The sequence below is a fragment of the Citrus clementina genome, unplaced genomic scaffold (genome assembly GCF_000493195.1).
Source record: "Citrus clementina cultivar Clemenules unplaced genomic scaffold, Citrus_clementina_v1.0 scaffold_3, whole genome shotgun sequence".
In the NCBI taxonomy this organism is placed as follows: Eukaryota; Viridiplantae; Streptophyta; class Magnoliopsida; order Sapindales; family Rutaceae; genus Citrus; species Citrus x clementina.
Window position 1 is genome coordinate 37,574,502 of NW_006262339.1, and position 61,394 is coordinate 37,635,895.

The window sequence follows — 61,394 nt, forward strand, 5'->3', positions numbered from 1 at the left end:
ATTACATCTTTAGAGGTGGAGCTTTGAAGGGATCATAATTGAATTGCTTACAGAAACTGCCTAATTCCTGCTTAGATTTTCTAAGCTCCCATTTTAGTCATTTCTGTAATTTCAAGTCTTGACAAATCTTTAAACCTTCCTTATTGATGAAGCTAACAAGTTCACCATAGGTGAGCTCATCATAAGGAATACGATTGTCATGCAGGGTTTTAATGGAATTCCTAACCTTTTCTCCTAAGAGAATGGGTAAACCAGCAAGGAATTTCTCTTTCCAAGTGATATGGTTAGCATCATCTCGGAGGAAAAGTCTGGTGAAAAAAGTGGTTTTATAGCTCTGAAAATCACTAAGCTTCCTACATCTCAAGTTATGTAGTAGCTCAGCATTTTTATCCCTAAGGTGAGAAGGATCACCTATGAAATGAAGGAAAATAGTCAAAATTAAGGTTGCAACTGCATCCTCAATTGGACTATTGAATTCATCACAGATGGGGGCTCCATTTTCATCTGTTTGAATACCATGAAGGATGTCTAATTGTTGCTGTTTGGTAAAAAGATGATCCCACCAACCTTTGAGTTGACCAGTAAAACCAGTGATGAGAATTTCTGCAATGGCTTTGTCAGAAGTTCCCGACTGGGTTTTATAAGCATTGGCTGTCATGGTCATCTGTTGCAACAATCCTAGGATGTTATATTCAGACATACCATCAATATTTCACTCATAGACTGAAGATGCATTAAATCGGGATTGGTTTAATGCACTAGGTCTATTGTCTATGGCTAGATCAGGTGGAAACTTGGCAGTAGGTAGGGCTAACTCCCAATGGATTTTGTTGGCTTTAGGAACATGTTCTTCTTTAAAGGCTTCTATGTCAGAAGAGGCTATAGACATATTGTCTTGTTCTAGTACACCAATCTTGCTAGATTGGGCACTATCTGGAGCAATTTGGATTTTACTAGACGAAGAAGAAGAAGCTTCTATCCTGTCTAGTTGTTCTCTAATGGCTTTAGCAAAATCTGATTTTGACTCTTAGACAAGCTTTTGATTAGTTTTCGAAACTTGAAAAGGTTTGAAAATAGGTTCTTTAAGCTTTTTGTCAGAATCCGATTTTGATAGAACAGGAGAAACAGTTGTAACTGGGGATACAGCTATGGTTGACTTTTGGAATTGGTTTTCTATCCTAGTCAATTGTTTTCCTATAGTATTTAGATTAGCATTACAGAAATTATTTTGTTGAATAATGTTATCTAAATCTGTATCTGGATCTTTAGGTTTATGGATTTTATAAGGTGAGGCTCTAATGTGGACAGGAGGTTCACCATGATCAATGGTTAAGCTCCTAAGTGGAAGATGTTCATATTCTATCGTTCTATCACTATCGGAAAGATTCCACTCAGTGATTTTCTTTCTAACAGTAATGGGATTTGATTCTTTAAAAGGATATGCAATTTGGTTATCTGAAGCATACATTTCAAACCAATCAAAAAATAAAATATGAACTTTATGCAGATTTACAAATTCATAATAGACTTGTTGGATTTCTTTTCTTTGGTTTAAGAAATGTTTGAAAAACCAAAGTCTTTTTTCTTTATTAGTGTTAGAATAAAAATCGTTATGAAGAAGGGTTTTACCCAATTCAAAATTCATTTCAATGACACCAATTACGTTTTCTGTGATAGTAGAAAATGTAAGAAAAGTTGGAGGAGAAGGTTCTTTCTCTTCCTGTCTTTGTTCATGCTAACTACTAGTGTAGATTGGGTGTGGAACACTAGTGGTATAGTCAACAGAGTGAATAGAAGAACTAGGTATATCTGAAGTAGAAAACCTAGGTTGACTCTTTACTGGTTGGAAAAGGAGATTTATAACGGAGGGGATTTTTGAAAATTTCCTTTCTAATGAAGGAATACTTGAGCACGAATCTTTGTCGGAGAATCTAGAAGATGTAGATCTCCTAAAAGATAATTTGACTTTACCATCTGAATACTGAGTCACATTTTGTAACTCTGTATTTGGCTCAAGTTGTTTTGGGAATCACTAGTTCAGTGGCTCCTTCAGAATTCATTCGTCTGGAGATTGACATCTTTCCATTGGATGGGTTTGGATGACAGTGTTGGCTTTGGACAAATCAGTCTGTAGAGAGAGTCTCTCTCTTTATGGACTTATTGTGCGTACTGAGCGCAGAAATCATGGCTTTGTAAGAGATTTTAAAAATTAAGGCTACTGGGACAGATCCCTCAATCATATGATAATTATGGGTCTTGATTTGTAAAATCCTGCTTTTTAGAATATTTTTGTCTTTTAAGGAGACTGTTATATTCGGATAACAGTCGAACGAGATAGGGCCTTTGCACAGACTCGATTCTATACTACTTAGTAAGAAATCATCAAAAGAGATGAATCGTCCATCTCTTAGTATGGCTAAGATGGAGGTATTTAATCCTTCTTTAGTTAACGGTTTTATACCGACTTGTATTAAGCCGATGTGAACATAATTAAAGTTCTTTTCTTTAAGTTTATTTAAAGATTGTTTTGAGAACAAGTGAATCGTTTCAAATGGCTTTGAAAGGGTTATGTCTCTTTCCTCAGTTTTTATGACATAATCATTCTTTAAAAAATCAAGCTTTTTTGTTTTGTAAATCATTTATTTAGAAATCTTTAGTAATTCCCAATTATCAATTGCTTTATTAAAGTCTTCAATTACTTTATTAAAGTCTTCAATTACGAATTCTTCTGAATTCACAACATTCTTTGAATCGCTAGTCTTCCCAGAAGAAGAGCTAGAAAAAGAAGATGCTCTACGGAGTAGAGAATCCATGGATAAAAACCTATATTCTAGTTTTAGTCCTGTAGGTATGGCTACAATCCAAGGCTAAGAATTGGTTTTACTGCCCTTCAACCAAATCGGGACTTACGACCAAAAGCTACCTAGGCACCCAGAGGTAAACACTCACCACACAAACAAAATTCAACCAAAACACTAGTCTTTAAACACAAAGTCTCTAATCTATATTACACTATATGTCATTCATAATTCTCTGAAATTCTGAAGGTGCATTCTTTAATCCGAATGGCATAACAGTCCATTCATACTGTCCAAAAGAAACAGTAAAAGCAGTTTTATAACGGTCTTTAGGATAGATTTGAATCTGCCAAAAACCAGATTTCATATCAAATTTGGAAAATATGAAAGCAGAGTGAAGTTTTTGGAGTAGATCTTTTTTATTAGGTATGGGATACCTAATCCATTTTAATGCTTTATTCAAAGGTTTGTAATTTATTACAAGTCTGGGTGTACCTCTTTCTATTTCAGAGTTTTTATTGACGTAGAAAGTGGCACAAGACCATGGAGATCTAGATTTTACGATGAGTCCTTTGGACTCCAAGTCTTTGATTTCATTTTTACAATATCTTTCCAAATCCATGTTCATTTAGATAGGACGGGCTTTAGTAGGTATTTGTTTTTCATCAAAGGAATTTTCATAAGGCAAATCTACTAGATGTTGTTTTCGGTTCTAAAAAGCATATGGTAAATCAGCACATATTTCTTTTTCTATTTGGGCTTTGAATTCAGAAATTTTTCTTTGAATTCAGAAATTATAATAAAAATAATAATAATAACAACAATAATGATAATATTTTTAATAATGATAAATTAATTATTTTTGTTAATTATTATTTTTATCATTATTTTTATTGTTAATAATGATAATAATAATAATAAAAATAATTAATAATAACTAAAATAATAAAGTTAATAAAATTTAATAATAATAATAATTATTATTATTATTAATGGCATTTAAAATAATAAAATTAACTGTGATTTGAATGAAGGTAATTTGGGAAATATGTAAAAATTAAATGATACAACAGTAAACATATATTCCATTTTCATTCCCTCATTGTCATTCTCAATCCCCCATGGGAATGAGATTCTCATTTCTTATTCCCAAATTGTGTGGAACCCATACATTTTATTCTCATTCTCAAATTACATTTTGCCATGTAAACATAAGTTTCATTCTCATTCATTTATTCTCATTCCCTATTTCATAAAGTAAACACACCATTAATTGAATATCCATTAACTCTATATGTAAATATATCTTCAATATTTTTTAATTGTAGATTGATTCAATTTGGCTACAACTTGCCAAATTGACAAATTGAATTTAGAATGAATAATCAATTTTAGTGGGCAACAAAATCTTCATGCATGCATGTCAACAACCTGTCAAATATTTGTGCCACCAACGTCCAATTTGTCAAGAAAAACCGTGTGGAAAAATAAGCTTTGGTGGGCTGACGTTTCAACAGTGCACGACGGCGACATAAAATTGCTACTTCAACTTCCGTGTGGAAAACAAAAGATTGCTACTTGTACACGACGGCGACATAAAATAAATTGAGAAACCTTCCCAGATTCATCAGGTGAAATTTACATTTCGACTTTAATTAGATATTCTAAGGTCTTAGTCACTAAAGTCTCTTCAGGTCAAATTCATCAATGAAAAGGGATATTCTACAGGCTCCTCAATCCTAGGAAAATCGTGAAGGAACTTATGATTCTAGATGATGATGATGATGATTTCTTTTTCTTTTCGTAAATGGATAAGATTCAAAATGAGAAACCTGAAGGGTGGTTTCTAGAATTTCAAACAAAAAAATTAGTGTTAATAGAAAAAATATTCTGCATCAACTGAGAATATTACAAAACTCTTTAGTTTCTAAATATGAGTTTGCTCAATAATTGACATACAAAAATGAACATAAAATTGGGAACACAAACGACTAGGATAATGACATGGGTATATATATTTTCATCAATTAATTAGTCTTTTTAGTTATTTTCCAAAAACATTAGAAGTAATTAATTTTTGCTTGACCAAGTGGTTTTAAAGAGTTTAATTCATTAATTTGACTTGGTCCGATTACCTACCTATTTGGAGGGGAAAAGAAAATAAAAAAGGAGAGGTTTGTACTTTAGTTAATTTTGGAGGGGTAAAAAACTAAAAAAGGAGAGGTTTGTACTGTAGTTAATTTTCTTTTTCACAACGTTGATGCGTGTATCCTTGCGGAGGTAATAATTAATAACAAGTCATAACTAGTCATGATCCAATTGGAAGGGGAAACTAATTTCCAAGAACATGCAATGATCAAATCAAATAGACCAGAAGCTCTAGACGACCTGGTATTATATTTTTTACTAATAGTTAATTGTTAACTGAAACTGATGATCAAGTTAAATATTATCAAAAAGGGTTGACTGACATAGGTCCATTCTTCAGTCAACTTGTTATCTTTGAAGACTAAGTTAATTTGCTATATAAAGAATTTGTTGCAATTGTACATGTATCAACTTGATTTCTTGCCTTATTGTTTTGTATTAATATTTGTGAAAGCTAACAGACCAGATCATATATATATATATATATATATATATAGATATAGATATAGATATAGATATATAGCTGACGGCGGACAATGCGAGAACCGGTTACGATGACGGCAACGGCAGTGGGAGGTCTCTTAGCAGGGGCCATGCTAGGTGCTGCGCTTCAAGAGATGATGGTGGCGATTAAAGAATCAAAGTCAAGGTGCAGCAACTTCAGAGACGCCCTAAATAGCCTTGAAAACACCATCAACCTGTTAAGTCCTTTGATCAAAGAAATGGATAGGTTAAATCGAGAGCTGGAGGACTCTGATAAAAGAGAAGATATCATTCGTTTGTTTCTTCAACGGCTGAAGAAAGCGGAAGCTCTGGTTTCAAAGTGCTCAAGCATCCGTCGCTGGAACTTGTACAAGAAGAGGAAATACGAAAAAAGGCTTCGGAATATGGATTCTTCTTTTCGTGAACTTTCCGTAGCGCTCCAGGTTGGACAAGCGCTTGATACCCAGCGCCTTCAACGTATAATACAAGATATGTACCACTAATTAATTAAGGGCGCCGGGCACGATTGCTTTTGTTATGCCCAGCCGATGGGTTGCCGCAGCCTAGCTGTTGGGGCCTGTGAGTGCTGATATTTAAAAAAAATAAAATTAACAAATAAAATTATGACACTGTGGGTGTTAGAGAAAAAATAATTAATTAATAATATAATTCTGCAAGGTATGATAGTTCATTATTTTGTTGGCTTTTAATCAGCCTTTAGTCTCTTTAGATGTGTTTTTTTTTTTTTTTTATTTCATCTATGTTTCTAAACAAAAATGTATATACGAACTAGTAATTGTTTTTACCAATCATCTTTTCTAATTATCTATGAACTTTTCTTTGATAGATGTAGTTTTTAATCCATTTAGAGGCCACATTACCTCACTACCAAACCGGATTAAATTAAATCTCAGACATGCATGCATTTAATTGGTCTAATTCTCTAAAGATTATGCTATGACTATGAAAAATGTCGTGAGAAAGAGAGTTTAGGGTATAGGGTTGATTCCAACGCAAGTTATGCTAATGCATATCGAATTATTATGGTATAATATGGAAAAAAAAGTTTTCTATATTAAAAAATTATCAATGAATGAAATCTCTTAGCCCATCTGATCCTTTTAAAATAAATGGCTAAGTATTCAACTTCAACAATTACATTGCATAAGAAAAGCCTCATTAAAATGGACGTGATGAGAAATTTTGATAAGAGTTTATTTTTTTGGCTAAAGTCTGAATAAGTTTATGATTGACAATTGAAGTCTAAAAATAGATATTTGAATGATATTTTTTTAATATTTAAATACAAGTGATATTTTATTTATTGTAAAAATAAAAAATACCTTAAACATGATTATTTGATATTTATATTTATATTTTATTTATTGTAAAAATAAAAAATACCTTAAACATGGTTATTTGATATTTATATTTTTATAAGTCAAAACGAATAGAGAGATTGTGTTTTATAGTTTAGAAAATAAGTATATATAATAGAGACATTTATTTTTGATGTAGTATTTATCGCTCGTTCAGACCTTTTCCTGTTTAGATAAAAGTCATAAAATTTAAAATTATAAAATTAATAAAAGTTCACTCTAATCATTCAACAAAAAAGGCTAAGCCTATTACTGTATTAATTCATTTATTTTACTAAGAAAATTTCCTGAGTCAATGGCGTGTTAAACGATCATTCTTCCTGCCACTGTATTATTGTTGCCTTGGAATAGGGGAAAAAATATTCAAGCTAAGGGCACTGCAATTTTCAATATAAGCAAAGTCATCCAAATGTGTAAACTTAACTGATTATTTCTAGGGGTGGGCAAAAAAATCATAGTCTTAAAAAAACCGAACCGAACCAACGGTTTTTTCTAATTCGGTTCGGCTTTTATTTTTTAAAAAAATCAAAATATACCGTTTGTAAAAAAAACCGAAATGTCGGTTCGGTATTCGGTTCACTTAGCTGAACCGAAAAACCAAACCGAAAAACCGAATTATTTTTTGATTTTATTCAAATCAAACATGTGTTAATAATTTTATTCAAATCAAACATGTGTTATTTCTCTTTATAACATTATGATTATGTTTATATAGATGGAGTATTGGAGTTTGGTTATGTATTTTGAAATTTTAATATTTCATATTTTGGGAGTATCTTATTAATAGTTAGTAAGATATTAGTGATAAAATATGTTTTGAATATTTTGTATTTATTGTTAATATTTGTAATAAAATTAGGATAAATTAATTGTTGAAAAAAATTATTACATTCATGAGGCCCAATGAACTAAAAATTTAAAAATTCAAAATAGGCCTAATAAGCCCAGAACCGAAAAAACCGAACCGAACCAAACCGATCCGAAAAGAACCGTTTGAGTTCAGTTCTTATTGAGTTCGGTTCTTATTCGGTTCTTTTTATAAAATAATCGATTTAAATCGGTTCTACTTAATTTCGAACCGAACCGAACCGAACCGTGCCCACCCCTAATTATTTCAATAACATAATTATTATTTCAATAGCATTTTCCTCTTTGATGGACAGCTGTGATTGTAACGTCTATCTTCCACGTGATGAATAGACACTTATTCGAGAGTTTTTTTCTCATGCCGTTCTTCACTCTTTACCATATAATTTTTCAATAAATTATTGTCATATATTGACATTATATGCGGGAGAAAATGGGTAGAAAATGTTGATCAATTGACTTTATGCTCTCATGCTGATTCACTCATTGGATATAAATTTGGCCCTCGGTCTGCTTCTTTTCTACATCAATTGTTAGCCTTCCATACTCAACCCAGCAATGGACTCGTCAACCCATATAATAGTTTTTTCCCTCATCCTGCTTCTTGTTTCAGATTTTTCACTTCCTGTTTCTTCTGATTCTACAGAAGAAGCCCGTGCCCTTCTCAAATGGAAAACAAGTCTTCAAATCCATAGCCGTTCTCTCTTACCTTCGTGGACTCTTTCTCCAGTTAATGCCACCAAAAAAAACCTGTGTGCTTGGTCAGGAATTTATTGCAACCATGACGAAAGAGTCGTTGGTATTAACCTGACAACTACAAGTCTAAATGGTACTCTCGATGAATTCTCATTCTCATCATTTCCTGATCTTCTTTTTCTTAATTTGTTTAATAATGAGCTCTTCGGTATCATCCCACCTCAAATCAGTCAACTCTTCAAGCTCCAATACCTTGATTTATCAGCTAATAAGTTGTCCGGGAAGATACCACCAGAAATAGGTCAGTTAAGTTTTCTTAGTGAGCTTTCTTTGTACTCTAACTGTTTAAATGGTTCAATACCTCAATCCTTGGGCAATTTGAGCAAACAGAGTCTTTTGTCTCTTTATAATAATTCTCTCTCTGGCTATATCCCTCCAGTTATAGGAAATTTGATATCTCTTTCTACTCTTGACTTGAGTTTAAACCAACTTATTGGTTCAGTCCCTTTTTCTTTGGGTAACTTAACCAACTTAGTTACCCTAATCTTTTTAATAATTCACTTTCGGGTTTTATTCCTTCAATTTTAGGAAAGTTGAAGTGTCTTTCTAATCTAGATATGAGTATGAATCATCTTAGTGGTGCTATTCCTTCCTCAATTGGAAATGTGAGCAATTTAAGATCTTTATTCCTTTATAGTAATGAGCTTTCTGGTTCCATTCCGAAAGAAATAGGAAATTTGAGGTCACTTTCTAATCTAGATTTGAGCATAAATCGTCTAAATGGTGTTATTCCTTCTTCAATTGGAAATTCGAACAATTTAAGTATTTTATACCTCTATAGTAATCAGCTTTCAGGTTCAATTCCAAAAGAAATAGGAAATTTGAAATGTCTATTTAATCTAGAATTGAGCATGAACAATCTAACCGGTGTTATTCCTTCTTCAATTGGCAATCTGAGGAATTTAAGACATCTATATCTCTATCGCAACGAGCTTTCTGGTTCCATTCCTCAAGCAATAGGAAATCTTGTGGAGTTGGTATATTTACTCCTAGGATTTAACTATTTTCGAGGTCCAATTCCCAAAAATTTCAAAAATCTCACAAACCTAGTCAGAGTACGTATGAACCAAAACAATCTCTCTGGAAACATTTCGGAAGCTTTTGTTGGCACTTATCCAACATTATCATTCTTAGATCTCAGCCACAATAATTTTCACGGTCAAATCTCATCTGACTGGGGTAGGTTCCCACAATTAGGCACTTTGGATTTTTCGGTGAATAATATTACTGGGAGCATACCACCGGAGATTGGAAACTCATCTAAACTACAAGTTCTTGATCTTTCTTCAAATCATATAGGAGGGAAGATCCCAATGGAACTTGGACGGTTGAGTTCTCTAAACAAGCTCATTTTGAATAAGAATTAACTTTTTGGTAGTCTACCTCCAGAGATTGGCACTCTCACCGAACTTGAACTTCTCGATTTGTCTGAAAATAGACTAAGCAATGCAATCCCAGGAAGTCTAGGTAACTTATTGAAAGTTCACTATTTGAACCTGAGCAACAATGAGTTCTCCCATAAAATTCCAACTCAATTCGAGAAATTGCAGCTTCAACTTTCAGAGTTAGATTTGAGCCAAAACTTTCTCGAAGGAGAAATACCATCCCAAATATGCAATATGGAAAGCTTGGTGAAGCTGAATCTCTCCTATAATCAACTCTCTGGATTCATTCCAAATTGCTTTGAAGATATGCATGGCTTGTCAAGCATTGACATATCCTATAACAGATTACAGGGCCCAGTTCCTTTCAGCAAAGCATTTCGAGATGCTCCTGCTGAAGCATTGCAGGGCAACAGAGGATTGTGTGGCGATGATAAGGGATTGTCATCTTGTAAAGCTTTCAGATCAAGCAGACGAGCCTCAGTGAAGAAACTAATTATTATGATTCTACTCCCTCTTCTAGGCGTACTTGCTCTTTCAATTATTTCGATTGGATTGTTATTCAATTCTCGAAGAACAAAGATGGTCTCACAAACAGGACAGAGCAGCCCTGCAAATGCTTCAGGATTTCTTTCTACATTAACTTTGGAAGGAAAAATTACGTACGACCAAATCATTAGAGCAACAAATGATTTTGACGAGGAGTATTGCATTGGAAAAGGTGCACAAGGAAGTCTGTACAAAGCTAAGCTACAGTCTGAAGATCTCATAGCAGTTAAGAAATTCAACTCACAACTTCCGGGTGAGAAGGCTGATAAAAAAGAATTCCTCAGGGAAATTACAGTGTTGACAGAGATACGACATCGAAATATTGTGAAATTTTATGGATTTTGTACATATGCCCGACACTCGTTCTTAGTTTATGAATATCTTGAAAACGGTAGCTTGTCTGTGATCTTGAACAATGATACATCAGCAGAAGAATTGGGCTGGAGTCGGTTGAATTAATGTGATTAAGGGTATAGCTCATGCCTTATCTTACTTGCACCATGATTGCATTCCACCAATTGTCCACCGAGACATATCGAGCAAGAACGTGTTGCTCGATTTGGAATACGAAGCTCACGTTTCAGATTTCGGAATCGCTAAGTTTATCCAGCCAGACTCATCTAATTGGAATGAATTTGCAGGCACATACGGATATGTTGCTCCAGGTATTTATTATTTTGATTCTTTTGTTAATTTTATGGAGCATTGGTGCTGTATATATACTTATCATATTTATCTTCAATCTTGCAGAGCTTGCTTACACAATGAAAGTTACAGCAAAATGTGATGTGTACAGTTTTGGAGTGTTAGCACCGGAAGTAATTAAGGGCAAACATCCAAGAGATTTTCTTTCCAATGTTTCATCTTCCAACCCCAACATATTGGTTAATGAAATGTTGGACCCTCGGCTTCCACCTCTCTCGGTAGACATTCGGGGCAAAGTGATATCAATCATGGAAGTTGCGTTCTTGTGCCTAGATAACAATCCAGAATCTAGACCAACTATGCAGACAATTTGTCAGTTATTATGCAAATTAATCACTTTTAGTCTACTTCTTTATATGCTGTAATGATATTGAGTTTCATGTGGTATAACATAATTAGTTGAATAAAAATGTAAAATAATAAAAACAAAAAGTGAACCATGGTAATTTTATTTAATCAATTATGTTATGCCCATCAATTTGTATAAAAATAATTTTTACATTTGTGACTGTAATATTGTTGGAGAATTTGAATGATCAAATTCTCAAAACATTCTTTTTTTCTTATTAATTCAATATAACTCCTCAATTACATCTCCTTTAGAATGTTTTACTACTTCTTGTTTACTTAAACCAACTAAACGATGAAGTATTTGTACTTGTTACAATTAATCACAACCACGCATTAACTTAACTATCACATAAATCATAAGCACACACTAAACGTAACAACTATTTTCAACACGGTAAATTCTACTTGTCACATTACCACATTTAACACCACAAATCTTAACTATCTAAAGAAAGTTCCATGGGCTAGATCAAAAATCATTTGAGCTTCAAAGTTGCATGAATCAGGTTTATCATCCAACAAATATTACTTAAATGATAATACTAAGGATGTAAACCCCTAAGCTATCTTACCGCTTTTGCTAAGCTTTTTGTTTCTTTATTTCAGTTTATCTTGAGGGCTTTTGTTCTTTCGCTGCTTTTGTTTTTGCTGAATGCTATTTGTAATTTAATAAAATCTTAATCCTCGCCGTGACGAGATTAATTAAAAAAAAATCTCCTAAGCAAACTCTAATTAACATTGTCATTAGACAATTTTTTTTTAATATTTTTCTGAGTAGTTCATTATACTCTGATTATACAATGTTGGTGTTATTTGATTAAATTATAGTTAATTTTTTTATCTTCAATTATATTTAGCTAAAAAAAAAGAAATATAATTAATGCCGATACTTTTTTTTAGTTATCAATTATTTATATATACATGATAAAAATATAATATGTATAAGTAAACTTCGTTTAATATTTATATTAATTTTAGTCATTTGTTTTCTTTTCACGATTTAATAATACCATTTACTAAACAAGATTAATAATTTTTAAGACTCATGGCTCTTTTAAAAATTAAATGTATTAAACACTTAACTAGTTTTTTTTTTTTTTTTTGCATGAAATCATTTTGACAGTATTTTGACAGCATAGTACTAAATATAACTACTTAAAAACTACAACAATATATCAAATTGGCCTAGATGAAGTAGCTCACAACACATAAATTTAAGCACCATTTATTTGGTTAAATACAAGTGTAAAACTCCATTGCGAGGTGTGCGTTCAGTTTTTGCATCAACAGCCTAGCCCGGGATCAGACCCGCCATAGGGACAACCAACAGAAGGGTAAGATTTTCCCAAATGTCTCACTCCATTCTTCTTTGCAGCCAACTCAGCTGCACATGTATGTTAGGAGTAATTATTAAAAAAGTTTAAAAAAAAAACAACAATAACAATTAGGAACAAAGTGGTAAAATTTTGTATCCGAAATTTGAGGGTATATCAGTACTTTTCTCCTAATATTTAAGCCTTGGTTATGGTAAGGTAACTTAAATTTAACACCAAGCATATAAATTATATAATTTCAATCCGACTTAGGAATTTTTGACTTTAATAAAGTACAGAAAAATTATTAAACCGTGCAGTTTAATAGCATTATATCATTGTATTATTAAACTGCATAACTTAATAATTTTCACAGACAATATATTATTAAACCACATAACTTAATAACTTTTTTCAAACTTTAAAAAATTTAGGATCCTGAACCGGGACATTTCTAATAAATTATCATGCTCTATTTCAAAGAGCAAAGATCTAATGGATGAAATTGTTAATCTACTTCATAGTGAGTACAATAGTCACGTGGCACTGTCTGGCATCTATTTAACAAATTCATTCACGAAAACATTAAAAGATCGCAGCGTGGACGCAATTGCTCACCTCTTCTCATGTTAGTGGAAATCTCAGCCAGGATTCTTGTATCAACACATAACTTGTCTCTTCATTGAACAGAGGAAAGTTTATCATCTAGCTTATCACAGGTTGTCTTCTCCCTCAAGCTCTGCGAAACAAAACTCAGATGATCTGTGTAAGACGAGATTTATAAGCAATATTACTGATGAAAGATTAGGTAACCAACAGACTATAAGCTACGATTTCACCATCAAATCAGTGGTTCAAATCATACAATGGTATTTGAGCGTGACACACGTATTGGGCATTCTTCATCATCTTTTCCTGTTTCTAAGGTGCGTATTTATGCACAAAGTAAATTACAGTATAACATGAAATGTGCCGCAAAAATACAACTCAAAAGTCTATAACCACATTAGCAGACTCACCTAAAGAAAGCTAAGTAACCAAACTTGAACATACCCTCGTAGCGAGGGTTGATTGTCTGATTGTCTCATCCATTCTGGTTGGAGAAAGATTTTTGGCTTTTTAAGTGAGTCTCTTTGCTATTTGGTTGCTCTTGTCTCACCTTCAGGTAAATAAATTTAACGTTGGGTTAAATGTAGACTCAAAGATTTTTATCACCCAGGACTAATTCATGACTTTATTGTTAATATTTATATAAAGGTTGAAGCATATAAAGAATAGGGATAGCAATTTTTCTTGATGGGATGGGATCCCGTAGGAAATAAGATGGGATTGTAACATATTTTTGTTCCACAAAAATATAGGGATGAGAGTGAAATATTTTTTTATCCCACCTGCATATACAGAATGGGGCTAGGATTGATAAATCTTATTTCATCTCGTCTCATTGCCGACTAACGATGGGAATTTTTTCAATTTGAATGGAATTGGAACATATTTTTGTCCCAAAAAAGTATAGGGACAGGAGTAGGATATATATTTTTTTTTTATCTTATTTCCATATACGAGACACTATTGAGATTGGTAAATCTTATCACATCCCGTCCCATTGCCAACCCTAATAAAGAAGTTAAAAAATTATATATCAAATAACGTAACATTAAAACTCTTATATTATGTTACTTGGGAATAGTCATATGTGGTAATTAAAAATTAAGATATAGATAGAATGCATTAATCACTTATTTTATGATTGTTATATTATTTAATAAATGAATGTCATGTCAATTAAGATTTAATTAAACTAAATATCCCCTTAGTTGCGAATTTGTAATAGTACAGGGTCTCGACTATAATTTACCTAATAAGAAATCGAATTAAGAAACCTTTTGAAAAGCTCTTACGACGCCGAGCTCAAGTTGGCGCAGTCGGCTTACTCACACTCTCATTTATTTTTTCCCTCTTCATTACAGTAACAAAACCCTAATTCTTTATTCGCCGACAAAACCCTAATTCAATCTTAAAACAGTCCAATTAACGTAAAGAATCGCACGAAAAGCAATAAAATGGAACCAACGAATTTCTTGCTAACCGATTGCGAATCGATATTGTCCGATATTAAACGTCAAGAGAAGCAACTTAAGCGCAAAAGACGGTAATTTCAGTTTTGTCTTTCGCTTTGGTTTTACTTGTTAATGTATAGTATAATGTCTGGGAAATTTTCGGAATTTTTGCTCCAAAAGAATAAAATTTAACAATTTAGGGTTAAATAATTTAATAATTTAGAAATTTGGTGGATTGTTTTGCAATCTCAAGTTTAAGATTTTGTGCATAGCTGTTTAGTCCCAGGCCTAGATTATTTTATAGAATGCCAAGACAATGAAAAATAAAGAAAATATGTTTCTGATATGAGTTGTTTTGCATATTGAACCATGTTCTACATTCATTCGGTGATCTCGGATCCGAATAGTTGCCGGGTAGTTATATACGGTGGATGGTAGGATAGAATTTCAGACCGGGCAATAGTAAGTGCCATATTATGAAAACATTTATCGGGTTTCATGAGGCATGGATGTTACTGCCTGTGCAGGTTGGTTTTGTTTTGTAATCTTGATTATTTTAATGGTTTGTTTGTTGCTTGAAGTGGTCGTTGTTTTATGGTTTTTCATTTACGCATTGGCCCTCTGAAATTGGATTCTTTATTATTTTTGGCTTTTATAGTTTGGTCTCAATTAGAGAATATTAGAATTTGTTGGACCATTTACTTTGCCAAGGAGGTTAGAGCTGTTGCATTTGGTGTGTGTACCTTTTTTATATATAAATAGCATGCTTGAAGAAAATAAACATCCATTTGGTAGAGCCCTGCTTATGCTGTCTAAATTCTTTACTGCCTGCATCAGAGAGGAGACAACTTGTTGAATGTGGATTCATATTTTGTTTTTGCATTAACATCATTGTGAACGAATTTTTATTTTTTCTTAGCCACTCCTGGGCAACATACTCATTTATCTGGATTTTAGAGTTATATTATTTTGGTTATATATCCTGACCAAATTATTCCCTGCAGGTGGTTGATGGGACTCACCACGTCCAAATCTGAAAAACACTGGTCAAAGGGACCCAAGTTCCTTAAAGAACATAGGTACTTTGTGTGCAGGCTTCTTTCCTATTGGATGTAGTGATCAATGCGTGCGCGTGTGTGTGTGTGTGTGTTGGGGGGGGGGTATTAATATTTACTTCTTTACAGTAACTTGTTGGAATAAAATGGATTTGGTTTTATTCTGTAGGTCATTGCCCGAATCTCTGCTTAGAGAGGATGATGTAAGTTATATTCATTTTCAAAAAGATCTCACTACTATTAACCATAAGTTTCTATATCAATTGATGATTAGTCATAAACGAAGGTTTGAAGGTTAAGAATGAATTCTTCTGGAATACTGTATAGTTGAGCAAGAAGTATGTTGACATAATGTCACAAATATGCTTCTTGTTCGCCTATAAATTTATAGCATGATTAAAGGAATATGTAAAAGATTCACGTTAAGAAGAAACTTCTAGCAATCAAAGCTATGCCACTCTAAAATCTAATAGGATATATTCCGTTTCTTTATTTTTTTTAATTTAATTATAGGTTCTATATGTTACATTGTTTTGCTATTTTCGTCATATAGTTGTATCATTTTATTGCCTTGTCTTGATATCATTGTTGTCTGGTACGGCTTTTGTAAACTTTATATTTACTAGGATGTCCTCCTTTCTTTGAATGGTTTTTGTTTATAATAATTACAAAAAGAAAGACTTGTTCAGGTGGTATGATAAATCTATGCACAGGCCTTGATGTTGATAAAAAAATAAAGGGTTGGCAGTTATTATTTTTACATTTACTTTTGTTTATTTTTTCTTATGAATTTAAGTTTATTATATTTGGTTGAAGAAGAAAATTAAGCTTTATTATTAATTTTAAGTTGATCTTTGTTTATGAGAACCTCCCTTTTTCTTATAATTAGAAAGAAGATATGCTGCAAGGCTGAATTGCAGTTCTCAAATTCTTTTAAATGTTAGGCCAAAAGAATTGAAGTCTCTGGAGTTTGAATGGTTGCCATAAATGTTATGTTTGCTTTGACTTATTCCTAAAATACTTCTTTTGTACAACCTAGGCTATGATATAATTTTTTTTTATTAATAGCTCCAGCATTAATAAATTTATGTATTTTCTTTTTTTTCTCAGATATTATTTGAGAACATAAAAACATGTGTTGAAGAGTCCTTTGGTGCATATAGTGCTGGAAATGAGCATATTGTTACTCAAGACAATATGCAATTGTTTGATATGCGCAATATAAGAACAATTCTTATCTCATCTCTTGATACTTTGACAAATAAGGGGCTTTACCATATTGCCATGATGCTTACAGGAGGCTTGGTCAAATTTGAGAAAACTCGACGGCAAATGAAAAGAGTTATTAGGGAATCTCTTCCAATCTTCCACAGAAACCAAAATCACCATTGTCGGGAAATTATGTTAAAACAGCTATCCGCACTCCTAAATGACCCAAAAAATTTTAGAGAGAATTGTTTTTCATTTTTAACTCCCACACTTCAGTCTCATCATGCTACAATTATCAGGATACTTGATGGACTAGAGGACTTGCCTTATGAGGCCCTGATCACTATGCACAGAAAGCTTAGAGATGTAGGGCGCATGCCTCAGTTACGGCGTCATAAACAAAAGCGGAATCGAGGTTATATAATTGAGCAAATAAGGAAAATGAGCAAGAAAATGCTTTCAGAGCTTGGTAAAAGGGATGAACTTCAGGAGCCATTAGGTAAAGCAATGGCTGTGGCTGGCTTATCATTGAAGCTAGAACCAGGCTGTCAAAATTCTTCCGACATGGGATTTCATCAATTTTCACCAGAAATAAAAAACTTGCAAAACGAGATAGTGAAGGCCATTTGGTTGATCAAAACAAAGGTTGGACCCTCAGAGCTGAAAAATTTGCAGCAAATGTTAGACACAAATGCAGATCTCTCTAACAAGTGTTTACGAACAGCAATCAAGAAAATGTTAATTGAGTATCTTTTTGAGTGCAGTAATATGGATACCATTCCAAAGTCTTTATTAAAAGCTCTTGCTGTTATTAACCAGAATTCTCGATCTATATCACATAGATGCTTACCAGGAGAGGAAATTGAGCAAGAGGTAGAGTGTGTATTAAGTGTGAGTGCTCAGATGAGGCAGATTGTATGGGATTTTCTTCCTGACTATGAGTTGGATCAGGATTTCACAGATGCATATATGGAGGAATTAGAAGAAAGCGATGACGGTGATGATGATGATAGTAGTGATGGTGATGTTGACAATGATAGTCGGCAGCCAGAATTTGGATCCCTTCAAAGTAGTAGGTTTCCTTATGTTGAATCAGACTACAAAATAGAAGGTATTGGGGAGTCAATGCCCGTTTATTGTACGCGACCTGCCTCTGGTACCCAGGAGAATGGATCTTCTGCCCACCTCACTCCCAGTGAGAGGGTCAATGGAAATTCTTTTGGAAAAATTGAACCAGAGGACTGGACCAATGTGGCCACTAATCCCCATGGTACCACTTCTTCCTTACATTTCCTTGGATCAAGATTTCTTCATGGCAGAGTCAACATGGATATAAGTCAAGGCCAAGCAGAAAGTTCGGGCAAAGTCTTCTCATCAAGAAGTATGGATTTCTTTTCTTCTAATTTTGTATCTGAGGATACAAAAAATTTTCCCTGCAAGCCAAGCTTATTTAGAAACCAATACCTTGCAATTCAAGAAGCTTGTGATGAGACAAGTATGGTTGCATATAATCTTATTGGTCGCATGCTGGAGAAGTTTGCGCAGGAAGATGAAGTAGATTTAGATTCAAGTGACAGTTCATATCTCAGAGGCTCTTCAACTCAAGAGAATACCCGAGGTATATGCGTTATCTTCCTGGAGATTTTATTATATGCTTAATGTCTTTGCATAGGAAGTCATATTATGTCCTATACATCTTTGCTTTTGCTGAATAGTATAGCATATTTAATTTAAATTACAGCCGTTAGGCATGTTTACATGTGTTGGTTTAGATGATTCCTGTAGTAAGGATGCAAATTCAAGAGGATTGAACCAACCATTGGATTCAACATTGAGTTTTTCTTGTTCAGTCTTTTCGTACGTTGAATAAATAATAACCTGGTCTTGAGTTTCTGTTCTGTTTTTATTGGATAGGATGGAAGATGGATTGGCCTCTTGGTACCACTTAACACATATTTCTTCTGTTATTAAATGTCAAAGTAAAGAATCATGCCTCTCATATGAATGTGCAATTGCAGGAACAAATCAGACTTCATATGAAGATGTGGGTGGCTCTGATATAGTTCCTATGGTGGAAGAGTTGATGACCTCCTTTTCAAAGAGGTATTTTTGCTTATGCAGTTAGTTTTTATTCCATGTTAAAACTTTAGGCCATGTTAGATGTGGAATTTTGGAACTTACATGATGCATGCTTGTGCGTGTTCTTGTGTACTTAACAAGTGAACATTCATTAATGTCAACCGTTGAATGGTTTTATGGCTGCTAAAATTCAAATCTTATTGTGGGCCTCGGCTCAAGGGAAATTAAATTCTGGAGAAGTGATGCAAAGAAAGTTTTCTAATTTTTGTCTCTCTCCTTGGTGTGTGGTGTGTAAGAGAAGTGCAGAAACTTCAAATCACCTTTTTCTTCACCGTTTTCTGGCTTCAAAGTTGTGGTATAAGTTGTGCAAAGAAGCTAATTTTTTGTGGGTCATTCCGCGTTCTTGTGCTTCTCTTCTTATGGAGAATTTTTTTGCCTTTGGTAGAGGACGAAAGGCTAAAACTCTTTGGAAATGTGCAGTGGCAGCACTGTTTTGGGTAATGTGGGAGGAAAGAAATGTTCACATTTTTGGGGGAAAGTGTGGGATAGAATTCATTTTCTGCTTCACTTTGGGCTTTAGTTTCTAACGAGTTTCAAGATTCATCCTTTTTCTTCATACATATAACCTGGGATACGGTTTTGAGATAAGGAGTTATAAATGATTCTAACCTTGCATAGGGGTGATTGGGTATACTTTTGTTTAACATGAATAGTGCTAGTCTTTGTTTTCCTAGTGGACAGTTGGTCCACTATCTGTTTTTACATCTTCTTTATTACTATATTTTGCAGTTTCTTATTAAAAAAAAAATGTTTCATGGCTGCAGTCGAGTAGAAAATTTGAAGAAATTGATGGGTGCCTGATAAGCATTCAAATTAAGTTTCACTGGACAGTTTAATAGAGTTGGAGGTTATTTGAAAACCTTCGGTGTTGAATAATCAAGCATTGCCACCAACAATTCTTTTTGAGTAACATCTGGGTTTGACTGGATATAAGAGCCTTATAAAGGAAAGATCATTGAAGTTTGCCAGTTACTACCATTTCACGGGTATCTGTCTATTCACTGGAAGACACTATTCATGGTAGTCTAATGAGATTTCTCTTTCATTAATCCACGTCACCTCTGATTCTTGCGGGTGTTGGCTCTATCGATGATTACTGAAAATTATACAAGAAGTCAGCACTAAGTAGTAGCCATTGTTTTCAAATCGACCCGGAAATATGGAATCTATCAGAGCATTCTATCTTATTTCTTCTTTTTAGATATATCCAACAAATATTAAATATGTTTATGAATTCATTCAATTTATGTAATTGCTTCTTTTGGCAACAAAATTTTCCAAAAATTAGGGATGAGAAGCATTGGCAATTGAAAGTTCTTCTTCATGTTATTTATACATGTACAGGTGGATGTTACAAGAAATTCCAAAATAGATGGGATAAAATTGCTTACAAGTTACTACCAATTTTGTAAGAAAAATATTGCTTATTTTCAGTTTGCATTTCGCGCCTCGTGGAACATATTACGCCTTGGCTTAGAAGAAAAGGTCTCAGATTATATTCCTAATGTCAGTGATCTACATTCAAAATGTCAAATAGCTTACCTATAAATAGATCAACAAATTCAAAGTACCACACCAGGGAAACCTGATACAATTTAACCAATTTCCCATCTGTAACATGGTACATAGCTCACACCACTTGATTTTTATGTCCAACCAACTAAAACGCTACTTTGATACAGGTGTAAATCATAACAAGGTTCATGTAATGTTCTTGGAGAGAGAGGCATTGTCACTTTCCTTGAAAGCAATACAATCTCATTTGATCCATATTTTACAGCAAAACAGGTATTATCACCTTATTAACTGGCATCAATTTCCCCAAACGTTGTCCCAAGCTTCTCCTGGTGCAGCCTTTGGTCCCTCAAGAAAGTTTTGGTTTCCATGCATGTTATTGGGTCCAGGGAGTGGGGGTCCATTTGGACCGTTAACTTTTTTAGGCTTTGTTTTGATTCCAAGCAGCCGCAATACAAATCTAGCGAGTTCTCCGTACAACATACCAGAGCGATCAAAAAGCTGTAGAAAATCACATCACGAAACAGTGCAACTTAGCAGAAATACCACTGACAGGAAATAAGGTACCATGAAATCCATGTCAAAGAGTTCTGAAAAATGGCGCTTGACTGCAGATGACGACAAGTATATGATAGTAAGTCAACGCGCCAGAAGCTACCAAAGGTGTCTCAGCATCGTAGGAACCGGTTAAGATTTTAAAGGTTTGATTTATAATGAAGTTGGGCAATCAAAAAAGATGACAGCTAATTCTATACTTACTCATCAAATAAACAGAAAGATTCAAGGGAAATACCTGAAGAAGTGCAGTCATGAACAAGTGGAAAGCCTGCGTATTCTGATCAATAAGAATTGATATCCGGCCAAAAAAATTTACCACACCTTGCATCTGTCATCACAGAAAAAACAGTGAATAACTGCAGGCAGGAAAAGTAAATCCCACAAATAACTTATTATAGTTGATCAACTCATTGCACAAAAGTTAATCACATTTTTCTCGTTCTTTCATTTTGAATCAAATAATATGTGAGGCTAAAGACCAGATCATAATCCAAAACTATTAAAAACTGACAGCTTCATCCAACCATCTCTAGTTATCTAATTTCATATTCTTAGACAGAACAGAGAAAACAATCTCAGACATGCAAACTCCCTCTTTATATCATTTGTGCTTCAAATACAAGTTCAGTGAATTTATATTCTGTCCGATGCATTTCATGGACATCCATAGAAAGTTGATTCACCGTGAAAATAACCAAGTGATACTAATAGTTGGACTTAAGTTGCTATTAGATTTTACATCAATCAAGGGGTTTAAAGACTGACATTAATTGTTTGAAAAAAGAAAAAGGAAGAAAGAAACCTTTAAAATGCTACAAGGAACAAAAGCTGTAATTTGTCATGTAGAGCGGCTCTAGTGGGAAACCAAAAGTCTAAAGCCATATTTAAGAAAAACATGAAAAACAATAATCTATAGTAATGATGTATTAACAAGGGTAGAAAGCAATCACAAAATTGAATAGGTTATAAAACTGTAACAGTATATTGGAGCAAATTATGGTTGAAATCCAGAATATGTATTTCTACAGCTTCCAGATAGTACAGCAGCAAAAATACCTCAATTCTTGAAGGCAGGAAATGTTTAGGTTGGCAATCAAGTGGATATTGTGTTTACTTTACATGTGGAATGGATTTGAAAACGCATTTAGGTGTTGCATGTTTGTTGCACAAAAAATATAAGCATCCTTAAAATTGGTAAATATATATGTTATTCCTCTAAGAGGTGAACTAGTGTAAGCAAAATTATGGCCTTACCACTCGAAGAGCTGATATCCAAAAGCCAGGAGGAGATGAAGGAGCACCATATGGATCATTTGGATCTTGAGCTCCTCCATAAGGACCACCCATGCCCATTCCATAACCACCCATCGGTCCTCCAAAACCACTATTATACATTCCGCCTCCGTACATCCCAGAAGATCCATAAAGCCCACCATAGCCTCCCCTATACATGCTGTTACCATACATCCCTCCACCATACAAGCCACCTCCATACGTTCCCCCGCCATATGAACCATACATTCCTGACCCTAAGCTGGAATTATAGTTCATAGTTGACCCGTAACCTACATTACCAGGGGAAAAAGGGAAAAGAGAAATCAAAACAAAGTTAGGTGTTGTATTGAACCACTCAGTACCTCTTATCATTTTGCGCATGACAAACAATCATATTTAAAAAAAAGGCTCCATTAATTAAACCATTCATAAAAATATACTGAATACACAGCAAGTAACAGAAGGCAGAGATCTTCCTCCATAAAAAGATATCACTAGAATTATATCCCGACAAAGACCCATTATTTACCTCCATAGTTGTTGGTGGTTCCATAGCTCGTACTTCCATAATTTTGCTCCCAGGGTCTTGAGGGAAGAGGCCTACCAACAGCGTTTCTATTGACAGTTGCAGTCCTATCAGAAGCAGAAACAATTTCTCCCGGATTTGCAGTTCCTGAAGACTCAACTACATCACTTGTATTGCCAGCTGACGGGGGCTTAAAAGGTGTAGGCCCAGAAGCCGCACCTGCCTGCTCCCAAGGTTTCGGAGGCGGACTACTAGCTGCAACACCGAACACATTGAATTTCAAAATCCATGAGAAAATATACAATTAATAACCCATCCAAATCAGATTATAACAAGTAATCACCAACAAATTTGCAAATTCAACTCAAGAAAATGCATTATCAAAAATTAACAACTATAAATACAAATTGATAGTTGCCTATGGATTCTCAAAGCATATACCTTAAATCAATGATTCAACCCAAAGAGCTCCAGACACCTTGTTATCCCAAAATTAACAAAGAAAAAAAAATCAATTTTTTCCTTTCAATAAATACAAAAGACACGATTTTTCTGAAAGAAATATTCTCAGCAGTCAAGAAAAGAGCGCCTAATAAAATTCAACCAATCAATACATTAACAAAACCCTAAGTAACCGTACAGAGAAATTGAGGGACAAAAAAAAAAAAGCAAGCAATCAATATCTGTACATACGAAAGTAAATTAATTAAAATCACACAATTATATAAAAAAATTGATCGGAAGAATTGATTTGAACGAATTTAATTTTGTTGTTCAACAAACCTGGTGGTTGTGGCGGATTCGATTCCATTGTAATAGCAGAGAAACGACATCACATTGAACTGAATAATATACTAAACGACGATGCCTATTACCGGATCCCCCGTCTATTTTATAATATTTTTTATTTATTTTATTAATAATGTGATGGAATGATCCAGGTCAAAGTCTCCCTTGCGCGTGGGCTCCACCCCGCAGTGGGCATCTTTACGCCGTCGTTTGATTACATAAGTATTACTGTTATGTTATGGGACAAAATTATGGACCACATACAAAATATTTTATAATTGCTAATTTATTCACGTGATTTAAACCAAACCAAATCTCAATTAAAAGAAAAAATATTAAATGAATAAATTCAATTAAGAAAATTTATGCTTTATTGATTGTGGAACTTATTTCTACACCAAACCAAGAACATGTACTTGAATAATGGCACAATATGGTAGCACTTAATATTTAATTGTATTAAGAAAGATTTGTTCACATTTAACGTGTGGGGATGTCAAAATGAATATATTAAGAATATGTATTTCCCATTTAATAATTTTATGAATCTATTCATTTCAAAGCATCTCCTACCAAAGCACTATTAGACATGATAATAATAGACAAGTCACTCATCATCACAAAATAAACCAAATGATAGAACTTCATTTTTTTTTTCACCAAAATTAACATGTAAACTTATGTACAGACTTGACAAGAGGGCATCAGCCATCAGGGAACCATAGAACCTTAGCACCTGAATCTATTCTACAACTATTACTATTTCTACATATACAGCAGACCTATACATTACCATATATATGAACTGTAATCTAAAACTTCATATTCCCCCTTATTGACTCTTCCAGCGAAGGATTCTCCACTGTTTACCATTTATAGTCACTGAACTTGGAAATGGTTTGGTGAGTTTTGGAGAGACTATGGCCCACTTGCAACCTCTCTGGGGATAATTATCACCTTGTATGAAAGCTGGAGCTCATCTCGTCTTTCTATGAAACGCCCGCCAAGAAGCAACTGCTACTTCCTGCCAAGAAGCAGTTGCTGCTTCCGGAGCTGCCCACATTGCAAGAGATATCCCGAACAAGGAACCTCACACTTCTTTTGCCCAAGGATTCCAATATGTCGAAGCATTCCTGCAAATCCGAATCACTGACAAGCATCACCCATTCCTCTTCGTCGTCTAAATACTTGAGCTGAAATGTACCATTTTGCAGTTTGAGCCTCCTTGCAACTTCCTCGTACAGTTGGAAACACCCTGCAGAAGGATCAAACTTGAACCGGATAATATCTTCTTTATAAGTAGCTTTTACAATTATTTTGGAACCGATGTCATCAGAGCCTGGATGGATTTTTAAGTGCTTTCCCTCCTCAAAACTTGGAGAGCTTACTGAACTAGCATGCGCCAATGAGCCAGAGCCGTTTGATGAGTCTGTCGTGCTTGAAGTAGTAGGCTGGTTATTTTCAATAATTCCATCATCACCTTCCCTTCTGGTATCCATATTGTCAGCAGCAGCCAAGGAATTTGAGCTTTGGGACACAAAGTGGCAGTCAGAACTCTCTAATTGTAAGCCATTCTTGCTGCGTGCCCCTTTTTCTCCTCCTTTTGCATAATAAGAAACCATGGAAGCAGTGTCAGGAGAATCCCAAGCTGCTGTTCCAAGCCTAGCTTGCCAAAATGGTCCTGCATCTGTCAAAATCAACTTGGAATCTTCACTACAATCAATCAGATTGACGCTCGATTTATTTAGCTCTCCCTTAGAGCTATTTTGAATGAGCATACTCAGAGGCCCTACTTGGTTTTTGTCCACACTACACTCATCTTCCTCCACTTTAACCACAAACTTCTCCCCATCAATACTAAGTGTTGGAGGTATAGATGTTGAATCTTTGGTTATTGACTCAGAATTCCTGACAGGCATGTTTTTGTCAGGGTGGAGTGAACTTTTTTGAGCATCAAATTCTTGAATTATTGAGCCAGCTGCCACAAAACCACCTGTTGTTGGGTCAAACTTTAATCCACCTTCCACCCCCTGAACAGAGTTGAGAACTGTTTGTATTTTCTTCAGTGAGCGGTTCACCTTGTTTATCTTGCGAGATGGCCATCTGGAGATCCCATGTTGTCTGCATATCCTTTTCAGTGTGGTGGGGCAGACTACAAAAAGAGATATTCAAAATGTTAGCTACAGTTGTTTAAAGTGGGCAAAACAATGGCAATAATTCTATTGTATACTATAATGACTAGTTTTTATGGCAATCCAGCACTTGGTTATTCAAGGCCATCACTTCAAACTTATACAAGATAACTGTTAGTATCAACCATTATCTACCAATTCAGAATGTCTGTAGTATTTATCTTTAATTTAGCATGAAAAACTGTATAAACTATGTTTACAACATTGAAAAGTCGAAAGGTCAAAAGTGCTTATCCAGCCAAAGAAGGATCCTTGATGGTGTTTCAAACATAGAACTACATATTTCCTAACCCCCCCCCCCCCCCCCAACATTAACTGGGTCACTAAAAAGTCAGAAGATTGAAAACATGTTATGTTGCGCTTGTCATCAGAAGACTGTTCTGTTACTATTACGTGATGCAACTGGTGAAAAAATATACCAATTAATTAGATAGGACTAAATTCACCTTTCTGGAGGTAGGAGTATCTTTAACTTATTACAGGAAAGATAATTATGCATGATAACTTTTCCAGTTGAAGTCTAAACAAAATTTTGCCTTACTAATTTTCTAAGAAAACGATAAACAAATAAAAGATACATGCACTCTCTCTGATTTGGTGATCAACATCAAACATGACTAAACTGCCTATTGACAGGATCAATTAATTATTAAGAATATGCAAGAACGTGAAATGTTAGATCTCACCCCCAATGCTTTTTGCAGCATCCTTAAGACTCCCAGAAAAGTATTGCTGAAGAACACTTAAGCTCACATTTTTCTCTGCAGTACTCCTTTTCTTCTCCATATGCCTTCTCGATCCACTCATTACCTGCAATGAATGTACAAAATTAAGCCCAAAAATATAAATAATTTGCTTACACATACTTACATATTATTCATCACATACTTATTCATTCATTTCATGACCAACAGGAGTGCTTCATGAAACCAAGGGAAACTAATGGATACAAAGAGGGGGGGGGGGGGGGGGGGGGGAACAAATTTCTCTCTCTCCATATAAGGCTAAAGCCAACTAGAAAGATCAAAGATGACAACCCAATTCAATTGGCATGCCTACTACACGAAGACTATCATGTCACTATGCGCACACACATACACAATTACACATAACGCAAATTAAACAAAAAATAACATGCTTTTTGAATTCTAGAAAGTGAATGACTAATTGATCAAAAGAAGATTGAAGGATATGTTAAAGAACAATACCTGTTCAGGAGGACCATCTGCTTCAAGACCACTTTTGGAATTAGACACACTCAAGGTGATTTTCTCAATTGAATTAAAGTCGCTATCCAATAAAGCAGACTGGGAGTTTCTCCTAGACATCACCATTGGCGGAAAGTTAGACACTACTTCCTTCTGAAACCCAAATTTAGAGCCTTCATCCTGTATTAATTCTGCATCTGAAACTGTTCTCAAACTCCTACACATTCTCTGCATTGTACCGGAGAGATTATTCAACAGGAGTTGCTGTTCAGAACTCCCTTTTATTGTAACTGGGAGAAAGAATTCAAGTATATAATCATCATCACCGGTGTAGGTGCTCCTTAGCCTAATCGCAACAGCAGCATTCAGGCCAAACTTGCGTGCATGATGGACGAGTGGAAATTCAGTTATATCGTATAACTTTACATCAGGGAAGAAGAAGGGATGATTTGATTGAAGTGCTTTTCCAGCTACACCTTGTCCTTCCTCGAGATAATGCTCAGAACATGCATGCACAAATCCTTGCATATCACTATCATTAACATAACAAGCTGTACCCTCGATGCATAGAACGCTTTTTCCATCTGAACTGGTATTACTATGTCTAACACGTACTTTAATAACTTCGTCCACAGCTTCCTCATCGTAATTACAGGGAATCCATGTTAGAGCCAGTGGCAATCTATGTGCATGGCATACAGCTCGTAGAACATCAGTTATCTCAGCTAAGGCTGCCTTTTGATTCCTTGAGATGTTCTGGAAAATAACAGAAAATCTTAAAGAAAGCAGAGCATTGCAGAATAAATAGTGATCATAAATAGATTTTTCTTCTTCTTCTACCCAAATTTCTTATTTTGGGTAGAATATCATAAACAAATAAACGAATAAAGAAATCTCTTATTTTAATTTCAACCACAAATATAAAAGTGGCAAGAAAAAAGATTTACAAGTTCTGATGAAACCTGGGGAAGAAGACGAGGAGGAGCAGTAGTCCTTAAATTAACAGCCTGCAAACAATGAAATTGAACATCTCTCATATTAACATCCAATTCCATTCTAAAATTTGCCATCATCCATGCACAAGGAATAACTAGATAATACATAATGTAGATTTAATTATAAAGTCCTTAAATTAACAGCCTGCAAACAATCATCATGAACTGGGGAGTTGCCTCATAAGCTTTGTACAATGAGCTATCATGCACATAGTTTTTCTGAATTTATAACCCAACCATTTAAGTCAAATCCGGAAGCACTTGTTTAATTCCATAACATCTACCGAGGCAGTAATTACCGTAAAAATTGATGCAAATGAACTTTTTTTTTCCCTTGTTTTCTCATGAGAACCTAGAAAAAACATATGCTACCTAAAACTATAATAAGACATCAATGCAATGACTCCAGCCGACAATTGAATATTTTTCATAACAAATTAGACTACCTTATGTATGTGTTAAATATAAATATATACGTACATACAAACACTCGACTAAGGGCTTTTAGATGTTTCCTTGTAAAAACTCGGTACTCATAATAACCCCACCAATACAGACTGATAAAAGAAATTTTATTTAGTTGCAGTGTATTGGGACCTGTTCAAACCAGGGCATCAAAGTGACTCTTTCAAAAGAACACTATATATTTTTCCCGTCATACGATAATCCCCCTCCATCCAATAGAAAAGAACAAAGTTCAAATGCAAAATAAGAATGGCCAGGCCAACAATAATTTGTATTGACTCACAGAATCGCATAACAGGGAAGAGAAAGAAAACAAGGTAATATCGGGGGGGATATGAACTCACCTGAAGCGCATTACAAATATTTTCAATCTCTGCATCAAAATTTGGCTTCTCTTTTACAGAAACAATTTCCAGCACGGCAGAACACGACATCTCCGGAAACTGAAAAACTGGTAAGGCAATACAACTACGAACAGCATGATTAACTGCATGTGTCACCCTCGCGTACTCAGCCTCATTGTAATAAGCAACATTTGAAGTCCATTCAGGAACTTTAGACGAGAATACACGACCAGGAAGCCCAAGGAAGGTACCCGGTTTTGCTTCTGCAGAAAAGGTAAATTTCCTAGACACTTCACGATACCCTGCGAGCATTTGATCAAGCAAGTACGGCTGGTCAGAAGTGCTCAAGATATAATCATCTCCCTGCTTTCTTGGAACCCAAACTTGTGCCAAAATGCCCCCTCCGGACGACAATTTAAAAAAGGACAATGCCCTAAGCATCTTCTCATCAAGTGACGGCGGAACTGGCCTACAAATCATAGAATTAGACATATTCGTGTTGTTTTCTCGATAAACGCCACTACTTTGTTTTGGGACCAAATCATCAGCATCATTAGTATTAATTGGATAACAGTCGGTGCTTGTTTGCTGAAAACCTATCCTGTCTCCACGATCGAATGAACTCTCCATAGCATTTGATGTACCACCACCCTCAGAAGCTACAGAAGAATTTGATGCCATGACATTCGATGTGTCAAAAGACGCACAAGGTGTTGACTGAAATGACGAAAATCCATAGGAGGCAAACATCTGATCTGTCACAGAGGGGCTGTTGCACCATCCAGCATAAGCATCAAAATTCAAGAGGTCCGAGAAGTTGTTGAACAGATCCCCAGAATTTGAATTCCTTGTACCACAATCCAATGGCTCCATAGGTGCTCTTGGAGAAGCCCAATAACCAGTCCCCTTTTCTTTAGGTGAAAAGGGGTGTTCCATTTTCAATTAAAATCCCTCTTCCAACTCAATTCAGAAAACGTTAAGAGTTCTAGCAAAAAGCATTCACTCGACACAGCCTTTATTTCCTTTATCTCTCTTCTGATTTGCTTGTGAAGACTCCTAAACATCAGCATAAGTTCCAACAATTTTTTGCTCTGTGCTGAAATTTGTAAATTGTCCCCTTTCAACAAACAACTCAAGTTTACAAATAAACCCACTCTTTCCCCAGTGAAACTGTGCTAACCCTGCAGTACCCACACACCAAATCACACTTCCATTATATACATAACACAAACCAAATAAGAACAAAATAAAAAACCAATCACAAAACAGATCACATAAAATCTGATTTCGCTATCTAAAATCTGATTTCTATAAATAGCAATAAAAATTTATGACACTGACCTCGAGTGGATGACTACCAAATTCACAGTCTCCAAAGCTGCCACAAAACACTGCAAGAAAAGTCCAAACCTTTCAATCAACAATGACTCACAGAACCCACCTCAGATTCACATATGGAGAGGAAGCCATGTGACCATATCAAAAAACAACGAATACCGAGTTCTAGAACGCAAGTGAAACAAAACAAACATAAACTATACATGGATTTTGATAGTCAGACATGTGGATATGCTTAGAGATTACAACTGCAAGCAATTAATTGCACAAATTCAAATGAAATTCAGCTGACGTTTATATATACTAGTAACTGTATAAACCAAGAACTCGCAGAAAATATGTAAATAGATGAAATTCAAATAAAATTCAAGCGAAATGAACCGGTTCTTCTATTCAAGACCAAGTTCATAAAACTTTCTGAGAAAATACATACCTTTAACACAAATTAATCCGCCCCAAGGGGCGTGGCCAAGTGGATTCTATTTGGCTAACCTTCCGAGTTCCAATCTTTTTTTAGGAGGCTTGGGTTACAAAACATATGTAGGCTCTGCCTACCCCACCTTCTAAAAAAAAAAATTAAAAAAACACTTAACCTGAATATCAATATATTCAAATGGGTAAGCTAACAAATGGCAAGAAAATGCATAAATTTATAAAATTCAAATGAAATTTATTAGTGCATCAACTGGGTATGCTAAGAAATGACAAGAAAAAGATAAAAAAAACTACAAAATGCAAGAGAAATTTAGGTGAAATGAATCAGAACTTCTATTCAAGACCAAATTCACAAAATTAAGGGACAAACCCATCACACAGTAAATCCAAATGTTAGTATAAGCAAATGGGTATTTCAAGAAATGTCCAAAAAGTCAGAGAATTGATGAAATTTGACCGGAAAAAATAAAGACCAAATACACTCTCACCCACAATAAAGATTAGAAAATGAAAAAAAAAGCATTTTTTTTATCCTAACTTTACTTAATTGAGTAAGCAATCCAAAAGAATACCGACCCAATAAAAAAAATGAAATTCCTCGAAACTCAGCAAACTACGTTTGTAGAAAAGACCAAGAAATCAATCAACAGAGTAGAAGTTCTACCTTTGTAAGAAAGAGAAAGTGAGGTGGTGATGATGATGAGTAATTCACTTACTATAAAAGGAAACCCTAAACGGTGGGTGTTTATTGTGCAACTAATTAAAAGAAATCAGCATCATCTGCTGTCTGTCTTTTGCCCAAAATAGAACATTTTCTGTTCCAAAGGGGGTTTGGTGCCTGAAAATGTATTTATATTTTTATTTTGATTACACAGACAGAGAGAAACACACCCAGTTTCGTTTGGTCTTGTAGATCCATAAAATAGTTTAAAATACTTGGTGGCTTTTATTACAACGAGCAATTAGTGTCCAAAATTACCTAAATTACCCTTGAATTGGTATACAATGATTGTGGTCTACGGCATTTGCCCTTATTTTTTACTTTGATTTCCATTTATCTGGAATATTTTCATGTTTTTGTCTTATTTCTAATTTGACCTCTTTGTAATTTCCACCGTAAGCAATTTGGCTTATGTTTTCAGTTAAAACCTTCCCCACAAAAGGTGCAAATCAAGGGGGTGGGTAATATGTGGAAGAGTAATGGTATTCTAAATTTTTTATCCTAAATTTTAATGTAATTGATATATTATTTATTGATTATTTGATACTTTTTTATAAAATCTAAGTGAATTAATTGTATTATTCTCACTAATCAATTGATGAGTACCGCATCATTAGGGATAACTGTTTAGGATAAAAAATTTGAGATATGTATCACTATGTGAAAATCATTTGCAATAATCAATAACATTTTTTAAAAATAATAAACTGCAATTAATTTGTAAAAAAAATGGTCAATAATACAACGCCATATTAGGCGCAAATAGGCATATTAGATTCAATTTAAATATCCTCTCACAATTGGATTATATATGAGTTTTGAAGGACTTTTAAAATATAAGTATTTTTATTTAAGTATGATCAATATTTACTTAACTACTATATTCTCATTTATTAACTACTAATTATATAAGTTTATTTGTTCAGATAAAAGATCAGAACATCCAATATTATGTTTATTGTATCAAAAATAAGTTGGTTAATAGTTAACTAGACTTTTAGAATTAAATTAATGCAAGGAGAGATAAATTAAAGATGTAATACAAGATTTTATTGTGTTCTTATTACTTCTTGTTAATCTAGCTTTGTACTTACAAAGTATTTACTTTTTATGAGATAATTTTCTACCTTGTGATGTGTTATATTAGTTAGCGAGCATCCATTATCCATGTAAAAGTATTTCAATGATATAATTTTACATAGTGTGAACGAGTTTTAAATGTTTGATCAATGACCAATATAATACTTGTCATCCCACAAAATTACTTAAACCCCTACATGTAATCTAATCATGCAAAATCTCACTAAGGATGGAAATTTTTTCTGTTGAGATAGATTCTGTGGGATTCCATCCCATTTGGGATAAGATTGAAACATATTTTTACATCCCAAATTAAAGTGGGATGGGATAAGGATAAAAAATAAGTTATGTCTTTACTTGTGGGACGAGAGAAGAACCAACTAAAAAATCTTATCATGTCCTATATATCCCATTAATAATATAATTTTAAAACTATTCTAACTTTTTAATTATTTTATGAGTGACACTATTGGCACCCCTCTATATCTCTTACGAAACCCCATGTTTTTGTATTTACAAGTTTATCCTTTATATTTTAAATTTTATTGAAAAAAAAATTACCTAATCAAACACACCTCCGTTGTTTTCTTAGTCTTTTTCTCCATTATAAGCCCATTAAATCTACAAATTTTGAAAAAATAATGAATTTTCATAGAATAAGATTTTGATCTAAATATAAACTAAATTTTTGTAGGAAAGCTAATTTCATAGAATAAGATTAAAATCAGAAATTCATGAATGCTAATGCATGAAGAAATTGAAAATGATTTGAATATATATATATATATATGGAGTGGGGAGAGAGAGAGCGCACTGACAGAAGTTCTTTTTTTATATTTTCTAGAAGTATTATGTAGGGGCTCATTAAGAAAGTGCAGCAAATAAGGGTTATTTTAGGCATTAAAAAGAATATAAATAGAAAAAGGGGTTTGAAGAGAATGTTAGAGGTGTGCCAATAGTCCAACTTTTATTTTATAATTTTAACCTAAGTAATGTTCAAAGTTGAAACCTAAAGGCTGAAATTAAATAATAAAAGTAATATAATTAAAAATTGAAATGTCAGCCAAAAGCCGCAACTAAAATTAATTTGTTATATTTTTTATGGTCAAAATATAAGTTGGTTACTATCCAAATTTATAGTTTTTGAAGTGTAAGTCTTAACATTAATGTGCAATGGAAGCGAACAAGCAATTAAAAAATGTTAACATAAAATTGTATTAGAACATACATATAGTCAAAATAAAATTATTATTTGATTATTTTACTTTGTATTTATTCAAAAAAAATTTTATATTGAATTACGATGATCCTTAAAAGAAATTTTTTTAAATTTATTTATTTACATTCGAAACCGTTCAAGATAATGAAATATGAAGAAATATTTAATGGGATGGAATTAGGACAAATTTTTGTTCTAAAAAAAATAAAGGGATGGGAATGAAATAATTTTTTTATCATACTTTCATATACAGGGACAGAATCAGAATTGGAAAATCTCGTCCTATCACATCCCATTGCCAATCTTAAATCTCATTGTATTTTAACCCCAGTCACGTTCTCATTTGGACTAAAATATCCCCAAGTCTTTTTTACTTTCTTTTGAATCCATACAAATGCTATAATTTGAAATATACTATTTAGATGTGTTTGGCATAGCATTATATACTAGTATAACTCGATTCCCCTGAGTTTGAATAGGTATGGACTCATTTTTTAATAGTAATAATAATATTAATTAATTAATAATTTATAATCATGAGAAGTCATACCATAATTTATCATCGACGACCATCATTGTCTTTGTATTCTAATATCGTTTAAATTAAAATTGTCACCATTAAGATTCTCGTGATTAGTTCTACCCATAAAAATCAATGAACTGGTATTCTATTATCAAAATTTGATTATGTTAAGAGTAAAATTTTTCTACTATCCTTAAAACTAAATTTTCGACAACCTTTAATTGTTATGATATGAAAACAATACGACTTTGATTAGTGTAGTAGTACTTGAAGACAAGTGAGAATTGAACATATTTAGTGGAATATAAAACTCCAAATTAATTATATTTATAGTATAATAAGTTCTTGATCACTGCAAAGTATTAACACAAAATCTTTCAATGAATGAACTAAAATTTGAACAAAAAGGCAAGAAAACGTACTACACAATGAAAACGTACTAAATTTTTGAAGGGCAAAAAAGGGTGTTCATTAAAATACGTATAAAATTTGGGGTCGTCTTTTAAAATAGCCAATCTTGTGGGTTAAATAATATTTTAAGACTTTTGAGGGGCCATATTATGTGTTATATTATATGGTCAGTCCTTATTATTATTATTATTTTTTTAACTTATGTTGTCAACAATCCTTGAGGATATAAGATTGGCAAAAACCAAGAGACGGAAATGTTATGTAGTTTAAAATGTTAATATACACTAATTATGTACGATTAATATGGTTCAATTATCATTAAGTTAATGAAACCTTAAAAAAACATAAAAGAAAAGGAAGATTTGAATTTTTCATCCTTCTTTAAATAATTCAACGGCATGATCTTCCCTTAATTATGATAAACAATGGAAGAGAAAAGACTATAGATTAATAATTGTCGTCTAATGATACTTATCTTCTTCTATCATTCTCATTTGTATTGTAAAACCCATAATTATTTATTTTAAATATATAAACCAAGATAGTGGATTCTCTTTTAAATTTAGGATTATACAATAATACAAATTTAATAACTAATTGTAAATATATCAATCATAATTGAAAAAATAATAAATGAACTATTTTAAAAAATTGATTAAAAATTTTGAATGCACTTATTTTTTCAATTATGAAAGCAAAATGCTTCCAATACCATTTCAATTCAACAATATTAGTCTCACCAATACTTGCATCAAACACAAAAATATTTCAAATGTATGATCATAATTGAGAGAATAAATCAAATAAAGAGACATGATTAGGTGCACAACTATACATTTGACAATTTATGCTTGAGGATTGTAAGATCCATTGCACGGCAGCCCCAATCATACCTTATTAGCACTCAATTAATCTTCTCAAATAAGTACTAAAGGAATTATGATACCAAAAGATACCAAGTCCTAATTCTCCACAAAAACATAGCAAGAAGTCAATAATGCAATCATTTAAAAAAAAAAAAAAGGGGGGGTTAATATTGTCTTTTCAAAAGCCGAATGTCAAAGAGGGATTTTAGTGGGGAAAAATGATAGTGGGGCAAGTGATCGACACGTGCAACGACGACCAAATACTGGATCTTGGAATCTTTAAGCAAGTAAGAGAGGAAAGCAAAATTTTATTAGAGAATTAGATTCTAAAGGTGCTTTTAAAATCAGCTCAAAGCAATAAAAATCAGCAAGCTGTCTCCTTCAGAAATTAAAAGCACTTATTTTAATAGCGGTGGGGAGCGGAGACGTGCAACAACAGAAGTTAAGAGGCACTGACTATTGAGGTAAGCCGTAAGCACTTAACATTTTGGCGGCTGCTTCTGCTTTTTAAATTGATTTTGTGGGGCCCGTTTAGAAATTGACTGCTCCATCCGTTATGTTAACATAACGGAGTTGGGTAATATGAACGCGAGGGGCCGATGGGACTCCCACGTGACATACAAGTCCAAAATTTCTGGACTTGCCATTATACCCTTATTGGCAATTCCTAAGTTACAGTTAACGTAACATACAGCCCGGTGAATCTTGGCCGTTTAATTTGTTAGAATCTACCCAGAATCCAATCCGACAGACCATATTAAATTTACCGGAAAGTAGCGACAAGTGGTAAGGCAATTATCTTTCCATTTTTTAAAAAAATTATTTGTTTTCTCCGTTGATTTTATCATGAGGTTGATCGCATAGTAAAACTTGTACGCGTTACGTTTCAGTTTTATAATACAATGTTACAGATCAAAGTTTACATTCGAATAAATCATCTTATAAGTCCATGATTACAGATGGCTTTGAATAAAAATATGGTTCCGACACTAATAATGTTACTAATAATGCATTGATTTTAATATGTTATCATAGTCATATCACCAAACCCTAAATAAATTCAACTAATATGATTAATTATAATCTAACAATGGTCAACTTTAATACGAGTGAGAACTCTAAAATTGCACACGATAAATACAACATATATCCACTTACGTTTCAAATTTTGACGGAACAAACTTTTTGTGTGTTATGGAATAATAATAATAATAATAAAAATAAATGGAATTAAAGACAATGTTTCTAAAATGTGGCTCCACTTTCTATAATTAGAAATTCTTTTGAAAACATGCTTACCTTTTCAATTCAATTTTATTTCTTTAATGTGATTCCATGCTTTCATTAACGATTATATATTATTTTAAAAGCTACTGTTGGACCTTGTTAATTATTATTATTATTATTATATGGCAGTATTATGAATACGAAGTAAAAAGGAAATTTTCCACTTGAGCACGAAATCCAAGCACATAATGAGCAAATCCTATTGAACATGGAAAGCATGTTGAGTTCACTTTAATCAACATTAAATCTTTGATGCAAAAATCCCAAAGTGATTTATTGTTACAAGTTTCACCGGATGCCTGAAGATTTTTCGCTTTATACCTATAAAAATAGATTATCGTATTCATTTGCAACTAGATCCCAGTTAATCACAGCCGTCTGATTCGATTCTTTTTCAAGATTCATTTTCTCCCTTAAGATACTCACTTTTTAAAAAAAAAGGAAAAATGTTATTTATTAATAAAATAAATCAAGTTGGGCTTCTCAAGTGTTCTTTTGTCTCCTAGGTTCCCTATCTGTCAACTTCAACTTCAACACTAGGATTTTGCTTTCTCTGGAAATAAAAGCATTTTTTTTTTAAATGTTGAAATAAACGTAAATTTAAAATTAGGTGAACAAGACACCATCATCTGATAGTGCCGTTAAATAGTTTTGAATAAACTCAATCATAATCCATTAATATTCCTTCAATATTGACTTTTGAAATGATTAATTTTCATTTTAAAAAAAATTGAGTGATTTTTAACCAGTGTCGAGAAAGAAAAGATTAAGTTAAAAATTGTTATTTAAAAAAATGAATTTAAATATTTTCTTTTTTGCCCCAAGGAGTGGTTTGCATTTTACTACAAGAAAGTTTATTGATAAAACGCTCAAAATTGATTGATACGCAAATCCATTTTTTATTTCAACTACATCTAAGAAATCTTGACTCATAAAAAGATCTCAAGTTCCAAAACTTTAATTTTATAATGTTTCTATTATCTTAAGAGATTATTTTTAATTGATACGCTTGGACGAGTAACTTGAAAAAAAAAAAAAAAAATACAATAATATGTTATGTAAGCAAAACAATCTGACTTTCTCAGGTCTAAAACATTATAAGTCAACTAAATTGATGATATAATTATTGAAAAATATCTTGCTAATAATCAATAATTAATAATAAATGGATACAGCTTCGAGAATCTTATAACATCATCTTAATTATCTGGGGAAAATAATGCACCGAATTTGGCAGACTAGCGCTAGCCTGATGTCGTGACTTGCCAATTGGGGTGATAGGGACCATTCGGTTTTATTCACGCAAAACTTTTTTATTACAATGACAGCAGTGATAAATTGATAATGGTGGAGTTGGACCACGTACAAGATTGCAATGTCCTCCTCACTCTAGTTTAGTGTTCGAATGGATGTGCAACTTGCCAATGTGGCAGTAATACCATCAATAATATTAGAAATTCTAATATTTGAGTTTTATTTTAAATCTAAAATCATGTGTCACTCATTTATTAGATGATATATTTTATAACTTATAAAATTAATTAACCACTATCCGATGGATAAATACCACATAAGTTGAAATTCAATGTTAGGATGTCTAGTATTACTCTAATGGTGTGTTTATTTATTAGTAATGAGAATTAGAATGAATGATGTGTTTACTTAAATGAGAAGTGGAGATGGAAAAAATGTGGCGGATTCTACTTAAAATTGAGAATGAGTATTAGAGTTCTCATTCCCATAGGAGAGATGGAAATGAAAATTCCATCATTTGAAGTGACAATATTACCCTACTCAAATTTTGAAATCTCATTTTGTCCTTCTTTATATACTATTATTATTATTATTATTATTATTAAAAATTTATTAATAATATAATAATCAATATTCTCAAAATTATTATTATTATTTCATTATAATAATAACAAAAATAAAATGATTATTATTAATATTAATCATAATTAATAATAATAATAATAATAATAATAATAATAATAATAATAATAATAATAATAATAATAATAATCATCATCACAATTACTATAATAAATAATAACAATAATCAACTAAGCTTAGTTTGGTAACTTTTAATAATCTATTTCAATTCTAAAGTAAAGCAAACATATTAATGGGAATACAATTTATTTGGATTCTGATTTTTACAATTAAAGTAAATAATTTATTTTGATTCTTATTCCCTATTTTGATTCCAGTCTATTCTAATTGCAATCCATTCCGATTAGTAAACACAATGTAAAATTATTGAGATGTTTTTACTTTTTGTTTATATTATGCATCGTATTGTTATATATGAATATGTTGAGATTTATATAATTTGGAATATAAAAAAGATTCCTTCGATTTCGACACTGATTTTTGAGTTATGCTCATTATCACTGTGTTCATCAAGGCTGGTTTCGGAAAAATTTCGGGTTCATATTACAATAAGTGTCATTGTAAATGCTCTGGGAGTGATTTGTACTTTTGCTTTTCACTCGACGAAAGGATTTAGCCCATAATTAGAAACAGCATAAACGTCTTAGATCATGGCTAAGAATGATTTGTGCTCTTGTTTCTCCCTTGAAAGCTGCTTGTCAGCCTCTGAAGTTTACGCGTTTCAACACTTCTGCTGTGTGTGACATTTTAATCGTTTCTTTGTTGGTAAGTAACAACAATTTAACTGCACTAACACAGAACATGCTCTTAAGAATGTCATTGGCTTCTCACTGAATACTCCTGATGATGGCTCCTGTGGAGTTCAAATGTTTTAAAAAGCCCCAGAATGATCAAATGAAAGTGGCAATCTAAGCCTTGAGCATTAGGCATGCATGGCTTAAAGCATTTGATGGCAGAGTATATAATTAACTGCAACAATGCATGGATGAAATAAATAAGTATCAGGACAAAATGAAAAGACTAAGATGAAGAAGTATCAGGACAAACTGAAAAGACTAAGTTAAAAAGAAAAGGAACTTTTGTGTACTTTTAGGGGCCTTCCATCCAGCTTCTTGCGCGTACAAAAGCCTCAACCATATCAGAGTTGAGGTACTTGGAGCCAAGAACATTGCCAGTTTCAACCTGCAAGGTTGAACCTGAAACAACAGTTGAAAAATTTTACTCTTTGCTTGAACCTACTACTGCATTCTTATTGGTCATTTGCCTTCCATCTTCTCCTTTGCGCAATCCTCCTGAACTTTTGGCACCAACTTTTTTCGTTTATACGTGAAGGCGATGAGGTCTCCACATCTCTATTCACCATCTTGTTGTCAATATTTAGAGTGGGTTCAAGAATACCATTATGCTTTCTCGTTTGAGGGACTTCCTGTCAGTATATGAAGAATAAAAAATTCAACCAGCAGTGACAGCAAAAGATAATATCAAGCGATTTTGTATAAACCTTCAGCATTGACAATATAAGCAACCACACACACCAAACAGGGTAAGAGACTGAGAGTCCTGATAATGGCTCTTGTGGAGTTCAAATGCTTAAACAAACACCCGAAAATAACGAATGAAAGTGGCAGTGCATATGTGTTAAGCATTAGGCATGCATTGGCTTTAAGCAATTGATGGCATAGTTTTGGAGAATGAAACTAATGAAGAGGCTAGTTTCAACTTTAAAAGAGAAGTGTAGAAAACAAAGCTAATAAGAGGTACTAAACATATAATTATTATACAACACAAAGAGCAAGTAATGATTATACTGCAATACAAATGAAGTATCAGGACAAACTGAAAAGACAGAAGTTCAAAGGAAATTAAAGGAACATTTATGTACTTCTGGAGCTTTCCATCCAGCTTCTTGTGCATATAAAAGCCCCATCAAAGGCCCTTGGAGCTCAACCACACTTGAAAAATATATTGGTAAGAAATCACGAGCCATCATTGCCAATATCGGGACCCTTGGAGCGTTGTCTCGCCACCAAACTAGTATGCTGAACTCCTCTGTGAAAGCAACCTGACGCTATACAAAATATGTAACATAATCACTATCAACGGTGGTTGAAGTGGATGATTTTGAAATTTATGAGCAGCTTTCGTATTTGAAGAAAACATCCAGAATTTCACCCTCAATTTTACAAAATACAATATCAGGCTTAATTTCATATATCTTCTTGTACCAGGATTCGATAATACCTTTCTTAAACCGCGGGCCCAAAAGTACTGCAACTGCAGAACCAAGATATAATCATTCAAATGATCAAGGAATTTAAGACTTGCGAACCCCATGTCAAAGCATCCATCCTGAAAGCATGTGCTTACTAGTTCATTAAATCTCTTATACAACTCGCAAACTTTTGTGAAATACACATTTGCATTTAGGTACCTCTTTTCATTTGACAAGATAAGCAACAGTATCTGACACTTTCAAGATTCATACAAAGCCATTGGCTTATTCCATTCTTTCTTTGTCAATTTCATTGATTTGAAGTGACCATCTATCTTCTCTAGCTCACGGAATGCTTCAAAGTTGGAAGTTGAGGATGGAAGAAAAAATTGAGAAGCCACGTTCTTGCCCAGGGACTTAGCTTTATCTATTGCAATCTGAAACTTAATGTGCATTAGCTGATGTCTTATGGATATAATCAAAACCATTCCTGATCTTGTGACACACGTCAACTGCAAGTGCTGTTCCAATATTAGCCGCACCATCAAGTAAAATCTTCCATGCTAAGAATATTAAACAATGTGCTAACCCGAACAAGTGGAACTTGATGAAATGATTGATGCCAAATCCATCTTTTGGCATCATCAGCTTCACTAGCACGTACTGCAGTTAATTGAGCTGTCGATCTTCCACTCCGAAAGCAGACTTTCGCAAGTTTCGATATAATCCCTATCCTCTTCCAGATATTTGAAACAAATAACTTTCCTCTTCAGTTCCCAATTATTATCAATAAAGTGGACTGTCAAGCAACAGTAAAATGTCCAAACAAAAGCAACTTGTTAGCCCACTGAAAGATCTATATGAAGCCTTTTCTTCTCTTTTTCGTAGACATGGATTATTTCGGCCTTCATGGACTTCATTGATGTAACCCCATTCTTAATAATCATTCGTGCCACATGTAAGTGCTTAAATTCTTGATTCATCACAGATTTTTCTCTGCTAACAACTGGAGTTGCGGACTCACATGTATCAGTTAGTTCATTTTCATCTCCATCCATATTTCTCCTAGTTTGGCATCTTTCCAAATGATTTTTGAGGTTTATGGTTTTATTCTTGCTGGAACCTACCACTGTATTCTCCCTGATCATTTGCCTTCCATCGCCTCCTTTATCCTTAGCGCAATACACCAACTTTATTCGTTTAGCACATGAAAGCGCTGGGGTTTCCACATCCCAGTTGATCATCTCATTGTCTACATTTAGAGTAGTTTGAAGAATAGCATTACGTCATCTCATTTGAGGGACTTTCTGTCAATAAACAAACGAGTAATGATAGAATAAATACACAGAACAAATCTAAGCCTAAAACTGATGCGATCTTTTGTGTTGGGGGGGGGGGGGAGAACCTGGAAGGGCTCAAATTAATTTCAATAATTTAGGTAGCATGTAAAGCATTGGTCAATACTGCAAAGAAATAGCAGAATTGAAACTCAAGGATGGGATCCTCCTTCTACCCTGGGAAGTGTGAACTCATCCATAAAGTCTATGACATGGACAGTAAACAAAAAGGGAAGTGTGAACTCATCCATAAAGTCTATAACATGAAACACAGTAAACGAAAAGGGAAGTGTGAACTCATCCATAAAGTCTATAACATGGAACACAGTAAACAAAAAGCGGATCACTGTTGATCTTTATCTAATTTCAAATGATACTTTGGACCATATCAAATCAAATTAAGTCCACATTTCTTGAGAATTATCAAACATTGTCCCTAAGTTTCTTCATTTCCTTTTCAGGTGTTGACAGGGTACCAAAGCCTTCACCTTCTCTCAATCAACTCTCAAAAGGCAAGCGGAGACAGTCAACTTTGCATATTAAGGTGATCATCCAAAATTTGACTACGCTGTTGTGGCTGGTAAGTTATTTGAGACTTGGGCTACTACATTTTTTCATAAATAAACATTATTAGCCAAAAAAGCTTGTTTCAAACAACTATAAATCTCAATATACAGCTAACAATCTACTAATTAATACAACAGTGAACAGCCTGCCTAGAATTTCTGTTGAGATAATTAGTCAACAGCAGCAGATCAAGGGCTGAGATTAACTTGACTAGGATTGGTGAGCTGGACAGCTGAGCTGGATAAATTCGTTAGATTGTTATTGATTAAGTGTAGCTTAGCCAATAGTTAATTGACAACTGTTATGAAGGTTGTTATTACTGTTAATGAGTAGTATAAGTTGATTAATGAGTGATTGTATCAATTAATTCAAGATTAATAAAGCTCTCTGTTTCAGTTCTTTTTCTCTCTTCTTTCCGTCACTTTCCTGCTAGCCAAACACACTGCATGCTTAAGATCCGTGAATTCTAACTTGGTATCAGAGCGAGATGGCATCGTCAAGCTCAAATCAAACCACAGCTGTTTCATTACCTTTCCTACACCAATTAAGCTCGACAGATCAAACTATCTGATCTAGAAAATGCAAGGAAATTTTAGATCCAATCAAGGAGGGATGTTCTATAGAGGAAGGCAAGGTGGAAGAGGAAATAATATGTATGGAGGAAGATCTTGGAATCAAGGTGGGAGAACTCAAATGGCTGGAAATTTTTCACAGCCATATCAACCTAGATGCCAAGTGTGTTTCACCATAGGACATACTGCTGATATCTGCAAGGATAAGTTCAACAAGGATTTTATTCCAGCCATGAGATATCCACATCAAAGCAATTACAATCAAGGCTTTAATCAAGGCCATAGTCAAAGAAGTATGTCAGCTTATATGGCAACACCAGAAACTGTAATGGATGATGGCTGGTACCTGGCCAGCGGAGCAACTCACCACCTAACCAATGATCTCAGCAATCTCAGCATTAGTGAACCTTATGAAGGTAATGAAAAGCTTATAATTGGAAATGGATATGACCTTACTATTTCACATTTAGGAAGTACTCATTTAGCAGTTGGAAATTACAAATTGTTGCTAAAAAATCTTTTGTTTGTGCCACACATCACCAAAAATCTTTTAAGCATTTCTAAGCTCACTTCTGATAATTCCTTGATCATTGAATTTTGTGGAAATACTTGCTTTCTCAAGGACAAGAAGAAGAGGACAGTTTTGCTGGAGGGTGTGGCTATGAAGGGTCTGTATAAGCTGAAACTTGAGCCTGGAAGTAAAATTCATCAAGCCTTATTTTTTGTTGCAAATAAAGAGTCATGTTCTGTTCCTATGTCTATGATGTCACATTGTTCAGATGATTTGCAGTCCTGTTTTAGTACAAATTCTCAAGCTAAAGTTGCTCAAAACTTCTCTCAAAATAGTCTGTTGTCTCATTCCAGTACAATTTCCAGCACTTCAATAAATGTCTTACATAGGCAACTTGGTCATCCTAGTTCAAAAGTCATGAAACATGTACTTACCAATTGTAAGCATTTGCAATTCAGCAATAAAACTCATATTCCAGATTTTTGTGATGCCTGCCAATATGGAAAAGTTCATAAATTGCATTTTGGAGTAACTGAAAACAAAACAGCCTTACCTCTAGAACTCATCCATACTGACTTATGGGGTCCAGCACCCATTACCTCTCTCAATGGTTATAAATACTATATCAGTTTCATTGATGATTATAGTAGATATATCTGGATTTATCCTTTAAAAGCCAAGTCTCAAGTTTTGTTTGTTTTTATTATTTTTCGAACTTAAGTTGAAAAACAATTTGAAACAGCCATTAAAGTCCTACAATCAGATTGGGGAGGTGAATTCAGGTCCTTTGTGCCTTATCTTCAAAAATATGAAATTTTATTCCAACATCCCTGTCCTCACACACATCAGCAGAATGGGACAGTAAAGAGAAAACACAGACATCTCGTTGAGATGGGTTTAACTCTCCTTGCACAAGCTAAATTACCTCTTAGTTTCTGGTGGGAAGCATTCTCAACATCTGCTTTTCTTATCAATCGATTACCAGCTTCTGTTCTGCCATCCTATCAATCTCCCTATGAAATTCTTTTCAAACACAAGCTTGACTATGTTTTTCTAAAATGTTTTGGCTGTTCATGCTTTCCATATTTGAGATTCTATAATAAACACAAATTCAATTATCATACTACTAAGTGTTTGTTTATTGGTTATAGCCCAGATCACAAAGGTTATAAGTGTCTAAGCTCCAAAGGTGTTGTCTATGTTGCTAGGCATGTTGTGTTTAATGAGTCATAATTTCCTTTTTCTATTGACTCTCTATTCTCTAAACAACCTTCAAGTTCTGCTTCTGAATATAGACATCCTATGTTTAAGGTCTCTTCAGTGTCAGTTCCACTTCCTGATACTTTAAGCTCAAGTGACAACATTATACAACAGCTTCAGATGCCTGCAACTTCAGCTTCTTCCTCTTTATCCAGTTCCTCATCACCTTCTTCTCAGCCTACACATCTACATCATCTATCCTCTCATAACTCCTCACATAATCATCACTCACCTAATCCAGCTTCACTGCCAACTCATCCAATGCTCATAAGAGCAAAAGCAGGAGTTTTTAAGCCCAAGTTTCTTGCCTATTCTTCTGTTCTTGGAGAACAAGAACCTACTACAGTCTCTCAAGCTCTTTCAGATTCCAAATGGAAGACAGCCATGCAGGCTGAGTATAATGCTCTTATGGAAAACCAAACTTGGACTCTTGTTCCAGCCTCTCAAGCTACTAAAATTGTTGGCTGTAAATGGGTTTTTCGCATTAAGTACAATGCAGATGGTTCTGTTTTTAAGTATAAAGCACGGTTGGTAGCAAAAGGTTTTCATCAAACACCTGGTATTGACTACTTTGAGACCTTTAGCCCTGTGGTTAAACAATCAACTGTGAGAATTATCCTTAGTCTTGCTGTGATGAAGGGCTGGAAAATCAGACAAATCGACATCAACAATGCTTTCCTTAATGGAGAGCTCAATGAAGATGTCTACATGTTTCAGCCTGAGAGTTTTGTTCAATCTCCATCTGATCATGTCTGTAAGCTGCATAAGGCTCTTTATGGTCTGAAACAGGCTCCCAGAGCCTGGTTTGATAAGCTAAGGAAAGCACTGTTGCAGTGGGGGTTTCAGAATTCCAAAGCAGACTCATCCTTGTTCATCAAACATGAATATGGAGGTATTGTGATTGTATTAGTATATGTGGATGACATATTAATTATTGGAGATAACAATACAATAATTGAAACATTCATCAAATACCTTGGAGATACTTTTGCCTTAAAAGATCTTGGTGAGTTCAGCTACTTCCTTGGAATTGAGGTTACACATACTGCAAAGGGTAGCTTACATCTTTCACATGCCAAATATGTAAGGGATTTGCTTACAAGAACTGACATGGAAAATTGCAGAGAAAGTGATACTCCAATGAGTACAGGACAAAAACTAAGAAGAGCAGGGAATGATGATAACTTGATTGTTAATGTTACTAAATATAGAAGTATAATAGGTGCTCTGCAGTATCTGGTGCTTACAAGACCAGACTTGCTTTTTCAGTGAATAAGTTGAGTCAATTTCTTGCTGCACCAACTGAGAAACACTGGATTGCTTGTAAGAAAATTCTAAGATATTTGAAGGCAACTGAAGATTATGGTTTGTTGTTTAAAGCTGGTGATGGAATTAATTTGACAGCATATACAGATGCAGATTGGGCATGTGATGTTGATGTCAGGAAATCAGTTGGAGCATATTGTGTATATCTTGGGCAGAATCTTATTTCATGGTCTTCCAAGAAACAACAAACTGTAGCAAGGTCTAGCACAGAGTCAGAGTATAGAGCATTGTCAACAGCTTGTGCAGAAATTGTTTGGATTCAAGCGTTACTTTGAGAACTCAAACTGAAGTGCAGCCAAATACCAATCATCTGGTGTGACAACAATGGAGTAACTGCATTAGCAACAAATCCAGTATATCATGCAAAAACCAAGCATATAGAGTTAGATGTGCATTTCATAAGAGAAAAGGTAACAAGCAAACAAGTGGAGATCAAGTATGTACCAAGTGAGTGGAATATTGCAGATGTGCTTACAAAGCCTATGGCTTACTCCTTTTTCAATTACTATAGAGACAAGTTTAATGTTGTTCCACGACCGTTAAGCTTGAGAATGGGTGTTGAGATGATTAGTCAACAGCAGCAGATCAAGGGCTGAGATTAACTTGACTAGGATTGGTGAGCTGGATAAATTCGTTAAATTGTTATTGATTAAGTGTAGCTTAGCCAATAGTTAATTGACAGCTGTTATGAAGGTTGTTATTACTGTTAATGAGTAGTATAAGTTGATTAATGAGTGATTGTATCAATTAATTCAAGATTAATAAAGCTCTCTGTTTCAGTTCTTTTTCTCTCTTCTTTCCGTCACTTTCCTGCTAGCCAAACACACTGCATGCTTAAGATCCGTGAATTCTAACTATTTCAAACGAAAAACCACATAAACAAACAGGAAAAATTTATCGCAAAAAGCAATAAAAAAAAAAAAACCTTTAGATACCTCTCAAGTTATCTGTCACAAGCAGAAGTGCTGACTGAGAATTCTAAATTAGCAATCATTTTATTTCCTGGATCCAGGGAAATTTAATATACCGGATGAGATACTGTTGGACCACTGAACATTGAAATGTCATCGCTCTTAGTTTAGTTATTGTTCATATCGCACATGGATGTTACAATTTGCCAATTTGGCTATAATAAATATTATGGGATATTTTTACGGCTAGAGTTGTTAAAATTTATACAAATCTTCAAAATTGCAGTGGATTGTATCTAACATAATCATGGTTTGAAAACGAACCAATTATGCCCCTTTTAAACTAATCTGTAATTTCAGAAATTGCAGTTTACTTCCCAGTGGTTTAAGAAAGAAGCTACAACCATAAGGATGCAGTTATCTTTGTTGGTTGAGACCGAGAATATAGAGATGAAATAAATGTCTTTGAGAATGTCTCACTTTGGGAATTCCCACAATTTATTGAATCGATACAAATTGTGACCCCATCCAGCAGATATTTCGGATTCTAGCAAACGATGACGATATAGCCTTAATTTGATTAATTTGTAACAAATTAGGTTTCGTAATTTGTGAGGCTCGCTCTAGCTATATATGAAATCGTTGATTAACAATAAAAATAAACAAATTATTTTGGTAACTCCACAGATTTATGGATTGGGTATTATTCCTAAATCGCAGAAAACAGAAGAGACAAATATCGTGGATATTATGCAATTAACAAATATTCTAAATATACAATTTAAATGGACAAGTCTAAGGCTATGTTTGGTACAGCTTATTAAATAGAGCTTATAGTAGTAGAGCTTATAGGAGTAGAGCTTATACTAATAGAGCTTTTGGACAAAAAGTCATTTGGTGTTTGGTTGTCAATTAAAAAAGTACTTTTGAACTATTAAACTATTTGATTGTGTAAAACTAAAAGTATTTTTGTGTAATTAAATTACCAAAAAAGATATGTTTTCATAATTATATAATATGTAGCAAAATGCATCCAAGCTATCAATTAATAAGAAAAAATTAGTTCAATCGTTTCTTTAATTTTCAAAATTAAAAATTGCATAATTGATATATTCTCCTAAACAAATAATACTATCCAAATTAAAATGATAATCAATAATATAACTGAAATGTTAACGGAACATGAGAAGTGTCGCATTATCTGACATCCTCCTCACCAAAAATGTTGGCTATGACTATGATTGCTCTCTCAAGTGTTGGTTATGTATAGGAATTGCAAAATTAAAGTGCTGATTATTTAAAAAAAAAGAAAGATAAAGTGAAGTGGCGGCAGTAATATGTTTATATGGCGGCAACAATTTTCGTTGGGTAAGTTTTATACAAAGGGTATTATATAATTAATGAAATATGTCAAGGATATTTTTGATATTATATATTTTTTAGAAAAACTCTCTACCCTCTACTCCCAAAAACTCAAATTTTGGGCTTTTGCTAGTAGAGGTAAATTAGCTTATTTAAGCTAAAAAAACTCTACTAAAAAAATAACCAAACACTATAAAAAAATTTCAAAAGTGCTTATGGGATTAAATAAGCACTTATAACTTTTAAATAAGTCACACCAAACAGGCACTAAAAGAAGATGATTGAATTAAATTAGTTCTTTTTAAATTTTTATATCGGTCAGAGGGAAATATGGATGTTCTATCATGTTCTATCAACACATTAAAGGGGTTGTACAACATATCATATGTCCAATTTTTTTCCCCAATAATATTTTTGAAGATTTCACAAAATCTTTGGCACTTAATTTTTGACTTTTTGGGAATATATTAGTCAATAAATTAGTAGTTGTTGTTTTTGTTTATTTAGTACCTCTAGTGACTCCTATACCCGTCATATTTCTTGGATTATTTACTAGCGGTTTTCAAGCTTTTATTTTTGCAGTTTTACCTATGGCTTATGAAGGCGAATCTGTGAAGGTACATCATTGATTGGTTTTCATATTTTTTTTTAGCTTAGAACATATTCTTTAAATCAGTATACTTCAAAAAATTAATAATCTTGCTCTGCTGTTCCCAACTATCATCAATATATATAGTGTAGCTTCAAGAGAAAGTACTCACTTTCAACCCTATAATTTTCAAAACTAAAGCGACACTAGAGTTTTATTAAGAAACTGGCCAAGTTTTATCTTCTCTTCTTGGTAGACTTGGAGTATTTCAGCCTTTTTGGAGTTAAGAAAACATAGTTCGTCAGTAATATTTCCTTCGGCATTGAAGAAGTGTTTAATAATGTCATCTAAATATCTTGTTTTAATTGATTTATCTTGATCCCCACCAATATTAATTTTATCACCTTTTCTCTTAGCTCGGCATTTCTTTAACACCAAATGATTCTTGAGATGTGTGGTTCCTTTCTAGCTTGAACCATTCAACTCCCCCCCACAAATGTTACGTATAGGTATAGCCCATTCCATTCCATCTTCTCCTTTATACTTTTTGAAGTCATCCCAAACATATGACTTCAGCTTTCTTCCTTTTGTTTCCTGTCAAAGTTAACGTTTCCAACAATAATTTTAAATTTTTTGGTATTAAAATCAAATTTTTATTGTCATATCAAATTAAGGAGTTTGTTGATAGGTCCCAGTCAGAATTAGTGGAAACAACAAGCAAATAATTTTTTCTTCTTAGGGTGAGAACTACCGCAATTGCTAATTAAATTAGATAAAAGTCTGATACCTTTTTATTGAAATATTCGAGTCTATTTATAGAATAAAATTAATGAAATAAAGTAGTTAAAATCAATTAAACCACTTAGCTATAATTTCAAAGTAAATAATAATCTTAAAGGAAACAAGATTAAATCTGAATTCTTCATCAATACGGCTTGACGTAGTAAGCTTTCTGTTGATTTTTTGAAGAGTCCTTGAAGGAACGTGATGCCCACCTAATGCATGGTTACTTGCATGTGCCCATGCATTTTCGTTATTGGCTTGCATGGTTGCTTGCATGTGCCCATGCATATTCGTCATATTTGATGTTGGGTTTTGCTTCCCGTTTGGACTTGCGTATGCTCTTATCATTTTGTGTGATTATTTATAAAATTAAAAAGGCCTGAGTGACCCATTAAAAAAATAAATATAGAAAAATAGGGAACATTTTCTCCTGCTGAGTTTTATTTTGTAGAATTAATTAATTAATTTTTAAAATCTATAGAGAAATATCATAGCCTGCAAAACAAACAATCACATACCACTTATCACGACAAAAGAAATATCACATCTATCACAAAAAGAAAAGCAAATGCAATTTAAAAAAAAAAATTAAAACAAATGCGTACTTTGGTTAAGAACTGAAAATTGAATCAATAGGAGAATTGACACCACAGTTTCAGATCTGTCTCTCACAAATCAGTCTAATTCTAAGCTATGACCTTAATTATGTGATCTCATTCTTTGTGTAGACATACACAATAAACACATGCACAAAAGGCTTCGAATGAATAAGCAGTATAGGACGTAACATAAACAATTAATCAAATTAAAATATGATAAAATTGATTTGAAAATTAATGTGAAAGCAAGCCTAAAAGTATCGATGATTGAAAATTCAATTCTAAGCATGCACCCCCAAGCTTAATTAAAATTAATTTGAGTTTTGATCGGTAGTATCCAAAAAGAAAGAAAAGGAAAACACCGAAAAAAAGGTGGGCAAAGATATTGTCATTACTCATAATTAAGACAAACTGTCATGCCTGCTACAAAATCAAGATCCTCAAGTATATACTAGTTATTATTGCCTTTAATTTGTTCTAATGAATTATATATATATTTTTTGTATAAGTTATTAGTCCTTTCTTTTTCCTAGGTTATTTTTATTTTTACTTTTTTATTTTTTTGAAATAGGAATTTTATGGACGTGGGAAAAAATATAGGCAAATTAAATGTCTTGGGTTGGGTTTACGTACATAAATATGACAGAAAAGCACCTGCGTCTACAGAGATTAAATAACACATTCTTCAATCTTTATTAGCATCAAAGCCATCACCAACTAAGCAACATCACAGCCATGGACGAAGAAACCACTAAACCATTTGAATGGCCGAGTGTGATCTTTCCTTTATGTTTCACCTTGCCCTTTGATTCATGGCTTTATCCTATCCTTCAGTTAAAAGCGATCCTTCTCGTTCAGTTTATGTTGCTTTTTTTGCCCTTCTACTCGCGTTTCTTATTCTTTTTGCTTCCAACTCATCTCTGACAAACTTCCATTTGCCTCACAAGTCATGGAGATAGTTTCTTATCTACCAGGGCTGAAGTTTGCTTCTTGGGCAACAAACTGATCTATCCTTTTTGGTGCCCAAGAAGCAGGGGCGGAACAACGAACAACCCAACCTTGGTCGGGGGGCCAAAGAATTTTTTCAAAAAAATTTAATAAAATTTTTAATGTAAATAAGTAATTATTAATATAATATAAAATATTGAGTATTAATTTTATTTATTTTTAATAGAGGCCATGACTCATGCTTGTCCTTTAATAGATCCGCTCACGCCAAGAAGTATACTTCACCATAGTGGATATAAGGAACTATGTCCATGACTTGGGATGCAAATGGATGTTCAAACTTTTTTGTGGTTTCTTTGTCCATGGTTATAATGTTGCTTAGTCAAGGTGCATTTGGAAGTGATGTGTGCAGTCCAATTGCAAAAGTATTTAGCAACACCTTGTAGTTGAGTTTTGACAGTTCAACAATAATTTTTTTTAGTTCTTTTTCACAACTATAATTTTTACTACATAATGGATGCAAAGCTATTCGACATTGCATTAGCTTGCTTCTTAAAAACAATCGTAGCACCACTTCTATAAGTTTGTAAATGTTTATTAAAGGAACTTGCTTGGAGAGGTTCTTGGAGACGCGGGCCATAATTGAGTGTGAAAGAGATCTGCAGAATCTTCACAAACAGCTTGAAGAGCTCGATCGTGTACTGGCAGGCAAAGGAGAAGGTACTCGATTTTTTCAATGCTCCAATTTTTTTTGAATGAAATGTCTCTTAACCAATAAAAAATAAATAGCAATCTCCCCAATATTTTTATTTTATTTTATTTAAGCACACACAGATTGATATTATTAAGCAATTTCAGTTTTATACAATATAACACAAACTCTCATATTAAAGAATTTATGGTGTGTTTAAAGTAACACAAGTTCACAACTCAGTGGTGCAACAACAGCTGTATAAAGAACTGGAAACATGTACCTATCAAAAGCAAATGGTATCACTGCTGATACAACTCTGCAACTCAGAGTTTATATCCTAGATTTACACTTTTCGAGTAAGTGCTGACTCCAGCAAAAAGAAGCAAAAGAATTGAAATTAATGGAGAAACAGAGATAGCAGGAGAGACGGAGAGAGAGAAGAAGAAATATTTGCCATTTTCTTGCTTTCTATGACGTGTTCCTCTCTACATATATCTTTTACCCCTCAACATTACACGTGTAACTAACCAACAAATGAATGATTCAAAGAAAAAACAGTCACAACAAAATAACAAAATCACAGCTGCCATCTTTTCCACTCTCTTTGTGCCTTCTCGAATATTCCTTAGGTAATGTAATCTTTGAGGTATGTTGGTGCCCTGCGCATACGAGCTGGACCTTTTGTGTGCTCCTCAACCAGCTGGGCTTCTTTCTCTGTTTCCCATGCTGACTTGTCATTAATCTCGGGCAAGGTTGTATCAACTGCCTTACATGGAAACTAACATATTTATTAAGAAAGGAAATTACAGAAGAGCCTGTTAGGGTACAAAACCTCGTGAGCTTGACAATCTCACCAATGAAATTGCAGATGACGATGGTAAGCAACGAGACGGCATAGAGAGACCACGTCGCATACTTGAGCTTCGCGGAATATGGAATTGTAGTCGCCAAGACCAATGCAGTGGCGGCAACGATGGCAGCAGCTTTCTCTAGCACTTGGGATGCAGCAGCAAACTTGTGCACAATAAATTTCGAAACAAAGAGAGAAAGGAATGTCGTTAGGATAGCAAATGAAAGCACGCAGTATAAAGGAGAAAGTTCTGACTTAGGCTGAGCAAACAGGATGGTGATATCGATGGCTGATGAGAAGCAAAATGCGATGATCACATTCTGCCATTCAAGGACTCTTCTGGCTTCGTCCATAAATGGTCCCTGTAATGTTGGTGGCTTTGAATATTTAGGTGAAATAAAATGTGCACTGAATCTTTTGTAAACGTAGTGCCCAAGCTATATGTGTTGATGTCGTTATTTATAGAGTGAGATGGCGCCGGATCATCTTAGGTTAGTGAGCTTTTGTGTTCTTGTCAATATCTTTGACTTTTTTCGGACAAAATGAGTAAGTAATGCTGAGATTCCTCTGCCGCTATTATAACTAAGGAAAAATGAGTCTTGCAAAGTTACAATTGCAATAAAGATCTACGGGACTCATGGTCGATCGGAGCTAAAAAATTATCCAATCGACTAAGTTTAACCAAATTAAGGTTCATGTTGTCGGATTTGATCACCAAACGTGATTCACATTCATTTAATTTCTTCATGCATCCCCCGCTCGATAGACGTTAAAACATTAGCTAAATATTTCTTTAATCCCTACAGTTTAGGTTAATTATATAATTAGTTCATATATTTTTGTAAAATTATCAAGAAGGTTTTTGTTGTGCATTTTGTTTCCTATTCAAAATCATAAAACAATCTACTCCTTATCATCTATTTTTCACTTGTTGCATGTCAAATTTATTTAAATTTCAAGTTATATTAAATAAAAATATTTTTTTTTCCTTATAAAGTCAAGTCCAACAATTACGAAAGTTATGATAGTGGTGTTTAAAATAATTTTTAAAAATAAAAGAACTAATTAAAAATTTTAATTCAACTATAGGTACTAATAAAATGTTTATCCTAAAACATTACTTTTTTCAATTTTCATTTTTTGGTTTCATATTTTTCTGACGGAAAATTGGTGAGTCCTTGTGTCCACCTGATTCTCGTACCAAGTCATTTTCACACCAAGCATATAATGACGTGTTTAAATTGAGTTGGAATGAAGTGGCTGTAAAGAAAAATGAAAAAAAAGGGCGAATTTTCAAATTAATTTATACTATTTACTTTTTTATTATTTTTATAATATTTAAAACTCTACGCCAAAAAAATTTGAGGAAAAGAGGGATAAACGAATTTACTTGATAATTTATTTTAAAAATATAAAATATATGGATAGAGCTATTTGAATCCGTTAATTTCCTTCAAACACCTATTTTTTAAAATTAAAATAATTTTTAAATTATAACTTATTTTTTTAATTCAAAACTTCTCAAAAATTATAAAATTACCCCTAATTAACTACTTTCTCTCTATATTGAAACAATGATCCGAGCCTAAATTACTTTCTCTCTTTTAATTTTTCTTTTAATTCTTTCTTGATAAATCAACTTTATCTTTCCCTTACTTTTCACTAAACATTATTGTTAGTAAATTGGTGGGGGCAGCAGGACCGCAACTAAAATAAAATTGGAAATAAAATAAAGAACAAGCACAATAGAGGACACTAGAAAATTACGTGGTTCGGCTTTTAGCCTACGTCCACGGGCGAAGACAGAAGGAAATATTTTACTAGTGAAAAGGAGTTACAAGTATTGTAGTATTTTAGCTCACTTCCCAAAACCCCAATACACCCAAACTCTCTAACTCACTAGACACTCAAGAGTTTATTAAACTCTTAAAACTCTCAACACTCAAGAAAGCAATGCTTCTCTCTCGATAGAAATTGAATACAAATGAATGAGTGAGCTCTTCCTTTTATAGCCAAAATCTTGGCTACTATTCACGTATTTTTTTTTTTAATTATTTATTATTATTCAAAATTTCAAAATTCAAAGTTTGATATTCAAACTTTGAATATCTAGAATTTTGAATTTGATATTCAAAGTTTGAATATCTAGAAGTTTGATTTTGATATTCAAACTTTGAATATCAAGACACCCAATCTTGACATTCTCCCACTTGGAGATTTGATTGAGAACCAATCAATCTCCACACCATCCTTTCTGCTTCGCCATTGTCATGTTGCCTACGTTGCTGCTAGGCCACAAGAGGATCTACTCCAGACAAACTTGTCAGTAGTGATCGGCTTGGTCAAAACATCTGCTAGGTTCTCTTTGGTATGGATTTTCTGCAAATCCACACTTCCATCTTCCACTACTTCACGAACGAAGTGATACTGAACTCCTATGTGCTTTGTCCTGGAATGAAAGGCTGGATTCCTTGCAATGTGCAAGGCACTCTGACTGTCACAAAATACAGGAATTTTCTGTTGTTTGTGCCCGAGCTCCTCCAATAACCTTTGTATCCAAATAGCTTCCTTGCAAGCTTGTGTAGCTGCCATGTATTCTGCTTCTGTTGTAGATAAAGCCACAACGGTCTGCAGTTTCGAAACCCAGCTTACAGCTGCTCCCGCAAGTGTAAACACATAACCAGTAGTGGATTTTCTTTTATCAAGATCTCCTGCAAAATCTGAATCCACATAACCCCTGACAGTAAACTCTGATCCTCCATAACATAATGCAACATCTGAGGTTCCTCTGATGTATCTCAGAATCCTCTTCACAGCTATCCAATGCTCTCCACCAGGATTCGCCATGTATCGACTGACTGCTCCCACTGCATGTGCAATGTCCGGTCTAGTACATATCATAGCGAACATCAAACTTCCCACTGCTGATGCATACGGTACTCGAGACATCTTCTTCCTCTCTGCTTCATTGCTAGGACACATACTTGAGGATAATTTGAAATTAACAGGGAGTGGGGTAGAAATTGACTTACAATCTTGCATGTTGAAGCGTCGCAAGATTTTCTTCAAGTAATTCTTCTGTGAAAGCCAAATCTTCCTGTTATTTCTGTCTCGGTGAATTTGCATCTCTAGAATCTTGTTTGCTGGTCCCAAGTCCTTCATTTCAAACTCCCTAGCCAACTGTGCCTTCAATTCTTGGATTCGATCTTTGTTGGGACCTGCTACCAACATGTCGTCCACATACAACAGCAAAATGATGAAATCATTATCTTCAAACCTCTTGTAATATGTACAATGATCTGAACTGAGTCTGTTGTATCCAAGGCTCATGATGAATGAATCAAATCTCTTATACCAACACCTCGGCGCCTGTTTGAGACCGTATAGAGATTTGTTCAACCTGCAAACCAAGTTCTCTTTTCCTTTTTCTGCAAAACCTTCTGGTTGGAGCATATATATTTCTTCTTCAAGTTCTCCATGAAGAAATGCAGTTTTAACATCTAACTGCTCTAAATGTAGGTCAAATGTAGCACACATTGCCAAGACTATTCTGACTGTTGTGAGTCGAACCACTGGAGAAAATATCTCGTTGAAGTCAATACCTTCTTTCTGAGCATATCCTTTCACCACCAATCTTGCACGATACCGCTCCACTTGGTCATTGCCATCACGCTTGATCTTATAGACCCATTTGTTTCCAATGGCTTTTCTTCCACGTGGTAGTGGTACAAGTTCCCATGTCTTGTTCTTGTGTAGAGCTTCAATTTCTTCCTGCATTGCTGTCATCCACAAAGCAATATCTGAACTGTTTAAAGCTTCATGGAAAGTTGAAGGCTCTCCATCCTCTGTTAGAAGACAATATGCAACGTTGATCTCTGTGACATACTCCGAGTGCCACGTCGGCGGTCGTCTCTCACGAGTTGACCGACGAACTTCTGGAGCCTCAGACTCGACTGGTTCTTGTTCCTCTTGCTCTGGTGCTGCTTCAGAAGAATCTGAATCTTCTAGATTATTTTCCACATATACTGGCACAGTCTCTGACTTTTCTTTTGTAGTGCCATCATCCTCATCTCTCCTTTGCAATTGATCTTCTACAAAGATAACATCTCTGCTGATGACGATCTTGTGGGCAGTGGGGTCCCACAGACGATACCCCTTTACTCCATCAGCATACCCTAAGAAGATACATCTTCTAGATTTTGGATCCAGCTTTGTTCTTTCTTGGGCATTGTACATCACGTACACATGACATCCAAATGCATGTAGGTAGGAATAATCAGCTGGCTTTCCAGTCCACATCTCCATCGCTGTCTTCAACCCAATAGCTGTAGATGGCGACCGATTTACTATATAACAGTCGGTCTTGGCTGCTTCTGCCCAGAATGAATTGGGTAAACTAGCAGTCCTCAACATAGCTCTTATTCTTTCTGTAAGAGTTCTGTTCATCCGCTCCGCTACTCCGTTTTGTTGAGGAGTGTATGCCACCGTGAACTGCCTCTGAATACCTTCTTGCTTACAGAAAGCAAGAAACTCTCCGTCTGTATATTCTCCACCATTGTCTGTCCTTAAGCACTTGATCTTTTTACTAGATTCAAGTTCCAACTGCGCTTTGTATTCTTTAAACACAGGAAATACATCTGACTTTTTCTTAATTGGATACACCCAACATCTTCTGGAATAATCATCAATGAAAGTCACCATGTACTTTGCACCTCCCATAGATATATCCGGTGATTCCCAAACATCAGAATGAATCAAGTCTAGAATGCATTTACTTCTAGCAATAGATCTACTGAATTTTAATCTATGCTGCTTACTTGTAACACAATGCTCGCAAAATGGTAAACTTACCGATTTGAGCCCCGGAAGCAATTTTCGCTCAGAGAGAATCTTCAAGCCTTGTTCTGACATGTGGCCAAGTTTGAGATGCCACATCATCGTTGATTCTTCTCCATTTGATGCGACACACGCATCAGCCTCCTGTAGTGTTTCTCCTTTAAGCATGAATAAATTAGCACCGATCTTTTCTGCCTTCATCAATACAAGCGCACCTTTAACGATCTTCATTATTCCATTTTCTACATGAGTTTTGAACCCATGACTATCCATTTGTCCCAAAGACAATAGATTTTTCTTCAGGCCATTGACATGTCGTACCTCCCCAATTGTGCGAATTGTACCATCAAACATTTTTATTTTGATAGTACCAATACCAGCGTTCTCTAAGGCATGATTGTTACCCATATATACAGATACTCCTGAGATAGGTTCATATGTGTGGAACCATTCTCTCTTAGAGGTCATGTGCCAGGTAGCTCCTGAGTCTATAAGCCAGACATCAGATAGTCGTTTTCTGCCTTCTGAAACAGTTGTTGCCTCGCTGTAGAGAATTTCACCATCATCTGAGGTACTTGCTACACAACCCTGAGCATTTGATGACTCAGGTTCTTTGCCCTCTCTTCTCTTCTGGTTACTCCAACACTCTTTCTTGACGTGCCCTTTCTTGCCACAGTTGTAGCATTTAACATTCTTCTTACTTCTGGATTTTGATCTACCCTGATTTTGACTCCCACTGGGGCCACGTTCCGTTGATCTCCCTCTCGTCACTGATAGCGCTTCTGCTTGCTGCGAACTTGCTTGTCTGTTTTCCTTGTTTTTCCGCCTGCTCTCCTCATTTAATACGGAGGCTGCAACATCGTCGAAAACTAGACCCTCCACTGGATTGTTGTTCGTCAGGTTGATGATGAGTTGATCATACGAATCTGGTAGACTTTGAAGTAGAAGCTCTGCACGTTCATTTTCCTCTATATTATGACCCAACGTTGTGAGTTGTGAAAATAGAGTCTTCAATGTGTTGATGTGGTCGGTCACCATTGTAGATTCCGCCATTCGAAGAGTATAGAGTTTTCTCTTCAAGAAGATTTTGTTGTGTAGTGACTTGGCCTCGTACAATTTTGTGAGAGTATCCCAAATTTCCTTCGCCGTATTTTTCTCTGCCACACTAGATAATACTCCATCCGCAAGTGCCAAGTGTAGATCAGAAATAGCGTTGCCGTCTACCTCGTTCCACTTGTCATCAGTTATCTCCATGGGCCTTTCTCCAATTGCTGCCAAACAATTATTTTTCCTCAATACAGCTTTCATCTTCATTTTCCACAACGAAAAATTATTTCCGTTAAACTTCTCAATTTCATATTTTGCGGCCATTTTGTTGATAATACTGCACACAAGCTAGTATACCACCTTGAATAGTTGTGAGTATGTGTGAGAATGCACACCAGGAAAGTTCCCAGGAAAGACTGGAGGGGTCACAATGGTCCCACTTAAAACCCAGACTCCTTAAGCTCTTATCGCCTTTGTGACAGAACTTTCCTAGACATGTACAAAAACCACACAGTTGTTTTACTCACACTACTATTCCCTGCTTTGCACCGTAAAATTTTTGGATCGTTCCCACCGTTTCACGTGAATAGTACCGTATACGTGAATAGTGCCGTATACGTGAACCGTACCGTATACTTGAATAGTGCCGTATACGTGAACAGTACCGTACTCCAAAAAATACAACCAATAGCTCTGATACCACTGTTAGTAAATTGGTGGGGGCAGCAGGACCGCAACTAAAATAAAATTGGAAATAAAATAAAGAACAAGCACAATAGAGGACACTAGAAAATTACGTGGTTCGGCTTTTAGCCTACGTCCACGGGCGAAGACAGAAGGAAATATTTTACTAGTGAAAAGGAGTTACAAGTATTGTAGTATTTTAGCTCACTTCCCAAAACCCCAATACACCCAAACTCTCTAACTCACTAGACACTCAAGAGTTTATTAAACTCTTAAAACTCTCAACACTCAAGAAAGCAATGCTTCTCTCTCGATAGAAATTGAATACAAATGAATGAGTGAGCTCTTCCTTTTATAGCCAAAATCTTGGCTACTATTCACGTATTTTTTTTTTAATTATTTATTATTATTCAAAATTTCAAAATTCAAAGTTTGATATTCAAACTTTGAATATCTAGAATTTTGAATTTGATATTCAAAGTTTGAATATCTAGAAGTTTGATTTTGATATTCAAACTTTGAATATCAAGACACCCAATCTTGACAATTATAAGCTCTTACCTGTGATGATCATAAAGTTTGCACTTCTGATATTTGACCCCAAAAACAAAAAATTCTAATAGATTCAAAGTGGCATAGAAACTTTTATTTTTAATTCTTACATGATGGGTATTATTGTTTTTGTTAGGGAAATTTAATCTCACCCAAGATCTTATAAGCAAGAATATCAAACAAATAATAAACTGAAAAATAGATGGAGAATAAAACTAATCACACAATACAAGAATTTACGTGGAAAATTCTTATACCAAAGAAAAACAACGGCCACCAAAGACGACGAGAGAAAAATCCAGTATGTGAAAAATTATTACAATCACTCTAGTATGTTTTCGTACACCCAAAATCTTAATAACATCCAATCTCTCAATAGACCTATTGTTTCTCTCATACTAGAAACTATCTACCTATAGAAAAGTGGTTATTGTGTTATGCCAACAAGTGAATCCAACCTCTCTATATATAGTGATTATTTTTGTATAAGATGTATTCTTATTCTTATACTGGTTGTACTTCTCCTTTAATAAGTTAAGTCTCAAAAAGAAAAAAAGGAAAAATATTCATCGTCCACCTTTTTTTCAACTTTTTAAAAAATACACAATTCTTTTTTCTTTTTTTTTTTTGCTGGAATCCACCTAAAATTACATTTCGTTTCACTTTCCACTTCCGTTTGGAATCTGTTAAGAAAACTAATGGAAACTTAAGCAAATGACCATTTTGCCCCCCAAAAATAAAAATTACAATTTCACCCTAAAAATGCCAAAAATAATCAGATTAAATATTGTAGATGTTAGCTCCCAACGGCTACAATTTGATCTAACAACTACAATTTGAGGCATATAAACACAAAAATCAGCATGCATGAAGAAGTCATTCAACCATGCAAGCTGCTCCCAACCAGCCATATAAAC

General features: G+C 34.1%; 4 protein-coding genes and 1 pseudogene across 9 annotated transcripts; 3 read left to right on the forward strand and 2 right to left on the reverse strand.

Annotated features, from left to right (window-relative positions):
• The first annotated feature begins 5,482 nt into the window (after positions 1–5,482).
• LOC112100091 (RPW8-like protein 1) lies at positions 5,483–5,932 on the forward strand. Its single transcript, XM_024187915.1, has one exon. It carries the CDS (start codon positions 5,483–5,485, stop codon positions 5,930–5,932), a length of 450 nt encoding a protein of 149 aa, XP_024043683.1.
• A 3,056-nt stretch (positions 5,933–8,988) lies between these two features.
• Positions 8,989–12,083, forward strand: LOC18047976 (annotated as a pseudogene).
• Positions 12,084–14,649: 2,566 nt separating this feature from the next.
• Positions 14,650–20,665, forward strand: LOC18047977. The gene is made up of 6 exons (XM_006442870.2): positions 14,650–14,883; positions 15,796–15,870; positions 16,016–16,049; positions 16,957–18,673; positions 19,074–19,158; positions 19,959–20,665. The coding sequence occupies exons 1-6, from the start codon at positions 14,795–14,797 to the stop codon at positions 19,993–19,995; spliced, it is 2,037 nt and encodes a 678-aa protein (XP_006442933.1). The 5' UTR covers positions 14,650–14,794; the 3' UTR covers positions 19,996–20,665.
• Positions 20,666–20,721: 56 nt separating this feature from the next.
• Positions 20,722–23,964, reverse strand: LOC18047978 (peroxisomal membrane protein 13). 2 transcript variants are annotated; one of them, XM_024187791.1, is made up of 6 exons: positions 23,852–23,964; positions 23,072–23,323; positions 22,650–22,832; positions 22,522–22,607; positions 21,503–21,595; positions 20,722–21,210 (listed from the first exon to the last, which is right to left on the reverse strand). In XM_024187791.1, the coding sequence occupies exons 1-6, from the start codon at positions 23,877–23,879 to the stop codon at positions 21,007–21,009; spliced, it is 846 nt and encodes a 281-aa protein (XP_024043559.1). In that variant the 5' UTR covers positions 23,880–23,964; the 3' UTR covers positions 20,722–21,006. The 2 variants fall into 2 exon arrangements, with proteins under 2 accessions (XP_024043559.1, XP_006442935.1); XM_006442872.2 differs by having other exon boundaries at positions 22,522–22,832.
• A 477-nt stretch (positions 23,965–24,441) lies between these two features.
• LOC18047979 (protein NLP9) lies at positions 24,442–31,744 on the reverse strand. 5 transcript variants are annotated; one of them, XM_024187871.1, is made up of 8 exons: positions 31,726–31,744; positions 30,833–30,962; positions 30,403–30,452; positions 29,062–30,242; positions 28,205–28,264; positions 27,258–28,013; positions 26,736–26,859; positions 24,442–26,009 (listed from the first exon to the last, which is right to left on the reverse strand). In XM_024187871.1, the coding sequence occupies exons 4-8, from the start codon at positions 29,995–29,997 to the stop codon at positions 24,847–24,849; spliced, it is 3,039 nt and encodes a 1,012-aa protein (XP_024043639.1). In that variant the 5' UTR covers positions 29,998–30,242; positions 30,403–30,452; positions 30,833–30,962; positions 31,726–31,744; the 3' UTR covers positions 24,442–24,846. The 5 variants fall into 5 exon arrangements, with proteins under 5 accessions (XP_024043639.1, XP_024043638.1, XP_006442936.1 ...); XM_024187870.1 differs by having other exon boundaries at positions 30,833–30,959; positions 31,499–31,738; XM_006442873.2 differs by having other exon boundaries at positions 28,220–28,264; positions 31,499–31,738.
• Positions 31,745–61,394: the final 29,650 nt, after the last annotated feature.

Bases quoted from the DNA above. Each gene is read 5' to 3' on its own strand.
- LOC112100091 (XM_024187915.1), top strand. From the start codon at position 5,483: ATGCGAGAACCGGTTACGATGACGGCAACGGCAGTGGGAGGTCTCTTA.
- LOC18047979 (XM_024187871.1), bottom strand. From the start codon at position 29,997: ATGGAACACCCCTTTTCACCTAAAGAAAAGGGGACTGGTTATTGGGCT. The intron at 28,265-29,061 runs GTGAGTTCATAT...CATTGTTTGCAG, and splicing joins ATATTTGTAATGCGCTTCAG to GCTGTTAATTTAAGGACTAC. The intron at 28,014-28,204 runs GTAAATCTTTTT...GTTATTTTCCAG, and splicing joins CCCAGGTTTCATCAGAACTT to AACATCTCAAGGAATCAAAA.
- LOC18047978 (XM_006442872.2), bottom strand. From the start codon at position 23,879: ATGGAATCGAATCCGCCACAACCACCAG. The intron at 22,833-23,071 runs GTAAATAATGGG...CTGGTAATGTAG, and splicing joins AACCACCAACAACTATGGAG to GTTACGGGTCAACTATGAAC. The intron at 21,211-21,502 runs GTATTTCCCTTG...GATTTTCTACAG, and splicing joins TCATGACTGCACTTCTTCAG to CTTTTTGATCGCTCTGGTAT.
- LOC18047977 (XM_006442870.2), top strand. From the start codon at position 14,795: ATGGAACCAACGAATTTCTTGCTAACCGATTGCGAATCGATATTGTCC. The intron at 15,871-16,015 runs GTACTTTGTGTG...TTTATTCTGTAG, and splicing joins AAGTTCCTTAAAGAACATAG to GTCATTGCCCGAATCTCTGC. The intron at 18,674-19,073 runs GTATATGCGTTA...GTGCAATTGCAG, and splicing joins AACTCAAGAGAATACCCGAG to GAACAAATCAGACTTCATAT.